At 38.2% G+C, this 72,089-nt stretch overlaps 2 protein-coding genes and 3 long non-coding RNA genes across 7 annotated transcripts; 1 reads left to right on the plus strand and 4 right to left on the minus strand.

Annotated features, from left to right (window-relative positions):
* Nucleotides 1–18,253: 18,253 nt before the first annotated feature.
* LOC138927745 (uncharacterized) lies at nucleotides 18,254–18,770 on the minus strand. The gene is made up of 3 exons (XR_011444209.1): nucleotides 18,666–18,770; nucleotides 18,452–18,605; nucleotides 18,254–18,390 (listed from the first exon to the last, which is right to left on the minus strand). It is a non-coding gene; the product is annotated as an uncharacterized lncRNA (long non-coding RNA).
* Nucleotides 18,771–20,694: 1,924 nt separating this feature from the next.
* Nucleotides 20,695–21,583, minus strand: LOC122322013 (uncharacterized). The gene is made up of 2 exons (XM_043213187.2): nucleotides 20,990–21,583; nucleotides 20,695–20,955 (listed from the first exon to the last, which is right to left on the minus strand). Exons 1-2 carry the CDS (start codon nucleotides 21,182–21,184, stop codon nucleotides 20,806–20,808), a joined length of 345 nt encoding a protein of 114 aa, XP_043069122.1. The 5' UTR covers nucleotides 21,185–21,583; the 3' UTR covers nucleotides 20,695–20,805.
* Nucleotides 21,584–26,241: 4,658 nt separating this feature from the next.
* LOC122321932 (uncharacterized) lies at nucleotides 26,242–29,180 on the minus strand. The gene is made up of 3 exons (XR_011441857.1): nucleotides 28,965–29,180; nucleotides 27,672–28,380; nucleotides 26,242–26,779 (listed from the first exon to the last, which is right to left on the minus strand). It is a non-coding gene; the product is annotated as an uncharacterized lncRNA (long non-coding RNA).
* Nucleotides 29,181–31,914: 2,734 nt separating this feature from the next.
* Nucleotides 31,915–37,137, plus strand: gd (gastrulation-defective). Of its 2 annotated transcripts, XM_043213087.2 has the most exons (6): nucleotides 31,915–32,072; nucleotides 32,189–32,308; nucleotides 32,378–32,528; nucleotides 34,727–34,913; nucleotides 34,988–35,545; nucleotides 36,291–37,137. In XM_043213087.2, exons 2-6 carry the CDS (start codon nucleotides 32,231–32,233, stop codon nucleotides 36,787–36,789), a joined length of 1,473 nt encoding a protein of 490 aa, XP_043069022.1. In that variant the 5' UTR covers nucleotides 31,915–32,072; nucleotides 32,189–32,230; the 3' UTR covers nucleotides 36,790–37,137. The 2 variants fall into 2 exon arrangements, with proteins under 2 accessions (XP_043069022.1, XP_043069021.1); XM_043213086.2 differs by having other exon boundaries at nucleotides 31,916–32,308.
* LOC138927815 (uncharacterized) lies at nucleotides 34,141–36,683 on the minus strand. Of its 2 annotated transcripts, XR_011444294.1 has the most exons (4): nucleotides 36,543–36,683; nucleotides 36,275–36,457; nucleotides 35,120–35,451; nucleotides 34,141–35,063 (listed from the first exon to the last, which is right to left on the minus strand). It is a non-coding gene; the product is annotated as an uncharacterized lncRNA (long non-coding RNA). The 2 variants fall into 2 exon arrangements; XR_011444293.1 differs by having other exon boundaries at nucleotides 34,141–35,451.
* Nucleotides 37,138–72,089: the final 34,952 nt, after the last annotated feature.

Consider the following 72,089-nt stretch of genomic DNA (forward strand, 5'->3'; position numbering starts at 1 on the left):
CTTCTCGGTCAGGAGACCATTTTTGGATGGGTGCTGACAGGCCCATTGTCTCCAGCTAACCCCCGCAGCGTGTCTGTTTTTTCCGTACGAGTTGCCCGCAGCCTTGGTGACTCACTGGTTCAGGGTTTCGATTCAGGATGCGAGCACAACTCTGTCTCGACTCCTTCTTCGATTTACACATCGCATCACGCTGCACGGTGGCAATCAGCTGATGATCAGACTGATCCGGGCCAAATTCTGGATTCCAAGGTCATATTCAGAACGATGTCGCCACGCCCACGTAACGCCCAGTCACTGGAGAGCAGATGTACTCGAGGTACACAATCCTACCGATGCCGAGTCTGCAATGGGATCCATCCATTGAAGAAGTGTCGGTGCTTCCTACGCCTTAGTGGCGAGGAGCGGCTCCGAGCGGTTCTCGTGAACCGCTATTGCTCGAGCTGCCTGGCCCACGAGCACTCCGACGGATCCTGTCGGCGTGGGGACGGCTGTAAGACGTGTGGTCAGGATCACCACACGCTGCTGCACCCCGTGACCAAGGAGCACCGGTCACCGCCCGCGGGAGACAGTACACGGGGTGTCTCGCTCTCTCGTCGGCCGTCATCCGCCAACTCCCGGCGCGGTTCGGGTGCTTCTCGCCCTGCGTCCGCCATTTTCTGGCATTCCCAAACCGATCCACGGCCGCCGACTTCCCGGCACTCTTCGATAACCCCTCGGCATTCTTCCGCCACTGGCCGGCAGCCGTCAAGTGCTCCACGGCATTCGTCCGCAACCCATCGGGTGCCGTCCACCGCTCGTCCGCCCGCGTCATCCGCGCCTAGGCAATTTTTCGCCTCTACTCGAGGGCCCTCGCCGGACGCGCCCACCCTATCGTCGCTGCTGAATCGGAACAGCGACAACACCGGGACCCGGATCTTCGACACGGGGGCCTTCATCGACCCGTGTACGCCCTCTAGCTGCAGTGACGCATAGCTAGCGACGAGGGATCTGTTGCAACCCGAGCGATTGCAATGGGGGGAGGATGTTTACGTGAGGGGCCGTTGTGCCGCAACTTTAAGAGCACACCCGCGCTGAAGAGCGCACCAGCACTGAAGAGCGCACCAGCGCTGAAGAGCGCACCAGCGCTGAAGAGCGCATCCGCGCTCGCCCCTCTTTGCGCTCTCGCTCCTTCGTCGGCCGTCGTCGATCGTATTTTTGCTATTACTTTTGCCTTGTTTCTTTTTCTAAGTTAAGTTTTAATTCGATGTACGCAGCCAATAAAGCTGAACGCGCTTCTTTTGGAAATTATTGAAGACGCCCCCGACTTTTCATTTCATCCCCATTTCTGGAGTCTTTTGTGGAAACAACGCCCCCCTACAAACAATTATATAAGTTTAATGGATGAGGAATTTGATAAAATTTTAATTGATTGGCTTAGAAATAATGAATAAATAAAAGACTATATTACCATATTTCATTATTATATAATTATTTTTAGTTCATGAAAAATAAATATTTAAAAAAAAAAAATTTACTTTTGGACTTTATTTTTATCAAGGTTTAGTTCAAATTTATTCGAAATTAAATGAAAAACAATATTTGAAATTTAAAAGAAATATTTTGAAGTTCGTGTTAAGTTAATTATTTCCATTAATATCGTTGGATGATCCATTAAGAAATGGTTGTATAATTCACTTCGGAGCCAATACGTTTTCACTTCAGGACAGAAGTAGCAATTATAGTATGAGGATCGTGCTTTTGTTTTGCTGAAGTTGTGTTTTTTTAGAATGTGACGTTTTAATCCATAGCGATATTTAAAGGAAGGACTTTCTATACAGAGATCACAAACGAACGTTTTCATTTCGAAGATTTGAAAATAAACTGATAAAAAGCAACACTAGAACTTGTTTTTATATTATATTTTTAAGATTGAATCTGTGCTATGGTATATAATTGACTTATATATTTTAAAATTAAATGACCATGCAGTCATCTCTTTCATTCCTAATAATAATTACCATATCCCTAGCTATAAATTCTTTATATACACAAATACATTTATAAAAGTGGTATGATGTCATCCCTTTCATTTAAATAAAAGTATATTATTCGTATTAATATACTTATATATATATATATAAATAAATATGTGTGTATATGTATATATGTAACCACAAAGAAGAGTGAATTTATTATTGAAAGGTATAAAAGAGCGGGATCATTAAATAAATTGATTAGTACCTAACAGTAACCTTTTTGAAGCGAATCCAGGAGTACGTGAGTTATAAATGATGGTATGTTTACAAATTCTCACAGCCAATCAAAAAATATCCTTATTATACCCTTGCAGAGGGTATTATAATTTTGTCCAAAAGTGTGCAACGCAGTGAAGGAGACATCTCCGACCCTATAAAGTATATATATTCTTGATCAGGATCACCTCCTGAGTTGATATGAGCATGTCCGTCTGTCCGTCTGTCCGTCTGTCCGTCTGTCTGTCTGTTTCTACGCGAACTAGTCTCTCAGTTTTAAAGCTATCGACTTGAAACTTTGCACACACCCTTCTTTCCTTTGCACGCAGTATATAAGTCGGAACGGCCCGGATCGGCCGACTATATCCTATAGCTGCCATAAAACTGATTGATCGGAAATGGTATAACTTCGGTGTTTTTAGAGTTAGAGAGTTCAAATTTGATATGAGAGCTATTTTTGGCAAAATAATATGACATGCCAAATTTCATAAGGATCGGCCGCCTATATCCTATAGCTGCCATATAACTGAACGATCGGAAATGACCCAACTTTCGTGTTTTTGAAGATAGAAAGCTGGAACTTAGTACAGATTTAATTCTTGGTCAGTTGATCCAACCTACCAAATTTCATTAGGATCGGCCGACTATATCCCATAGCTGCCATATAACTGAACGATCGGAAATGGTATTTGGTAGAAATATCAACTTTCGTATTTTTGAAGATAGAAGTTTGGGACTTTTTTTAGATTTTGTATTGTAATAAATTGGATTATATATTCCTATTCCCATAAGGATCGGCCAACTATATCCGATGTTTGCGATATATATCCGGTTTTAACTGCAAGGGTATAAAAACTTCGGCTCCGCCCGAAGTTAGCTTTCCTTTCTTGTGTTTATGTATATCATAGTCTTTCTTAGATACTTTGAATGATCAAAAGCCTGTTATTGGCTACACAAAGACTGAAGACCTATGTATTAATTTCGAATACAAGATCATTGGATGTAAGATAAAGAAAACCACATATGGGACGAAAATAGCCCTTTATTTGACTGATAAGGACGACGAACCACTCTGGATATTTTTACCAAAGAGCTACGTGAATAAATTTTCAACTAAAACACCATTTAAGAAATTGAAGGAAAATGGAATAACGCATCTTGTATATAAAGGAAAAGAGATGACTAGATATAGCTCAGCCTGTTTACAATTTATCTCAAAGGAGTAACTGTATAAAAGAGTCGATTCCTTATAATGTTTTATCAGTTTAATTTTTTCCCTTAAATCAAAAACAACTCCTCTCTCAAGCCTCTCGATGTACGCGCATCAAATAAAATTATTTTTACTTCAATTTGAAGATATGCTTTTCGAGGAGCACCTTAAAAAACTTCAATTTTTAAAAACAACTTTAGAGGATTTGGAAGAAAAGGAAATGCTGTACTCGAAATATGGATTCCACTACAAAATATGTCCCTGGAGTGATGATGAAGCAACCGAAGGTCCAGACACTTGTAACTGCAACAAACTTCCTCTATATATAAAGGAAGCTACGGATATTATGATAAGATACTATAAAATAACTAAAAGAATGTATCCAAATCCATGAAAATAAAAAAGTTTTTTTTATAGATATTATAAATAATATTGTTTATTTTTCATATTGGGTTAAAAAAAAAAAAAAAATTTTTGTAAATCATTTAAAACATTTACTAAACATTTTTGAAATTAACTTATCATTATAGGTGAAATCTTTTATCTTAAAATTCTGTGTAAAACTCTTTAAAGTTTTTCGATTGCTTTTGTAAAGACCAAAAAGCATGCAGTAATGTCCACAGGTATTTGAAAAGTATCCTTGCAATTGTTGCTTGTTATAAGTATATTTTGATGCATTTCTTTTTAAAAATGCAATAAATTCTTTTTTCTGAGGATATTGTCCATAAGAATCGAAAAATTCTGCTGACTTTTTGTTATAGAAGTAAAATGCAACACAATGCATTCCTGGTTGGTATGAATAATCAGTGTCAATAATCAAAATTATTTTTGTCAAACATATCCTTGGAAATTTGGAGACCACGATCATAATGCTTAATTCATAATTATATGCTCTTGAACTTTGGGCATTGGTAGGATTTGAGAAATCAAATTCAAGTGCCTGAGAAGGTACCTGTACTCCATTAACTAGCAGATTGAATCGTTGTATTTTAAAGTTTTCAAAATTAAAAGGATCTAATCCTCGATTTCCTGAGTATGCTCTGTTTTTTACCATACAAAAGGCCAAAAAATTTGGAATTTGACCAATAACTGCGTTATCGATGGATAATGTATTATTTCCTGGGTATATTGTGAATGATTTTACTTCAACTTTATTGTATGGGTATATTGCATTTTTTGATTGTAAAACGTGATGATGAGCTAATAAAATGCTGGGGTTGACTACTACATGATTCATGAACAGCTGGGCTTCCAAGATCTTTAGATTCGATTCAGTTTCGGTTTCCAATAAATAAAATGCTGTTTTTTCAATATTAAAAGTAATGCGCAAATCAACATTATTTACAAGCAGTTTTGGTTGGTTGAAAATATCTCCATGCACTTTTCCAAATAATTCTACTTTATTACTATTTTGAAACATGTTTTTAAGAATTTGACTGCCATCACTTTTAAATGGTGTTTGGGTACCATAATTTGGGAAATATCCTTGTGTTGCTAAATGACTTTCACTTGCATCACAACCATAGTTTAAAATTGTTTGCAAATATGATCTATAATGATAATTATTGTCGCTTTGGGAAACCAAAGTATTATTTAAATATACAGATGAGCTTCTAAATATAGAATGCAATATATTATTTGCTACACCAACAGCATTTCCTTCAATACTATTTCCTACTATTATCAATTTTTTTAAGTTGAACCACAAGTTTTAAGTAAACACTTGAAAGATCTCTGTAGGTTTCTCCATTTCCTAAACAAACGAATTCAATTGATGAAGCACTATCCAAAGAAGCAATAGGGTTGTATGAAACTTCTTCGGTTTTCAAAATACAGCTTTGCGTTGGATGAGGCTCAAAAAGATCCAATTCGCTTTTCATGCATTCAATGTGATTACTCATTTTGATTTGGAAAATATGTCACTAATTTTAAATTTTTTAGATTCTTTTTTTCTTGACTTTTTTGAACGCGTATGTTTACGACGTTGTTTAGTTGTTAAATGATTGCGATTTTTTCTTGGTCTCCTCTTTTTATGCCTTTTTCCTTTACCACTTTGTAATTTAGTAATTTTATGAATTGCTTTGTCAGATAGATTATGTAATGCGATTTTACTTTGTTCTTGAATGATATTTCGTAGAGGTTTTCGACCCAAATCATTTATAACAGCCTTTCCGGTTTCAGCAGCTTGATTTTTAAGTGCATTTATCCCTGACAGAAAAAGCGGCTTAATGTAATTAAAAAGTCCACTAAAGAAATTTCCAATACCACGACCATGCTGAACAATTCTTGGGGAAACATAGAGACTACCTATGTTACTTAAGCTTCCACCGCACTGATTTAAATAATATTGATGATAACATTTCGCCATGGTTGGTAAATCAATTCTAAATGTTAGTTTCCCTTAACATTATTATTTATAGATTATTTCTTCTTTTTCTAAAATGCAGAGTTAGAAAAATTGGAACTGATGAAGTTTCAAAGGGGATTTTATATCCACTTGAATCAGTAATTAATATTGAAATTTCGTTTGGTGAAAAATTTTCAATAGGATAATATTCAACATTTCTAAACTGCATAAATTTTTCTTTTCCATTTGTAAATAAAACTCTTAAGCAACGTGGTCTTTTGCTTCCTACACAACGAGGCTTTATAATGTCCGTGTAAATAAATATTGCACCGCATTCCATCTCATCCGCTTTCATTGATGTCGATTTGTATCGAAATGTTTCAGAATTTACTAAACTTATAAATTCTGTTGAATTAGAGCTTGATTCTTCTGATTCATTTTCTTTTGTTTCTCTCCTTTTTTTAGGATTTTTTCGAAAAGAATTATTTAAATATATATCAGTTATACCGACTTCCCATTCCTCAGACATTGTTTCAGGAAGGTTTCAAATATTTGTAAAAGCGCATTTTACATTATCAGGAAACACATTTAAGGAGTCATTGCTGAGCAATGTAATATAAAACTCGTTTTGAAAAAACATTTTGAGCTCTGCAGTTAAGAATATGAGATCCAATTTCATTTATTTTTACCAATTTGGATATTGTTTTCTTTGCGGTTTGCCCTTTGCAATTTTTCTAAATCACTTATATACTTAAGATTTCTAAGTGGATAGGGGGAATCTCTATTCTTTTTAACCTTATTTCTCAGTTTCAGTTTCTTTCCAGTAGAATTTCCTTTTATAATTCTTGTTTTCTCAACTAATGATTTTTTTAAAATCTTATCATCAGTGAAAGAAGTATCTGCGAGTGATCGTTTATTGTTAATTGGAATTGAAACAGATTTCTCAGATGATTGTTCTTCTTCATCGCTGGGTAAAATGGCTAAATCGGGTAAATCCTCTCTTTTAAATGATGACTCGTTCTTGTATTCTTTAGAAGTACTGGCAATAGAATCTTTCCAATCATCTATATATGTTTGGGTTTCTACATTTTGATTTAATGAAAACGGGGATTTCGATACCGATTAATGCAAAACAGCTTTGTTTCTCTTTTTATTTTGGTATGCACATAATTCTTGTTGAATTGTAATCCATTTATCATAATCACTAATTTTTTTATTGTTTAAAATTGGTAAAAATTTTAAATTTATAAGATTATTTCCTCGATCATTTACTAAAAGTTTATGGTATGCATTTGATGCATTAAGATTACTTTATTTAGCTGATGCTTACTTTTAATCATGATTCAAATCATGATTTCCAAAAATCCCAGAAAGCAATGAACTTATTAAAATTGGTAAAAATCCGCCTTTTTGAATAAGAACTCTTCTCTTAGAATTTAAAGATTGAGCTGGAAACATGTCGTAATACATTTTAATACTTTTTTAATGAATTCAAGATATTTTTTGATATATTATGGTTTCCTTTTAAAGTATTTATCACTATCTCCGACAATGTTTTTACTAACTCGCTATCACTATTGCAAATAATCGCTTTTCGAAGTTTATTATTTGCTTTTTTGAGCACATACAATAAATGTTTGTTCGCTTTCAATCGCCTTATGCTCTTTTTGCAAACCATTTTCATCTGAATAGCAAATTGAATATAATGGATTAAAAATCTCTGTTCTAAATCTTAAAAGATCATTTATTCCTTGCGTAAGATCAATAAGTAAATAACCATGAGGTTCATTCGTGACTTCTTTATATATTCTAAAAAGTTCTTTAGGGTTTTCAGGATATATCTGTCTAGCTAAACATTGAAATTGTAATTTATCTCTAGGATTTTTAAATGCCACAATTTATTTGGTATTTAGTGATATGTCTCGGGTGTGAGTAGATTTATGAAATATATTTTGTGTTACAACAATTACAGATAAATTTCGATGATGAGATCCTTTGGTAAAAAGTTCACATACATTTTTATTAAATGCTCCCATCATCAAATCATCTAATACCAAAAGTATAGGTTCATTATTTTCATTTTCAATGGAGTCAGGTACCCCATGGTAATATTCAATATTGGTAAAATTTGGTTTCGCTTGCTCTTCACCGTAACACCATATTATTCTATCTATTGAAGTACTTATTAAGTCCTTCCTTCCATTTATTAAATTTTTCAAAAATGTTGTTTTACCCGATCCTGAGGGACCACAAATAAGCATCGTAAAAGGATGAACAAATTGTGTAAACATTTTGATAAAAGTTTTTTGTTTATTCAATGCTAATTATCAAAAAAAAAAAAAATGTTTCTAATGATTTTTTCCTGGTCCGGTTTTTTAGCGCAGTCTTTTTCAAAATGAGTATCAGAACCACAATAGTTGCAGTATATAAGTTGACTGTATCCTTTTTTACGAGGATCTTTTCCAAAGATGCGATCCATTTTGCTAAAACAACTTCTCAATTAAAGTACTAAAATCATACTGTTTATTAAAGTAATTTATACATATGATTCTCCGTTATAGTATATATCGTAATTACAGTTTTCTAAAATTACAAAAAGCTTAAATAAATTATTTAGAGCACATCTAAGCTTAAGTTTTTTGTGAATTTTACAGTTGGTAAAAAAATTAGGATAACATGTCAGGCTCTTTCCTATATCTATATCGATAATATTATTCGATAGAAACTTTGATAAAAATTCCTTTTTTACTTCGCCACGTACAATTATATTGGAAAACTTATTTAGTGGAGAAAGTACATCGCTTAAGCAGTTATAGGGTATTTCTCCTTCCATCCAGTCCAATCCGTTTATGTTTTTTCGATGAATATTATGTTGTTGTAATGTATCATAATTCAACTCCTTAATGTTGTATGGAGGTTTGAAGTGAAAGAAGTTTGGTATTACAGTTCCTCCAGGCATGAAGGCCAATTCCTTAACAAAAATTTGATTGTTATTTCCAACAGCATATTGAAAATCTACTATAACGGAATTTAATCTATCAAATTTAGTCATTTTAGAATGAGTTTTAAATGTAAACTGACTTTGGTGTCTACATTTTAGGTCTTTATATACCATTCATTTTATTATATAATACATGCATTATGTAATATATAATATAAAAGTTGCTCTCACATCTTAGGAGTTTGTATATATGGATATATATTTCATTTCATTATGTAATACATAATGTATAATATATATATATGTATATACGTCATACTAAGCCCTTTATAAACCACACATTTTAGTAACTAATTTCAGTTTGTTAATAACATTCAGATTCAATGGATACACTCCAAGTTAAAAGAGAAAGAGCCATAAGAAAAAAACAGAACCATGAAGTTATATTTGGTTTTGAATATTTTGTGGCTCAAAATTTGAAAATAAAATGTGGATTTTCGACATCTAGAAAATTTACTCCAATGATTTGGATGCAGCAGCACAAAAACAATTATATTGGATTTGATAAAGAAGAATGGATGCAACTGCTTACATACAAGGAATTTATACAATTAAAGATTGATCAATATGACTTCCTAATGTCTGATACAGTTTTGGATCACCCTATTTTATCAACTATTAAATGTAATTTTAGATTTAGAAAATCAGATAAACAATATGTTCTGATACTAAATCAATTCGGTAATAAAATTGAAATAGATAGTGAAACTTGGAGATCATTAATTCGCCTAGCTATATTTTTAACAACATGTTTATGTTGGAACACTATATTAAAACAGCAAATATCCTATCTGTACTATAACCATATCATTCCGAAGTGTGTCTCTTTACAAAAATTCGATATTCAATTATCTGATTTAGATGGTAACTATGATAAAAATGTTCAAATAGATTTAACACGTTTATGTTTCGAAATATCTAAAAAAATGACAAAAGAAATAAAAGAAGATGTAATTCATTATAAGAAATCATTAATCTCTAAGACCTCAGACATTAACAATAAAAAATAAGTTTTTTTTTTAAATAAAAATGAGTAAGCAACAAGTTGTTGATGAAATACATAAAACTTGTAGAAAAAATTTTTTACGTCGAAAGTTCGTTCAAAAAGGGTTTCATGATACTTGGCAAATTGATTTGGTTGAAATGATCCCCTATTCCAATCAGAATAATGGATATAAATATTTACTAACGGTTATTGATACATTTTCAAAATATGCTTTTGCTAAGCCTGTAAAATCAAAATCGGCAATGGATGTTGCAACTGTTATGAAATCTATATTGAAAGATTCCAAATACAAGCCAAAAAATATACATTCCGATCAAGGCAAAGAATTTTTTAATCAACTCTTTAAAGAACTTATGAAGAAAAATAATATAAATCATTATCATACATTTACACACCTTAAGGCTTCGATTTGTGAACGATTTAACAGAACTTTAAAAAATAGGATGTGGAAAATGTTTAGTTTTAATGGAAATTATCGATGGATTACCCATTTGAATTCGCTTGTAGAAGACTACAACCATTCTTACCACAGAACTATAAAAATGAGGCCAATCGATGTTTGTAAACAGAATGAAGAGTTTATTTTGAAAACATGTTATAACATTGTTAAGGTATTTCCAAGGCATAAATATGTAGTAGGAGATCATGTTAGAATAAGCAAATACAAGGGTGTATTTGTTAAAGGATATGAACCTAACTGGACAACTGAAATATTTACAATTTCAAAAATTAAGACTACATTCCCAGTTACTTACGAGCTCATTGATTATAAGGGTGACCCTATAAAAGGTACATTTTATGAAGCTGAAATTCAAAAAGTTAAAGACAAAAGTGCATTCCTAGTTGAAAAAGTAATAAAAAGAAAAAAAGACCAAATTTTTGTAAAATGGCTAGGTTTTGATGAAACACATAACTCATGGATAAATAAAACAGATTTATTAAAATAAAATTTTACAATTTGGAATTTATTTATACAAATTATACATACATATATACATTTTTAATTTTTATTATTATTTATATACATTTTTAATTTTTATTATTATTATTTATTTTTATTTTATTTTTTTGTTTTTTTTTTTATTTTTATTTTTATTTATTTATTTTTTTTTGTCGCTTATTTAATATTTTTAAAAATACGTACAATATTATTGACATTATCCATTTGTATTTAATAAAGATCTTAATTTATAATGACCATATGCTAAAGTATTAATATTACAAGCTAATACCCATCTTTTATCATCTCTAGGGCTAAGACTTACTTTATTAACTACATCAGTATATAACTGATGGCCCCTACTTCTTATACATCTTTGTTCTCCATAGTACGTTTTCATATGTCTAATACATTCAATATAATCTAAATGACACAGTTTTTTGATTACTGATTGCTTAACACCCTTAACTTTCTTTGTATCTATATATTCGTCATTGTTTTCTACTAAAAATGAATATGCTTTAGCTTTTAGACCCGCGAAAGAGGTCATAATTTTTCCAGCATTTTCATCTTTGAATAAGCCCAATTCTTTGTTGTTAGCTTGAATAATGTTGAATCGGTTTCCTGTCTCATAATTTGATGTGTCAAAACGGCTAGAATTTTTTTTTATTATTTTGTATATATCCTCTTCACAGGAAACTATAAAAGAGTCTGTATCCATATATATTATTTTTGCTGAGGGACACTCTACTAATAAAAAGTTATAATAGTAATCATACATTAGCCATTTGGACAAATCGAGAACAGTAAATCCAATATAAAGAGCTTATCATACAAAATTGAAGTCTTTGTAGTCTCAATTGCAGCTAAATTTTCTCCAAAAATTTCTAAACTATGAAAATTATTCCTTGCAACTAGTTGTCTAAACCCTGGAGAGTTTTGCGCCGATTCATAACGAGTTACTAGTGTTATTTCTCGACGCTTTTCTACGTTTTCCATGGTTTTGCCGTATACGGCATTATTCATTAACTTATAAAAATTTTTTTCAAATTCATTTTTTGCTATTTTTCTATGTTGGGTATTTAAATCTATATAGGGCTTTAACCAGTATGACTGATTAAAAGATAAAATTCTATGAATTTTCTTTAATTTTAATCCCTGTTTAAGACACAATTGAAGCTGTTTTAAATGAATAATATAAAACTCTTTAGAATTTAAATCAGCTATTAATTTTGGCTGTTTTCCTCCTGGGGGAACCTTGTTTTCAGGACAAAATGGTAGACTGTTATGTTTGTCATGAATTTCATCAGGATATTCTAAATCTACATCTAAAATATATCCTGTGTCTCCTGAGGAATCAGAATTTTCTACATCAAATAAATTGGTTTCATTTTCGCTTAAAAATTGAAAATTTGAAAATGGGAGTTTTTGGCTCATAGCCCAACCATATAAATTATTTGCGTCAATATACGACAAATAATTTTTTGGTTTTGTTTTATCATAATTTCTCATGTACTCATTATTTGCTTTTGAAATTCTTTGAGTACATTGAGTCAGACCGCCCCGTATACCTCTTTTAACAAAATTGTAAATGTTGGGGTCACTTATTAAATCTAATTCTACTTTAGTATACTTCAGCATAGCATCCCATGAAATAGATGGGGCTGAAACATAATTAACAGGGTCTAATTTATAAATTTTTGAGCATATATTACGGAAGTTTTCAAAAACGTCTGCTAAAATTAGTACGTCACTCTCCAAATACAATTTCATATAGTCTTTTAGAGTTCTGCACTGAAACGAACTCCAAATTTCTTTAGCGAAATTGTATTCGCTAATACTACACTCTTCGTCTTTCAACGAATTATAAAAATATTCCCTAGGAGGAAGTTCGGTTTCATTGAATTTTTCAAAACTATCCAAATAATCATAGGGAAATACTCCCTTTCTTCTCATTTGCCTAAACTTCTCTCCACTAAATTTTGATTTTAATATTTTAAAATCTTTATCTTCCATGTTGTAAGCTAATTTTTCTAAACTAGAATTTAAAAACCTATTGGAATCTATGTACTTTATAGTATAATTAGTCTTTCCCTTTTCAAAAATTGTCTGATTTAGAGCAATATATAACTCTTTAGTAGAGGGTATTGGTTTCAATTTACCCCCTAGGGCATTAATAAAGAGGTGGATATCGTATCTTGATAAATTATGAAAAACTACAGGGAAATAAGCTTTTAACTTAAAACTATCTTTACAACTTCTACGGATAGGACCTTGGTATTTACCCGTGAACTGGTTAAAATATTGTACGCGTTCATCCGTACTGATGACCTCTTCACACGCATAGCAGTTCCCATGCTCCTGGTAGTCCTCATCGCAGATGTCAAAGTTATATATAGGTTTTTTTGAACCCTTCCAGTATTTGCTATATAAGGCCATTGTCGCCTCTTCCAAAGTTTTAACAAAAACCTTCATACAGTCATGTCCTGTAATTTGTAAAAAGGAAAAATTTATTAACTTTAAAACTTTTCATTTATTTTAAAATAATTTATTTACCTTCATAGGTCCATAATTTATTCAGCTGAGGGTTGTATTTATGGGCAACATAAAACGAAACAGCACATGCTGTATGTTTCTGCACAGGCTTGGTATAGGATTCGTTTGGATTATTTGAGGCTGTTTGGTAATGTTCCAAAACTGCCTCAATGTCCGCATAAATTACCACGGGTGGTGCCAGTTTTTTTTGAAAAATTTTCAAATTTGGTTTTAGTGTTTGGTTGTGGGTATAGTGCAGCCACTTGACCGCACTCCTTTATTTTGTGGGTCTTGTTAGTGCTGCAATAAAATTGTAGGCAATTTCTACAAAAATATCTCTCCGAATTTGAGTTGTTCACTTGTGATTTACACAATGTTTTTATGCTTGTAATGTACGCATAATGCAAACAATTTTTTTTAGGATTTTCTATTCCCAATATATCGATATGATGGATTTTTACTTCTTTAGTTCTAATTGTAGGACCTTCTATGCAACCATCATAAATTTCATATACATTTATGCTGTAATTTGAGTTATTTTTCTCGAACAGCTTTATTCCATTCTTTGTAATGGGAAACTCTATTCCCGAAAAGTTTAATATTTGTTGTTCATATGTTATAATTGGTTGGCTAATATCAAAAATTCCATAAAATGAAGTTCTGGGCAGTTTTTCGCGAGCTGATTTTTTTTGCGCTGATGTACCAAAATTTATTTGAATGTGTTTCATATATGCTATGTGAGCCAAAATACACCACTTAAAACAATAAATGTCATTATTTTTAACATTTATGAGAGCATTTCTTTTTCTTATGCTCTTAGGTGCTTCAACATATCCTGATCCAGGAAGGTGCTCTAGCTTTAATATTTGTATTTCATAAAATGTAAAATGCTTAATAGCCCATCCAGAATCCCTCTCCTGGAATTCATCGGCTTTTGCAATTAACATTTCGTTATCGTCATTTAAAATGTATTCAACGTCATTATATGAGCTGACGTAAATTGCTTTATAGTTCGAGAAATGTTTTGTTTCTTCTTGCATCTTATCAGTTTCTTCAGTCGGTTTTACATATTTTCCATGAACTGATAGACGCACTTTTATAGCTCTTAATTCGCTAAGTGCATATTTTATAATGTTTAAAAGATTATTTTTACATCCAATGTAAAATTCTTTTAAATCTAGATCGCGCACTCCGAATACTTTATACTTTTTTGTGTAAAAAGTATCACTTTGGGTTATAGGAAAAATGTTAGCATTTTGCCACACAAGTTTCCTTAATGCTGCTCTATGATTTGGAGAATGTAAATGAATTCTTTCCTCAACGAAAGCACAATTTTGCTTACAATCGGGACAAATATTCTTCTCAGCAATTATGCGGTCTAGTCTAGCCCTTTTTGATGTTGATGGCTGTTCTTCAATATCCATGGGTTGCCCCTCTTGAGGGCTAGTTTCCTTGGACACACCAGCCTTCCGTTTTACAGCTGATGATACGTTGAAAATACTATGTTTTGATGTAGTTCCTTGGTTCCTGATTCCTTGAATTTTTGGTTGTTGATTTTCCTCCTGCTTTTTGGTCACCGTTGTTCGCGAACGATACAAAGCTTTCGCCAAACCGTTGGCCTGAGATTTCTTCTTCATCTCCGAGAAGGCATTTCGAGGTCCTTCACATCGATCATAATGAGTTATAAACTCATTCACACTAATAACTTTAGAGCACAAGTCACACGCAACTTTCGACTCCATTTTTATGTTTTAGGTTTTTGTTTTTATTTTTTTGTAAAAAGAAAAAGCGTAAAAATTGCTTTAACCGGCAAGGCAAGATTTATACTAAAAATTTGATTCTTAGCATAAACCTCAAAACCTATTGATCCTCGAAAACGGAAAACAGGTACTTGTGTTTGAATGTATTGGTATCATCAATACATGTACATGAGTTAACGCATGAAAACCACCCCAATTTTCCCCACATTTTTCCGGTTAATGAATCGGGAAAACCAATCAGAAGACTCGAAAGAAAAGATAACGCTTAGAGCCTAGAGCCTACAGTAGGGAGTAAATAGGCAATCGGCTGATTTCTTGCGTCATATCCGTGTATGCATGTATATGTTGGTGGGAACGTAAATCCACAATCCAATATACACTCACATATATATATAATCCTAAATAAAAAATACATATTGACCTTTCATCCGACCCTGACATAAATATGTCTCCTGCAAGAAAGTGATAAAAAGGGATCGCAGCAGGTCAATTGGTTCCTTTTTTTTCTTGACCCTTCAGGGTGGATTTTCACTTTTCTACGAAAAGGTTTTCTTGTGATATACTTACTCCTTGTAAAATTCTGCATTATATTTTATATTATAAAATTAAATTTCTGTACCTAAGTCCGAGTTAATTTAAAATTAATTAAAAAAGAATTGGAGTAAAAAATCCTTTTAAATGATATGCAACACCATAATAAAATTTTGGATATTTTGTTTTTTTTAAATAATTATTTGTTCTTTATCATTAATTTTAAATTAATTACAAAATAATTATAATAAAATACATTTTTAAATGAACTGCAGCACCATGAATATAATTTTTGTAAATAAGCATTTTATTTTTTGTTAATCAATTTTATTTATTTTTTCACGATCCTGAATCTTATTTATTTTTTCACGATCCTGAATCTTAGACAGGTATCTTAAGTGGACAGTTAAATTTGTAGGGAATTAGGCAAACGGCGTATAAGCGCCAGAAAAATTTTAGTAGTATGTAATTAGGCAAACGATGATCCTAGCAAGTTTCATTTTTACATGATCTTTTCTTTACATGCATATTTCCCTTAATGGGACCCAATGCAAGATATCAGAAAATATAGAAAACATAGACGGCGATGATCCTGACAAGTTTCATTCTTACATGATCTTTTCTTTACATGCATATTTCTCTTAATGGAAACCAATGCAAGATATCAGAAAATGTAGAAAACATAGACGGCGATGATCCTGGCAAGTATAATTTTTGGCATGATCGTTTGCTTTTATGCCAATAGAGGGCGTATAAAATATTACGGTAGATGGCGCTGCCCAATTTTACACAAACTTGACCCATAGATGGCGCCACTAAATTTACGTCGTACGCCGTTTGCCTAATTACATACTTCTAAAATTTTTCTGGCGCTTATACGCCGTTTGCCTAATTCCCTACAAATTTAACTGTCCACTTAAGATACCTGTCTAAGATTCAGGATCGTGAAAAAATAAATAAGATTCAGGATCGTGGAAAAATAAATAAAATTGATTAACAAAAAATAAAATGCTTATTTACAAAAATTATATTCATGGTGCTGCAGTTCATTTAAAAATGTATTTTATTATAATTATTTTGTAATTAATTTAAAATTAATGATGAAGAACAAATAATTATTTAAAAAAAAAAATATCCAAAATTTTATTATGGTGTTGCATATCATTTAAAAGGATTTTTTACTCCAATTCTTTTTTAATTAATTTTAAATTAACTCGGACTTATGTACAGAAATTTAATTTTATAATATAAAATATAATACAGAATTTTACAAGGAGTAAGTATATCACAAGAAAACCTTTTCGTAGAAAAGTGAAAATCCACCCTGAAGGGTCAAGAAAAAAAAGGAACCAATTGACCTGCTGCGATCCCTTTTTATCACTTTCTTGCAGGAGACATATTTATGTCAGGGTCGGATGAAAGGTCAATATGTATTTTTTATTTAGGATTATATATATATGTGAGTGTATATTGGATTGTGGATTTACGTTCCCACCAACATATACATGCATACACGGATATGACGCAAGAAATCAGCCGATTGCCTATTTACTCCCTACTCGAGGGGCCATTCAATATATGTACATATATTTATTAAACGGCATTAGCCGCTCGGAAAAGTGCTAAATATTTATATATGTACATATGTACATATATTTATTAAACGGCATTAGCCGCCTGTACATATTATGTTATTATCTATTTATTGTTTATTTATTTAATTGAGGAAATGATCGTGCAATATAACATCGACGGAGTTAGTGGGAAGAAGAGATTGAAGGCGTTTACAAATTTTTATGGAGTTTTGATCGGTATGTATTTTAATTACAAATAATGTAAACAATATCTTATTTCTATTTATTTTATTTACAGATAGTATATCCAAAGTGGTTCCGGGGACCTCGGCTGAGAAAGTGTTGGGCCACGCTTTGACGGGCATCAAAAATAATAATAATAAAAAAAAAATTAAAATAAGTAAATAAATAAAATAAGTAGAATAAATCTTTTTTGTATATAAACTTTGTAAAATAAATTGTATTTATAGATTATAACAATTAATAATTTCTTAAATTAATAAAATTTCTAATAAAATAATAATTTTGGTTGGAAAGGGGGGGGGGTGAAAATCCTTACAGTTCCTCAGTGAATCCCACCTATTTCCTGTAAGATTCCTCAGAGAATACCCCAGGGATTCTTTGGGGTATTTCCTCAACGTTTCCTCAGAGTATACCCCAGGGATTCCTTGGGGTATTTCCTCAACGATTCCTCAGAGTATACCTCAGGGATTCCCTGGGGTATTTCCTCAACGATTCCTCAGAGTATACCTCAGGGATTCCCTGGGGTATTTAGTTCGAAATGCTCGAGAACAACTCGAGGAATACTGCACGATTCCTGCAGTTATTCGAAGAGCATTTCAAACTAAATACCCCAGGGAATCCCTGAGATATACTCTGAGGAATCGTTGAGGAAATACCCAAGGGAATCCCTGAGGTATACTCTGAGGAATCGTTGAGGAAATACCCCAAGGAATCCCTGAGGTATACCGTGAGGAATCTCACGGGATTCATAAGGATTCCATCCAACCTTTACAACCAAAATTATTTTTTTATTTGAAATTTTATTAATATAAGAAATTATGAATTGTTATAATCTATATTGTTATAATACATTGTTATAATTTATTATTATTTATTCTAAAGATTTATACTACTTTTTTTATTCATTTACTTATTTTAATTTTTTTTTTATTATTATTATTTTTGATGGCCGTCAAAGCGTGCCCCAACAATTTCTCCGGCGGTTTACCCGGATCCACCATAGATATACTATCTGTAAATAAAATAAATAGAAATTAGATATCTCTTACATTATTTGTAATTAAAATACATACCAATCAAAATTCCATAAAAATTTGGAAACGACTTTAATCTCCTCTTACCACTTGCTCCGTCAATATTGTAATTGACGATCAGGTCCTCCACGAAAATATATTTTAATGACTTTGTAAGGGCTCCGCGCTTTAATAAGTTCGTCACTGCGGTGGTCTGCAAAAATTAATAGGTATTAAAATTTTTTTATATTTAATTTATAAATATTATACTTACACATTTTTCCTTCATGCCGCGGCCTAAGGCGAATTCTAACGATGCCAATGCCTCGTCGGTGGCAATCGGGAATTCCATGTTGCCAGCATTGCTGGAGGCCTTTCCCTTAACAAAGACCTCCAGCAATGCTGTCAACTTTGCCAGCTGGTTGGTGCAAGCGGCGATTTCCCTAGCCTGCTCATCCAGTTTCCGCGCCTGCTCATTTATTTTTCGCTCTAGGCGATCAATTTTTGAGTCGCTCACCTCGCTCACTATCTCCACCTCCCTCATTTGCGTCTCCGCAATTAGGTCATCGTCTGAGACAATAAATTAATAAAAAAATTAGATTTTATTTAATTTACTTACCATCGACATTAAACGCCATCTTTAAAATTTTATTTTGAGGCTCCATCTTTGATCTAGAAAATAAAAAGAATACATAATTTTTTTGTACATTTTATAAGTTTATTTGTTTTATTTTAATGAAATACGCTTTCTTTTTTTTTTTGTCAACGGACAATGGAGGGTGAATCTTCTTATTATTTTTGATTTTTATTTTTTTTCGCTCAAAAATATCACTCAATTCATGATTTCGCGCTATGGATTAGAGCGGCTAATGCCGTTTAATAAATATATGTACATATGTACATACATATATTGAACGGCCGCTCGGTATTTAATAAATAAGTTAATTATATGCACTACTCACCAGAATTAGTTAGTATCACTAGGTCACTTATGTAAATGTTTTTTGAAAAATTTAACTTTAAACGCAACAAACGCGTGTAATTCCGATGCAAATTGAACAGCAAATGCAAAGAGAAGGGGAGAGGCAAGACGAAACCGAAAATTGACAACCGATAATTCTGGCGCGTGCCATGGTATAGTCGACCAACGCAATGCCTTGTAATTAGAATCGTACAAGGCTAATAATCAAACATGAACATATTGGCTTTGCCTAAAGCAAATTATTAATACATTTCAATATACCATATGATTAGAAAAGAAAAATTTATTAAATATAATCTTAAATATATAAAAATATTTCAACATATTTTAAAAAGGGTATTCTGACGTCGCTTCCATTCATTTGGTTTTCGGCACAGATTTTTTTTCTCTCCCTTCCCTCCATCTACATCTCTCTAATTGTTTCTCTGTCGCGTGCCGCTGCATCGAAAATATGACGTAGAAGCTTCGAGAATCATCGTCGAAAACCAAAAGCAGGTAGAAGTTTCGTTTCCCCTTTCGTTTCGGACTTGAGTAAACGAAGCCCATGCAATTTGTTTTTGTTTTTCGACAATGTCGCCAGGAAACGTCGGGGTAAGGAATTTTGGTACTGAAGGGGGGCCATACAAAGACACACATACATAGATAAATAAATACACATATTCTTTTAATAATTTCATTTTCTTTGATTTTAATAACATAAAACAACAAAAAAATAATAAAAAAAAGGATGTATTAATTAGAAATTTTTATTATAAAAATAACTTCATTATATTACGTTATTTTTCAAAAGGAGGTAGATGTAGTATGCATATATATTGAATACCCACTGTAACGAGAGTACTTAAAGGGTGCGCACTGTAACACTTTGTTGCAGTATTTACATAATCCAAAGTCCCGGTCATAAACCCTAAGTGGCCGAAATATGAACCGATCGTTATGGCTTAGCCCGCACACAGAAAGTGCTAGTGTCGGCATAATTGTAACAAACGGTCAGAATATGCATACCCCTCGCGCCTCCACTTGAGAGTGCATAACAACGTATATTATTATATTCCTTTATACATAAGTACATAGCCGTCTCTCTGCCGCCGCCTGCGAGCATCGCAGCTACGAGACTTAGCCTTACTTAGACTTAAAAAATATTGTAAAAGAAGAGAGACATTTTGATCGGTGGAGCGGCACCTCAGCTGCTCCTTCTAAATAAAAACCTGACAAAATTCAAACCCTGGAGTTATCCTATGACAATTGTCTCAAACGCCCGCCAACTCGTAGTAGGTCATCCGAACCAAAAAACGGTGAAAGCTTTGATAACTATGACCTGTTTCGCAGTGGTTGATTCGTCTGGAGAAGCATTCGGTCTTCTCCAGAGCACTCCTGTGCGATTCTCAGGCACTAGTCGTGCTGCTTTGATCTCCTCAAAAGACAGTGTGTTTTATTCCGCTCGGTTTTGTGTCTTCTTCAGTCGTCGGATAAAGCGTAGAACATAGCCCAGGCTATGTACCAGCTTCCACCAGGATGAGATGCGTTGAATAAGGTCGTCAAATGCTGATAATAAATTGTCCATCTTCTTGGGAGTGATGGTCTGAAAAATTGAAACAAGTTTTAGAGTTTTGTACCTTTGCCGTGCACTCGTCATCGTTGTGTAGCCATGGTGGCCCGTTCCACCACAGGTGAAATTCTAGTAGTTTGGAAGTCGTCATTCTCCTTGATGCGCAGTTGGCGGGGTTCTCCTTTGAGCTTACGTGATGCCAGGTATGTTGTGGCAATGTTTCCAGAATTTCGAAAGTGCGATTTGCGACGAAGATTTTCATCTTCGATAGTGGATATGATAGCCAGGATAAAACAATAGTTGAATTGCACCATGAATTTGTGCCTGAATTTCCTTGTGTCGTGGTCCTTTCTTGAGTGATCGTATCAGGCGACTTAACAGCAGCGCTCCACACAGCTCCAGTGGAGGTAAAGATTGTTGTTTCAGTGGTGCTACCCTGGTTTAGGCAGCCACCAACGAAACCGAATATGTTTCGTCCTTGTTTCGACACCGGCAGTAAACAGCAGCAGCATATGCCTTGGTCGATGCATCGGAGAAGGCGTGTAGTTCAATCGAGTCCTCCTTGCTAAGGACAAATAGTGGTATTTGCAACTTTCGTAGCGTTTCGAGATCTGCTCTGCACTTGAACCAAGGCTCGGCAATGTTTGGTGGAAGCTCCCAATCGAGATCCAATAGCCATAGCCTTTGGAACATGATTTTGAATTGTACCACAATTGGCGATAGTAGGCCAAGAGGATCAATGATACGTACAACATCTGAGAGGATTTGCCTTTTAGTGCAGTTCGGATTTGATGTCAAGCCGGTTTGGTACATCAGCGTGTCGTCGGTTGATTTCCAGTAAATTCCAAGAACCTTTATTGAACCTTGTACTCGTTCGTTTCCGGTGCTGATAGCGTCTCTGGATTTGGGTTTACATATTCGTGATGATTTGGATACCCACTTGTCGAGGTCCAATTTGGCGTGTGACATCAGTTGTAATAGCTCATACTTATTTGCTAGTAGCCCATCTTGGTGGTTCGCTCCAGTGAGTACATCGTCGACGTAACAGTACTCTAGAAGAATTCTCGATGCAGTTGGATATTCGTCTTACACAGGATAGCCTTACACCCAGATTAGGCGCACAAGCTGTTCCATAAGTTACAGTGCGTAGCTGGTAGTGCTTCAAAGGCGCGGTTGGATGCTCTCTCCATAGGATTCTTCGGTAGTTTTGGTGATCGGTGCTTACCCAAACTTGGCGACACATTTTGACAATGTCTGCGGAGAAGACGTATCTATACATTCTTAAGCGGAGGCAAACGTGTCCAACGTGTAGTGTGTCATTCAGAGCCACTCTATTTCCGTCCTTGAATGACCCGTCGAATACGACCCTAAGTTTTCATCCAACTATAGAGTGATGGGGCAGATAGAAGATGATACCTGAATCGTTGCTCAATGCCTTAACTTCGTTCACATGACTAAGACTTAGATATTCCTGCATGAATTTTACGTACTTCTCTCGTATATCCGGATTGCGCTGTAGCCGTTTTTCTACAGCCATGAAGCGAGATTGTGCTCCTTGGAGTGTGTCTGCAAACTTCGGATTTGCCGTCTTGAATGGTAACTCGACGATATACTTTCCATCGTTGTCCTTTTTGTGCGTCTCGAGGAAATGTTTCTCGACCGTATCTTCGTGTGAATCCTTGTGAGCGTAGCTGCCGACTTCTTCTTTCTCCCAAAATCGTTGCATTGTACTGTCAATGTTGCATGTGCAGAATAGCGTTGTAGTTGTTGGAGACTGATTAACTCCAACCGATGTGATGACCCATCCAAATATCGTGGATATGGTAATAAGATTGCCCATGTTGTCGTGCATCTTTTGGCCCGTTTGCGTGGTCCAAACGTAGTCGCTCGTCAATAGAATGTCTATCGCAGCCACCGATGAGAAGTCGGTATCCACCATCAGGAACCCATCGAACACTTTGAGTGATGATGGTTCGATGTTGTTTCTCTGCCAAGACGATGTGATCTTACTGAGAACGTGTGCACTAATCTTCAGTGAGCTGTCTGTGAGTCGTGATTTGAGATTCAGCTGTGTGATCCCTCTGGGTGCCTCAGCCTGGATGGAAGAAATTCCCGATACCAGTATCCGAGATGATAAACATGCAAGTCCAAGTGTGCTAATGCAACGTTCCGAAATGTATGACAACTCAGCGCCAGGAAGTCCGCAGAGCCTGCTCTATTTACGGCGTGTTTCGGCCTCTATTTTGTGCAAAATCAAAAAGATGATCCAGCATTACCGTGTCTTTTCTCCGATCGCGTCCAACGCTCAAACTATCTCGTTTGCTCCATCAGTTGGTGGTCTCCGGTAGCTTCGTAAATTTCTTCAATATGGAATAAATGTGGCGTGGTCTGTCGTACCTCTCATTTAAACGCAAAAATGCTGTTTCATGTGCGCTTTCTGTAATTGATAAATAAGCAATAAGGCCGCCTCATCGGTCAACAGCGACTTCAAATAGTGAAACTTCTGCGTATTGCGTTGTTGATGGTGTTTGTGGCTCCAATGAGTGCTTTGCTGAGACAAGGAACTCCCTTGTCTTCAGGTACCTTCCTTCGTATTCTGCGTTGTCGTCGGCTGGATCTACGTATCCATCGACCTGATCATGAACTGATAATGCATCTTCAAGCTTTTCGAATTCGCTCCATGCAAAATCTAATCGTTCCAGCAAAACTTCGATTCCATCCATTGATTTTGTTGCAGGTAAAAACTCAGCTAAGGACCCAATTCTCGTGATCTTACCCTTGAGTCTGCGGCGGCCCGCAACCAGTAGTTTGTATTCCTTCATTTAAGGCAATACCTGGTGAATTATTCTTCCAGCTCAAAAAAAGAAAAATGAAAAATTAATTCAATTGTTTACATTTCTAGTGTTTATTTTATTTATTTTAGTCGCTTTATAGTGAAATAATTGAAAAATAAAAAGTTCGTTGCTGTGTTAGTTCCACCGTTTCACTTCGACGCTAAAGGGGCCCACCGACAGGTGAGCATGTTGGGCGAACATGTTGTGCTCGACGAAATTTTTCCTGTGGATGGTAGTGTTTGTTGTCAAATGCTCGCCAATGGATGGCAATGTTGGCACGAACGTCAGTTGGAAAATCGTTTTGGTAGAGCAAAATGAACAAAACATTCCTGCAAGATTTTATTTATTGCCTAAAAAATGAGCCTGCGCTATGGCACGCCAAAAGCGATGCATATAAAAACAAGCATTTGCGTAATAATGCATGCCTCACGCATTTGTGTGTCCTGTCTTCGTATTTCAGGCTCTACTTAATTTAACAGTTCTTCATATGTAGAACTGTCCATTCGAAGAAAGTTTTTTAAATCCATAAGAGACGTTTTATGCAACTTCTTTAAAAGCTTCGCATGTGTGATTTCTAGCCGCTTTGCGTACCATTCCTTCATCCACATACTGTGCTTCCTTTTTTTTTTTATTCTTTTTTTCTAAGCAAATACTTATTGCCATAAGTACGACAGTGCCGCTGTCGTTGTCCGTTGACATGTTGATTGTTTGAAAATTTATCGAAAAATGATGTTCGCACATATATAGCCTCAGCAAATAGCCCTGCTCTGTTGGAGCTGGGCTTGGACGAAATTTTGCTTTGTTGAAATTCAAAACGAGCTCGCTTTGGAAGATCGGGTGGTGTTGAATGTGTATTTGAAGATATTGAGGACAATTTTTCTGAAACTTCTTGTTCTAAAGCAGGGGTGCCCAGCCCCATTGCTCTTGTTGCTCCTTTGTTGTTGGAATTGCTTTTTCATATGGGAAATGAAATTTCGTATACGTGTGTTGCTCCCAGCATAGGCAAAGCCCAAATACAAAATCAATTTTTCGTGTTTTCCCTTTTCACCTCAATCGTGCTAATCCGAATGCATTTTGTTGTTGGATTGCCGAAAACTTTTCACTGCTAGAAATTCATTTTTGTTTTTGTTGCGGCCAAAATGGTCGACTTGAAACAAGGAATTTCTTCAGCGCAGAACAATTTTTAAGTAAAAAGTTATGTATTTATTGGCATAGTATAATGAAAATCTGTTGTAAAAAATATTGGGCCTATTTATAATTGCTATAATAAAATTAATTTTTTATTTTAATGATATTTATTTGGAACCCCTACCATAATTTTATTTTTCAGTGCATCGACATGAAAAAAAATGGTGTAATGGTGTATGGTGATTTTTTGCACTGGTATTGGAGTTTGCTCTGCCTTATACTCAGCTTGGCCACCCCTGTTCCAAAGCCTTTGCAGCTTCGTCGGTATTAAAAGAGTGTAAAAAACCATCTTTTTTAAATCGAGGGTCTATCACAGTTGCTATTCTGGGTATGGTCATTGTTTCGTAAGCTGCGAACCGTTCAGGCAATCGTTTTGAGAGTTGTTTTATGACTTCTTTGGCACACTCAGACTAAACATTGCTACCAAGATGATACAATTCTTGATGAAGTTCGGCTATTACAGAAATAATCAAAGAAACAGTTACCGTTTTATTTCCTGATACTTGCAGAGTTGCATCATTATATGGTTTTAAAACATCTATAAGTTCGGAAATTATTTCAATTTCATCTGATGACAACGGAAGTGGAGCTTGAGGTGAATGAAGAAGTACTTCGCCAACATGCTCGCCAACTTGAATTTCATTTTCCTCACTAACTAGAGCCAACATGCGTGCGAACATCATTTTTCGAAAAAATTTTGAAACTATCAACATGTCACTATGTCAACGGACAACGAGAGCGGCACTGTTATTACTGTAAAGAAAAAAAATGAAGCGAAAAAAGGAAGCACAGTATGTGGATGAAGGAATGGTACGCAAAGCGCCTAAAATTCACACATACGAAGCTTTTTAAGGAGTTTCATGAAACGTCTCCTATCGATTTAAAAAACTTTCTGTTAAATTTAAACTGTTAAATTTTTTTAGACTGTAAAATTTAGTAGAGCCTGAAATACGAAGACAGGACACACAAATGCGTGAGGCAATAAGCGCAAACGAACGCCTTTGAGCGACTTAGCGTTATTTGGCTAGCGGCCAAAGTTTTGAAGAGCCTAGGGCGCATAATAATTGAAACATGTCGAGCGATAATTAAAATGCTAAAGTCTTATAACAAGGTAACACATTTTTTATTATTTATGAAATATACAGGGTGGGCCATTTAAAGTTGACCCACTTGATTCTTAAAACAAAAACAAAAAAAGTGGACAATTTTTTTTTTATTCCAAAAATCATTTATTGTGGTCCAAAAAATCTCCTTGGACCAAAATAAATAATTTTTGGAATAAAAAAAAATTGCCCACTTTATTTGTTTTTGTTTTAGGAATCATGTGGGTCAACTTCAAATGGCCCACCCTGTATTTTGTACTACATTGGTTTATTCATCGCTGTAGAATAAGACTTCAAAGGATGTAACAGAAACGGTTCCTTTTTTGGTTGTTATTATATCATTTTTGTTGTCTTCCAATTGATTAGACGAAAAAGAAGATCTATTTGAGTCGCTCATATGTGGAGTGCTCTCACGATACATTTGTTTTCGTGGATACATGAATACTGGCATCTGGCATTGACCATTAGAATTTGTATTATTAGAAATATTTGCAATACTTGACACCCCTTGGTACGTCAGCATATTCATGCGCCCTTGCATGAGGATCTCGTTTATGCGTTTTTCGCAAAAAGCTGCTACTTCTTTGATAACTGCTTGAACATGGCAGCCCACCCTTCCGCATATATGTCCGCTTCACACCTTTGTTGCTTTGCGCTTATGTTGTCCAAGTGCGCTACTGCTTTCTGTAGGAACGGCGTAGATTCATCCGGTTTTCGTTTCGGCGCCTTCGGCTAAGAAATGAAATTAGTAATTATTAACGAATTTCATATTTTTTTTTAGATTCCAGGAAATGAAGAAGAATAGAAAGAAACTGCTGATGATTTCGAAAAACAATGGAATTTCATAAATTGTATAGGAGCTATTGACAGAAACCATGGGCATATTAAGAAACCAAAATAATCAGGATCATTCTGTTTTAATTATAAAAAAAAAACTTCAGCATTGTCTTGATGGCTATAGTAAATTCTCAATATGAATTCATTTGTGTGAAAGTTGGAGAAAATGGCAGGGCATCAGATGCTGGTGTATTTGCACAATCGGAATATAAAAGGCGCTACGATGACCAATCACTATTCATTCCGAAGCCTCGCCAAATAGCAAATACATCATATGAACTGCCATATGTGATAGTAGGGGACGACGCCTTTCCATTATCACAAAATTTGATGAAGCTATACAGTCGTCAAAAACTTGCTAAAGGAAGAGCTGATTTTCAATTACCGCCTCTCAAGAGCTAGGCGTATAGTGGAAAAAGCATTTGGCATAATATTGACCAGATTTAGAATACTTCTTAATACTATTTCTATAGAGTCGGAAAAGGCTTCGGTGATAATTCTATGTTGTTGCTATTTGCACAACCATTTGTCGAAAAGAAATGACGCTGTATATTTGCGAGGTTCAGCAGATCCAGTCAATTCATTTGGAGGCACTCATCAAATAGGCGATTTGCAACCGTTGACAGGTGGCAATCGCCCAGAAAATGCCAAAAGAATTCGTGATTACTTTCGCGAATATTTTAACACAATTGGAGCAGTACCTTGGCAGAATGATCGAATTTAAAATAAAATTATATTCTTAATATGCACAATAAACCATTGTTTTAAATTTTATTAAAAAACTTACTATGTAACTTGCTGGGCCGTCATCAAAAGTGCTGATTCCATCGACCGAGGATTCTGTTTCATTAAGAAAAGACAGATCACTGAAGTACCACAAGCTCGGCTGGTACACATCGTCCGCTCCAGCGCCTGATTTTTCACTTCGATGCACCTTTTGTAGTTCTCGTCTATATGACGCGAATTGACTTTTTTCTTAACGGCTTCTAGTTTTGCGTGCTCATCGAACTCTTTATATATGTATTTTGAGTAGAACTTCCCATGCATTATTACGCACATGCTTGATTTTATATGCATCGCTTTTGGCGTGCCATAGAGCAGGTTCATTTTTTAGGCAATAAATAAAATCTTGTAGGAATGTTTTGTTCATTTTGCTCTACCAAAACGATTTTCCAAATGACGTTCGTGCCAACATTGCCATCCATTCTCGAGCATGTTGTTGCCAACGTTGTCAAAATAGAACGATTTACATTTTATTTGAACATTTTGTCGAATACAAAATTTGACAACGAACACTACCATCTACAGGAAAAATTTCGTCGAGCACAACATGCTCGCCTGTGGATGGGCCCCTTAAGCGAAGCGTGTTTGTTTCTGTGTTTCAGTTCCACCGTTCCACTTTGACGCTGTTTGAGCGATGCTAACTTGACAGACATCTGAGAACGGGGCGACATGCAGACCCAGCAGTGTTGCCAGAATTTTATGTACTGAAGTGGCTAAATTAAAAGAAAATATTTTCTAGAAATAGTTAAAGAAATATATAAATCTGCTAAAATATTTCTACTTTTGTTAAGTTATTTTAAATGTTTTTTTTTTTAACAATACAGAAATATTGTTAATATCGATGGTGTGCTCGACCGAACCTTTATATATATTTGATTTAGACATTATTTCCAAATATTTTGTTTTCAATGAAGAGTTAAAACAACATATCCCACTTCTTTTGAGTCCATATCTGTAAATCAGTGGTCGGCACTAGGCAGATCGAAAGGAAAATGTCATTTACCCAACTTCCCATATCACCATATTTTCCCAATCATAACAAGAAAGAAAAGCTAACTTCGGGCGGAGTTAAAACCGCAGCTAAAACCGGATATGTATCGCAAACATCGGATATTGTTGGCCAATCCTGATGAGAATATAATAATATAACCCAATTTATTATAATAAAAAATCTAAAAAGGTCCCAAACTTCTATCTATCTTCAAAAATACCAAAAACCATTTCCGATCGTTCAGTTATATGGCAGCTATAAGATATAGTCGACCGATCGTTTTGAAATTTGGTAGGATTAACTTACCAAAACTAAAATATGTACCAAGTTCCAGCTTTCTATCTTCAAAAACACAAGTTATACACACTTTTTAACACAAATTTATACCACTTCCGATTAATAAGTTATATGGCAGCTATAGGATATAGTCGGCCGATCCTCAAGACATTTGGCACGTAATATTATTCTGCCAAAAAGTAAATCTTGAACTCTCTAACTTTAAAAACATCAAAGTTATACCACTTCCGATCAATCAGTTACAAGGCCGCTATAGGATATAGTCGGCCCTTCCGACTTATATACTGCGTGCAAAGGAAAGAAGGGTGTGTGCAAAGTTTCAAGTCGATGATAGCTTTAAAACTGAGAGACTAGTTCGCGTAGAAACAGACAGACAGACGGACCGACGGACAGACAGACGGACAGACAGACGGACAGACAGACGGACAGACGGACATGCTCATATCAACTCAGGAGGTGATCCTGATCAAGAATAGATATACTTTATAGGGTCGGAGATGTCTCCTTCACTGCGTTGCACACTTTTTGGACAAAAATTAAAATAACCTCTGCAAGGGTATAAAAACCACTTTATTTTAAGTTAGAGTTACAGATAATTCGTTGCAATTTTTCCACTGTTTTATAATTTATAATTTATAAGCCTAACAGTGTCCGTGTATGACCATCGCTTCAGCAAAATAGGGCTGCATAAGGCTGTGCTATAGAAAATGAGAGTTTGACTACCACTGATTTAAAAGCTTAAGCCTAGTACTCTGACGACGAAAATACGCTGTAACACGTGTGATAGCGAAATCGCTCTTTATTCGGCTACCGAGCTAGTGTGACCAAATTTTGTGAGTGTGAACAAAATTAAGGAAAAGCCTGAAACGCCATGAAAAGGGTATTACTGAACAGCTGTTGTTTGTAAAAAAAAAAAAAATAAGCAAAAATGATTTCAAACCGAGATTTTGGTGTTTTCTTTATGTATTTCGCCGCTAAAGCCTAGTACTAAGTTGACGAAAATCCGCTGTTGAAAATCCGATAACGATATCGCACTTTATTCAGCTACCGAGCTAGTGTGACCAAAAAAATTAAGAAATAGGGTAATACTGAACAGCTGTTTTTTGTAAACAAAAACCAATAAGCAAAAATGAATTCAAATCAATTGGATGTTGGTGTTTTGTTTATGTATTTCGCCGCTAAGGAGCTGATTAAGAAATAGAAAACTGGGTCAAAATCAAAATCAAAATCAATCAAAAATCATTTCAAAGCCATTTTATGGAATTAAAATGCCCCTTGTGGGTCAAATCCCATATTATGGGCTTCGCCTAGACCGCAGAAATTAATTTTAATTTCTCCTGGCGCGTCGAAAATTTTTCGGGCCGACTATTTTTTTGTTTGATCAATTGACCCTCCATGTCACACCTATAGAAATAAATGAAATTATTTCTTTCAACTCCCTGAGATCAGCTGTTTATTTTTTTTGATCCGACAACGCCATTCAATTCGATAACAAAAATTTTCGTCAACTCAGTACCCGCAAAATCTAGGAGGAGAAAATTTCTTCTTCTTCCTTTTTTACACCGTTTTTTTTATAAGGAGTTTGACAGCTGTCACTCGTTTGAAAGCGGATTTTTGTCAACTCAGTACTATGCTTTAAATTTTAAAAAAATCGGGCGTGGGTACTGTTTGGAAAATAATTCAAAATACCTAATAGCTCAATGGTTTTTATTTTTTTTTGAAAGGAAAATGTCATTTGCCCATCTTCCCATATCACCATATTTTTCCAATCATAACAAGTTTTATTTTGAGTTAGAGTTACAGATCGCATTCGAATTGTTTCTATTGCATTCTAGAATACAACTTTGCATATTTTCTTGTGTTTTTAGACGCTGATAGTAAAATGATTCAAAAATCGAAGCAAGTAATTTTTTTTTCATAAATATTTATTCTTATTTTGTATATAATTTTTTACATATTTTACTTATAAGATTGTAAAAAATGTTCAATATTTATTAACTTTTCCAGCACAATTTTACCGCTAAAAAATGTTTTAAAATAATTTAATTTTAAAACCCAAAAAACTCCGAAGGCAACTAAACAAAAAACACTAAGAAAATATGAAGGGTTAAAAACCATAAGTATAAAGGAATTATTTTAATTTATAATGAAAGTGAAAATAACACTTATATTATAATTTACCTTTCGGTCAACTCCCTCATTATTAAAGAAGTATTAAAAAAAAGTGTTTTGCTCAACAGAAAAAATAAATTCATTCAGTGTGTTGTTAAAAACCATTTGAGAAATTCGTCTGCATTTCTAATTCCAATAGCACTCTTCTTACTTCCTACCCCAACTCACTCGGTTTCAAAGCAATGCCCATGGTTAGATGCCCTCTGACTCTCTCACTCAATTTGTTCTGTCTCTTGCACTCATTCATTCTATTTCGAGAGCAGCTGTTTATTTTTTTTGATCCGGCAACACGATTAAAATCGATAACAAAAATTTTCCTCAACTCTGTACCCGCAAAATCTAGAAGGCAAAAATTTCTTCTTCTTTCCTTTTTTACACCGTTTTTTTTATATGGAGTTTGACAGCTGTCACTCGTTGGACAGCGGATATTCGTCAACTCAGTACTATGCTTTAATTCAGTGAAATTGAAAAATTGCAATATGATCAAATTTCTGTTCTTGGAAGTTTATCCACAATGCTTCTTTCAGTGTTTTTCTCGCTACAGCAGTAGTTGCTCTGTATTTAATCAATAATTTTAATTATATTTATTAATTTAAAAACTTTATTCTGACAATTACATAATTCGAAAGAGACTTAAAATTAAAATATATTTTTTTATTTTCGTACAAGGTATCAAGGCTAGAAAAACTTGTATGACATATAAAAAAAATAAAAATCTCTAAGGTTGGAAACATTTTATAGTTGAATACTTACGGTAAGCAAATCCCTCCCTAAATTGTCGAGCTTTTGTTTTCTGGCAACCTTGCTATGATGGCATGTCGTTTGTGAGTCGCAGATTTTTTAAATATTTGTGAATAATTTTATCGACGCTCCCACCCCCAATCCAAAAGCAATCCATTTTAATCCTGTTGCCGTATCTAGTAAGGTACATTTGCGCTTTTAAAGGTGTGTAAATGAAAAAACGTAAAATGCAACTTAAACTGGCGGCGCTTCTGATCATTTGCCTTGGGAGATCTTTCCATGTTTTTGCTCAAGGCATGCCTATTTCTCCTTGCCCCAAGATCTTCCAGTACCGCTTTGACGGAAGTGAGTGGTTCGGTCTGATGGCCATCCACAGCCAAGAATCTCATCATCCGCTTCACCTTCGTGTCACTCTTTCAATGCGAGGCAAGCTCACCACGGTGAGTTGTTTTGGCTTGAATGTCCATATCACATTTTCTTAGGGATCTTAACCACTTTTATTCTCACAGAACTACCTTGGCGAGATCGTACTGCTCACACGAGGGCAATTAACCAGCAACGCGCCAGTGCTCTACAAGATCCGTTTTCCGAAGCACCACTTTCCTCCCAAGGTGCTTCTTATTTCGGCCAACAACCAGGTCATTTGTTTTGGGACAGGAGGTGTGTATGGAAATTAGCTAGGTGCTGTTAAAGGCATTTGATATATCTTTAATATAAAATCTTAACCGTATCATTGCATTAAAATATACATTATATGGGCAATTCTCTGATGTCGAACGCGATATTTGTACGCAAACTGAAAAAAATGAGCATGGTTTGTTTTTTTTTTTCTAAATGCGAATCTTAAGGCTCTTGGTTAGCACTATAATCTGTGCTAAGATAAATTTTGGGCAATTGTTTATCAAGATAATCATATAAATGTGAGGCATTCGCACGCGACAAAAACAGAAGTCACTTTTTCGAAAACCAGTTCAAGCACTGATTTCAGCGAAACGTGATGGATAATTTTAGTGCAATTAATTTTAAAATGTTAAGTATTGATTGTTCTTAATAATGCATTTTGTTTGACATAAAAATATGAAGCAGTTTTTTATACCCTTGCAGAGGGTATTATAATTTTGTCCAAAAGTGTGCAACGCAGTGAAGGAGACATCTCCGACCCTATAAAGTATATATATTCTTGATCAGGATCACCTCCTGAGTTGATATGAGCATGTCCGTCTGTCCGTCTGTCCGTCTGTCTGTCCGTCTGTCTGTTTCTACGCGAACTAGTCTCTCAGTTTTAAAGCTATCGTCTTGAAACTTTGCACACACCCTTCTTTCCTTTGCACGCAGTATATAAGTCGGAACGGCCCGGATCGGCCGACTATATCCTATAGCTGCCATATAACTGATTGATCGGAAATGGTATAACTTTTGTGTTTTTAGAGTTAGAGAGTTCAAATTTGACATGAGAGCTATTTTTGGCAAAACATTACGTCATGCCAAATTTCATAAGGATCGGCCGCCTATATCTTATAGCTGCCATATAACTGAACGATCGGAAATAACCCATCTTTCGTGTTTTTGAAGATAGAAAGCTGGAATTTAATACAGATTCTATTTTTGGTCAGTTAATCCAACCTACCAAATTTCATTAGGATCGGCCGACTATATCTCATAGCTGCCATATAACTGAACGATCGGAAATGTTTTTTGGTAGAAATACCAACTTTGGTATTTTCGAAGATAGAAGTTTGGGACTTTTTTTAGAATTTGTATTGTAACAAATTGGATTATATATTCCTATTCAGATAAGGATCGGCCAACTATATCCGATGTTTGCGATATATATCCGGTTTTAACTGCAAGGGTATATAAACTTCGGCTCCGCCCGAAGTTAGCTTTCCTTTCTTGTTTTAAATTGAATTTGAATCACGGTCGCACGCTACATGTCGCACGCGACATTTTCTTCCACCATACTTTTTGTGTTGTTTTTGTTTCTTTTTAGGTAATGAGAAGTGCAAAGGATGTATTTAAATTATTTTTGATGCATCAATATTTTTTTTTTATTATTTCTTACATCAATTTCAAACTTAACAAAATATCTTCAATAAATTCAATCATTTTTGTTCATCTTTTTTTATATTTTCTCGCCAATATTTGAAGTTGGATTCGATTTTTTCGTTTCCTGCATTTGTTCACACTAAAACTAATACATAAAAATTAGTTAAATTAAATTTTTTACATACAATGTCGCACGCGACAAACTTTAAAAGAGTTCCAAACTCGAATTGCTGCTTATATTGAACTAAAATTTTTTTAAATTTGTTTAGCCCAAAAATCTACGTTTGGGCACGATATTTGGTGCTCCTGGGACAAAAACCTTGGATGCACTGATAACAAATATTCTTTTTCACTGTCGAACGCGACATTGGTAAAGACAAATAAGATTATAAGAAATTCGCCCTTATTAGTAATCGCATCGTTTTTTTTACATATTTTTCATATTCTTTGAATATAAATGGAGATTTAGAAAAGCGAATATCAATTCTTAATGACTCTCTTTAAGAAAATTATTTAAAACAAAACGAGCATTAGAAACGCCAAAAGTAGAACTTTCGCACTTGGTCTACTTTGCATTGAAATATTTCAAAATTTGTTATGAGTAAACATAAAATTGGCTTACATGAGTTACATTTAATAAATACATTGCACGAACATGCAAAAAAAACATACTTTTATGAACTTTGAATTTTTTGGCTGCGGTTGACCTTTCTGGAGAATTGCCCATTTAATAATTATACTTAATTTTAATAGTAAGTCTCAAATTCTCATGTACATACTATTTCAATTTGTTCTTTTTTTTTTTTTTGAAGAGCAAAGTATTTTTATGACCCAAATACAACTAGAGCACATTAGAAAACTAACTTTTATTTCCGATAAAAAGAGTTCTTTGTTAAACACTGAAGAGCTTCAAAAGATGGTTGCCGAGGAGACGTTTGCAAACCAAGATCACGGTTTGAAGCGTCCACATCCACAATCGTCGCAGACCCAGTTGAAGAAGTATGCATCCGGATTGTGGTCGGTTGAGGCAAGTTTGCATCGCATTAATTCAATACTCAATGTTATATTTTTAGAAAGCTCTTTGCTCACCTACCAAAAGACATGTGCGGACGATTGAACCGAGGCCATGATACTCGGCTGCAGAAGTACCTAGATGGGCCGCTTGATTTAAAGAATGTTCAGGAAAGAACCAAAAGCTCTGATACCATCACATCACCAGTATTCGTAGACGGTGATGATAGCTTCGCGCACATATGGGATGACAGTATGGAATTGAGTGAAGTAGAAGGCGATATGGGGGCTGGGAGCCTCCCATCTATTGTACGCGGTTCCTGGCCCTGGTTAGCCGCCATATATGTTAACAACCTGACTTCTCTTGACTTCCAATGCGGTGGGACACTCGTATCCGGTCGTGCTGTCGTCAGCTCCGCGCACTGCTTTGAGATGTTCAACAGTCGTTTCACAGCCAATGAAGTGCTCGTTTTTCTCGGCAGACATAATCTTAAAAATTGGAACGAGGAAGGCTCTCTCGCGGCACCTGTTAATGAAATATACATCCATCCTGATTATAATAACCAGCTTAGTAGCTACGACGCAGACATCGCCGTGATTATGCTTAAGGATGCTGTACGGTAAGCTCTTCTCACCTTCTACTCCTTACCACCTTCCAGAAAGGAGAGCTTGCTTCGGGCGGGGCCGAAGCTTATGTGCCCTTTCAGTAAAGTGACAGTATATTATTCGTATAGGTTTTAGGTATCAGATAAAGTTGACCGATTTAGTGAATTATTTAAATAATAAATATTTTGACAAAAGTCGCTTCTATCTTCAAAAATACCAAAATTGTGAGGTTTCCAATCTTTTGCCAGTTTTTATGAAATTTGGTAGATTGGATCCGTTTGTCAAAAATCTAAGAATGTCCCAACTCTCTAACATAAATTACGACATTTCCGATCAATCAGTTAAGGATGTGTGCAAAGTTTGAAGTCGATAGCCTAAAAACTGAGTTTGACCATCAGAATAGTTTGTGTTAAAACTGATAGACGGACTGACAGACATCTTGTAGATGGATTTTTATTTAGAGGAGTCATCTATTATTATAGATCGCCCTTGAGAACTAAATTCTTTAAAGGATTGAGTTTTAATATTTAAAAATTTTAGAATTTGGGAAGATAATTTTTAAAATAATAATTTTAAATTATTTAAGAATATAAGCTTAAAATTGGCTTAAAATAAGCTTATCTTTAAATGGGTTCTGTTGTTTATACTTTCATCTGCATTTTCGGCAAAACTATTTAATATTCAGTTACATTGATTGGAATCATATAGAAAGAATTACAATTATTTAAAGGCTCATACTAAACTGTATATTTTTTGCAGATTCAACACGTTTATTCGCCCTGCCTGTCTTTGGTCTGGGTCTAGCAAATCGGAATACGTCGTGGGCGAGCATGGCATAGTTATTGGCTGGAGCTTTGATAAATTAAATACAACAGCCTTTCAAACAGTGACGGCTCCTGGTAAAAAGGTGATCGATACCAGCATTCCTAAAATGGTAAAAGCACCTATTGTTAGTAATGCGGAATGCTTCCGTGCCAACGCGCCTTTTCGCAGTCTGTCTTCGAACCGTACCTTCTGCGCCACCGTTAATTTTGAGCCCCACCATGGGGACGTCGATTTTTACACTGGTATATCGGGTGCTGGACTTTTGATCTATAAAAACAACCGCTGGATGTTGCGAGGAACGGTGTCGGCGGCACTTCCTGCAAAAAAATCGCGAGGCTCTGAAATTACTCACAGGCACTGTTGCGGGAAGCAGCTTATGATTTATGCCGACGTGGCCAAGTTTATTGACTGGATTACAGCTTTTATCATTTAGCAGCCCTGCTACAAAGACATTGAAAACGCTGTGATATTTATCGCATGGGCGTAGAGATGGAAGGTAAAGAGCCTCCGGTAAAGGTAAAAAAACCTAAACAGAATAATTTTAATAATGGAAATAGAAAAATATACTATAGTTTAATCTATGTAAATAAATACATAGAGTGTTTTTTTTTGTACATATTTTTTGTATGAATTATTAAAAATGTGGGATAAGCTCATTAAACCTTTCATGTTAAAATTAGGGTGTAAGGTAATGTAATGTGGTGCTGGAATGTAAGTAGCTGCCAAATAACCAGGGACTGAAAATATAATAATGAATTTAATAAAATAGACATAAAATCTATTCATTTTTATACCCTTGCGGATGATATTATAATTTTGGTCTTTCTTTCCTTTGCAGTATATAAGTCAGAACGGCCGGGATCGGCCGACTATATCCTATAGCTGCCATATAATTTATTAATCGGAAATGCTATAACTTCGGTGTTTTTAGAGTTAAAGAGTTCGGATAGCTATTTTTCGCTTTCGTAATAAAGCTTTTGTTGACAAAATAATACGACCCACCAAATTTCATAAGGATCTATAGCTGCCATATAACTGAACAATCGGAAATGACACAACTTTCGTGTTTTTGAGAAAAGAAAGTTGGAACTTCGAACAGATTATATTTTTAGTCCGTTGACCAAAAAAAGCTTACGATAGATAGAAGATAAGAAGCTTGGGACTTTTTTTTTTAAATTTTTTATTATAATAAATTGGGTTATATTCTAATATTCTCATAAGGATCGGCCAACTATATCCGATGTGTGCGATATATATCCGATTTTAACTGCAAGATTATATCAACTTCGGTTCCGCCCGAAGTTTGCTTTCCATTCTTGATTTTTCATTATTCTGTTATAATAAAACAACTTTAATTAATTGGATGTTGGATGTTGTTACTTTTATACATTACTTATATAAGGTTTTGTAATAGGATTCTTCCACCAGCAGGAATCCCGTCCAGTTTATAATCAAGTCAATCGTATTCAATCAAGTCAGATTTATTTGTATTTTATTTGGATCTTTATTTGGAGCAGCCGTTGTTGCCGCTCCAAAAGTCTAAAGTATCGCACAGTGGTCCGGCTTGTATGAAAAGAGCGGCCAAAAATACTTCTAGTTGAGGTAGGGACTTGAAACTTGGCACAAAATATTTTTATATTCTAAGATAATATATTAAAATCAGCCAGATCGGCAACTAATCAGGAGGCTCACCTGGAAGTCCCATCTGATTAAGAAGAGGAAACAGGCTAATCAAAGACTTCGATCCTTCTACTGGCTTATGGGTGGGAGATCGAAGCTGAGAACTTCCACTAAACTCCTAATTTACAAGGCCATAATACGCCCAATCTGGACGTACGGCATACAGCTCTGGGGCACTGCTAGCAAGACGAATGTCCGAACTATACAAGCTTTCGAAAATAGAGCCCTTCGAATCGCCACTGGGGCCCACGTCTATCATGACAATCGCACCATCCACGAGGTTCTCAATTTTCCTTGGGTCAAGGACGAGATACAAATAATATAAAATATAAATACAGCGAGCAGCCCAGAAGGCTAAAAAGGACACACCCGCTGGACCTCCCCTTACTACTCTAATTTATTTCGACCATATTAATATTTAAAATTATCTATGAGTGAAGTTTATGTGATAACATTTAATGGTTGTCCCTAATGGACAGTTTTAAATAAACGTTACCCTGCTATTACAACAATAAAAAAGATCGGCAACTATATCATATAGCTGCCATATAACTGATTGATCGGAAATGCTATAATTTCGGTGGTATTAGAGTTAGAGAGTTCCAATTTTGTATGAATGCTATTATTGGCAAAATAATACGACATACCCAATTTCGATCGGCCGACTATATCCTATAGCTGCCATATAACTAAAAAAACGGAAATGCCCAATACTTTGTGTTTTTGAAGATAGAAAGTTGGAACTTCGTACAGATTCTATTGATCCAACCCACCAAATTTTATAATGATCGGCCGACTATATCTTATAGCTGCCATATAACTGAATGATCGGAAATGGTTTTGGTAGAAATACCAACATTGGTATTTTTGAAGATAGAAGCTTGGGACTTTGTTTTAGATTTTTCATTGTATTTAGTTGGTTTTATTATGATATTCTCATAAGGATCGGCCAACAATATCCGATGTTTGCGATATATCCGGTTTGTCCAGAACAAAACACAAAATATGCACGAAAACAACCAAACTCAAAATTTGATCGAACACAAAAAAGGAAATAAGCCGGAAATTCGCCAAAAGTTACAGCTCAAATTTAAAACAAAGTCTAAGAAAACATTCACTAGTAATAATAAATCAGTTTCATCAAAGGAAAAAAAAAGGTATCACAACTTTTTCTTTATCTTAATTCTATGTATACACAAAAATTCGCCACTGGACACTAATTGAAACACAATCTTTAAAACAATAACACAACACATAATGACATAAAAATTATAAAAAAAAAATAAATTAAAAAAAATAAAAACTATTAGTAAATGAACCAATAGTTTTGGAAAGGTAAACACAAGAATGAAACATAAAGACTGAGCAAAGGCATTAAAGTTTAAACAGTGTTAGTATTTTTACGAAATTAGGCACATAGGCAAATTTTGGCAGAAAATTTGTACACATTTGTTACTTTTGGAGACCGACAAACACATTGGTATATCAACGATAGAATTTCACTACTAAAACACACTACTAGATCACTACTAAAACTTCAGCTAAACATGAAAAATATGCTCAAAATAAAGGCAAAAAAAATGTATTAGTTCACAATAATATAATAATAACAATAATTATTATAAATATATCAGTCTCTGACTTACACTCCGAGTGTACGGTTGTCTTGCATACGTTGATCTCGTTTGTTATCTTTCATTATTACGATCAGCACATCGTGCTATCTAAATAAAGAGCTAAAAGTTTTGTCGATTGAAAGTGCATATTATCATAAACATAAAACGTCAAAAGACAATTACTGGCGATGCTGTAGCATCAGCCGCTATTAACAAAATGCCACGTCAAAGGAAAAATATTACTGTGAACAAAGCTCTTCGTGACGAGTTCACAAATTACTATCGTCCGCTTCAAACTATTGAGGACAACAACAACATTGATGACGTCGTAGAGGAACCTGAAGTCGTCCCAAAAGAGGCTACTAAAATGCCACCTATTACTGTCCTTAAACAGACTGCCAAGTTCCTACATGATGTTCTCATCCGCATTAAAATAAGTGACTACTATATCAAAACCATATCTATTGGTATCAAAATTTTCACCACAGGTGAAGAAAACTACAATAAAATTTGCACTCAACTGCGTGATCTCAAATGCGAATTCTATTCGTACGACTGCAAAAAGACCAAACCTTACAAGGCGGTACTTTCTGGTCTTGACAAACTACCCAATGCTGACGTCAAAACTTTGCTTAATAACATGGGCCTGAAATGCATTGAGGTTAAAACAATTGAAAAAACAACCAAAAATGACAATAAGCTATTGCTCTATGTAGTCTATTTCGCTAATAAAAGCATCACTCTGCACCAGCTACGCAAAGACTACATATATATAAACCATACCAAAGTACGATGGGAGTACAAATCAAAACCAATCAGCAAACTGACACAATGCTACAATTGCCAGCTTTATGGACATGGATCCATGCATTGCGCTGTAAAGACCTCTTGCGCCCACTGTGCCGGCCCACACAAGACCATTGAGTGTCCTGACAGCACCAAACTAAAATGCGCCATCTGCAAAGGGAATCACCCCTCCTCCGACCCTCAGTGCCCTTGCCGACTTTCTTATCAATCGCTTCTCCAACGACGATCGTCCAGCGGTAATCGTTTCATCAAACCGAGGTACGAGAACCAAAAAGTTCGTGGAGCAAACCGAAATATGCTCGTATCAGCCGTACCAAGACAGCACTCAACTCCGATTCGGCCGCCCAATCTTCCTCAAGTTTCATACCAGAGCTACAGAAATGCAGTCGTAAACAACGACTCAAATCCACCGAGTTCTCCCGACCTTTTTACCATCGACGAAATCACAGCTCTTACGACTGAGCTCATAAATAAACTGAGTGCCTGTACCTCAAAAAGCGAGCAGTTCAATATAATAACTCAACTTGCTATCAAATATGTGTACTCCAATAAGTAAATCACTCACTCATATTAATATCATGGCATGGAACGCTCGTGCCGTCAGTATTAAACGTCTTGAGTTAGTTAACTTCCTCACTAAAAACCAAATCCATGTTTGTCTTGTTAGCGAAACATGGCTAACGGATAAAATTAAACTGTCTATACCAAATTATAAAGTTTACCGAAATGATCGTGGTACCACAAAAGGTGGAGGTGTTGCGATTATAGTAGAGAACAGTATTCAGCATGAACAAATCAATAGTATAAAGACCCATCTTATAGAAAACATTGCTATAAAGATAAACATTGACTCCAACAATTCTCTCAAAATATATTCAGCCTATTTTCCTGGTGCTTCAGCTAAATGCCTAAACAATCTATGCCACTTTCCTATAACAAATAAACACATAAAAACTATGTTCAGGGCCGACCTAGTAAAATTTTCACAAATTGATGGCCATTACATATTGGGTGGTGACTTGAACTGCAGAAATCGTTTATGGAATTGTGCCAGAGCTAACTCGTTTGGAAATTGCCTTCATGAGCTTTTGTCAACAGGAAAATTCTCGCTTTTATACTCCAAAGATCCAACCTATATACCAGCTAACTTTAGTAGCAAGCCTTCAACTCTTGACATTTTCCTTACAAATTCACCGATAAATTTCTCCGAGCCAATTGTACATACTGATCTCTCATCGGACCATTTACCAGTACTTTGTAAGTTTACTAAAGGAGTTCATTGCAAAAATGTTACACACTTGCAATACTCCAAAGCAAACTGGAAAAAATTTAAGCATATCCTCAATGTTGCTACCTTAGCCAATCTCGAAGCTCTTTCGGACTTTGAAGCGGAGCAAGAAGTAATAGATTTAATGGTCAATATTCTTTAAGCTGACATACATAATGCAATAAAGCAGTGTGTACCGGAAGCGCCTATTAGGCCCATAGTTCTGAAAGTTACACGATGGATAAAAAATATAATCAGTGATAGAAACACAAATCAAAGAAAATGGATTAGAACCAGACAACCCATCTTTAAGGCTAGGGTAAACTATTTGAACCACATGATTAGCCAGAAACTATTTGAGCTTAACAATGAAAAATGGAATCTTAAACTGTCTAAATTGGACAAGAATTCCAGACCATTTTGGAAGCTTACTAAAATTATTAAGAACAAAAAACAGTTTATCCCAAGTTTCCTTCACAATAATATAGTGTTTACTACAAGAGCAGAAAAAGCAGATATCTTAGCAGAAGTTTTTGAATCAAAACATCACATTACTGACAGTTTCTCTGACTATAATACCTCAACTGAAGTCCAAAACACTTTAAGCGAATTCAACAATTTGAATGACCTAACATTCACACCTGAAATCACTTCTAAGGATATTGACGTCATAATAAAGTCATAAAAAATAACAAATCACCTGGCATTGATGAAATTCCAAACATTTGTCTAAAAAACTTACCAAAAAACGCGATAGACTTTCTTGGTCTAATCATGAATAAATGTCTTCAAATTGGTTATTTCCCCAAAAATTGGAAAATTGCTAGAATTATTCCAATTCCTAAGCCAGGGAAGCCCCCGGATTGTCCAAACAATTACCGTCCGATAAGTTTGCTATGTGGTTTTTCAAAAATTTTTGAAAGATTAATTAAATCTAGGCTCAATCTGCATGTGGAAGAAAATAACATTTTACCCCCAGTCCAATATGGCTTTCGTGCTTTTCTGAACTGTATTCACCCACTTGATAAAATCACTAACTATATAAAGGAAAGTTTTGCACGAAAAGAGTCAGTTGGCATGGTAACGCTTGACATAGAAGCTGCTTTTGATACTGTTTGGCACAATGGTCTAATCCATAAGCTTATCACTTGTAACAGCCCAATATATTTAACAAAGATCATCCAAAGTTTTCTCTCAGATAGGTACTTTTACGTCAGTCTTGATGGTACTAATTCGAATAAAAAACTAATCAAAGCAGGTGTCCCACAGGGCTCTGTGCTCGGACCAGTTCTTTATAACATTTACACCTATGACATCCCGCTATTTCAAAGATGTCATACACTTATATTTGCCGACGACACAGCCCTGTTTAGCTCTGACACTACTTATAATTCGATAGAAAATGAGCTCCAAATGTCCTTAGATGCAATATCTTCTTATTTTTATAAATGGAAAATTAAAATAAATGCCTCAAAAACAAAATCCATTTTCTTCACCAAAAAACGGAAACTGTGTTTTCTGCCAAATAGTGAACTTAAACTAAATAACACTGACATTAAATGGGAAAACTCCATAAAGTATTTTGGCATTAATTTTGACAAAAAACTTATTTTCAATGGCCACATAAGTCATACCATTGACAAAATAATTAGGACCATCCGAATATTGTACCCTTTTATAAATCGCAGATCAAATCTGTCAATTCACAATAAGCTGACAATATACAAACAAATATTTTTACCCATAATGCTTTATGGATCTGAAATCTGGGGCTGTAGTGCCAAGACCCATATAAATAAATTACAACTTGCTCAAAATAAAATCTTAAAAATGATCTATAATTTACCTTTTTTCTATGCGACCAACCGTCTACACTTAAAAGCAGATATTAAAATGATCGATGCATTCATCTCTCATTCAACAAACAAATTCAACATTCGCAAATCCTATATCGCACATCCGCGTGCTGACAGGTCCTTCCCTTCCTAGTATTACGCTAGTAACCACGAAGCACCAGTCTTAGTTTTATCTTTATTCTTTAAGCCCATTGAGCCAAGTTTTACCATTTTCTTGGGTTATTAAATGTAAATAAAAATGAACAAATAAATATTAAATAAACAAAATATAGAATATTATAGTTGTAAAGATAGTTAATAGGTCTAAACTCTAAGTAAAAATTTGTTAGCTTTAAACAAAATTGAAAATGATATTGGAAAATAAAGCAAAATTATTGAATTGAATTGAATTATAAATATATCAAATTATATCTCATTTTATAGAAAATACCTTTAACTTCAAAAACTATTACAAATTATTTTAATTTGAACACGTAAATATGGATATGAGCACTTCAAAGTTTGGTTTAGTTGTGAAATATTCGCGATGCGCTCAGCTGCGCTTTACAAATGAGCAATTGTTTACATCTTCAAATACATTTTTAGAAAATCCCTTTAGATTTCTAGAAAAATCGGGTTTGCCATGAAGAAGCTTGTACATTTTAGAGGCGATTTGTTTACTTTTCGTACATTTTTGCCGTTATCAATTTTTTTATTTTTGGCCTATGGGAGCAGCCACAGCGGCAGCGGAGAGACGGCTTTGTATTCTTAAGTATATAGCTATGCTCGCTTAGGCGGACGTATATGCACATACATATAATAGGTCCGCTCGTATTACGTTTCTGCCGACATATGCAGTTTCGGCGTGCGGCTAAGGCACAGTCAGCGTTTCGCATTCCGGCCACTTAGGTTTATGACCGAGACCTTGAATTACGTAAACACTGCGACAAAAAGTTAAAGTATGTGCCCCGTTTAGTACTCTTGGTACAGTGGGTTCTTGATATATCTTATATATAAAATTTTCGTGAGACAGTATTTGTTACCATACTCCTCTGAAACGGCTATACCGATTCTTATTCAATTTTGTGAGCGTACTGAGTAGGTCTGAGAATCCGCCAACATCTATTTTTCATCCTCTTAAATCCTGTTCGACATACCAAAAACAGCATATAAAGTGAGTTACTACCACATCACACTGACAAACTAACGCTACCATAGCATTTTAACTCAATTTAAACTGGGGCAAAACTCCTTCATCATTAAGTAAATACATTAATTCCATTTATGAGGATTTTTTACAGTAAGCAATGCCAAGAAAACGCAAGGGGGGTGATTTGAGCCGTGATACAATTAGATCTCGAAACATGCGATTTTACCCGAAATGTCCCACTAATGAATGAGGAATAAAGAACCATTTATGATCGCATTAAGCTCGCAGTTTCAGCTGGACAAGGTGGGTTCTTCTTCTTAGACGATGCGGGTGGAACTGGAAAAACATTCGTTATTTCGCTAATTTTTGCTGAAATACGATTAAATAATGGCATCGCATTCGCCGTTGCATCATCGGGCATTGCATCAACTTTAATGGATGGAGGTAGAACAGCTCATTCAGCAATATGCAACATTAAAAAACAATCGTCCATGGCTACCGTGCTGAAACGATGTAAAATTATTATCTGGGAAGAATGTATTATGGCACACAAACATCGCTTGAGGCGTCGAACAGGACATTAAAAGATATTAAAAACAACGACAAACTATTTGGCGAAACTCTGTTGGTCCTTTCAGGTGATTTCACACAAACACTTCCAGTCATTCCACGTTCAACATACGCTGATGAGAGATCAACGCTTGCCTAAAATCATCTCCATTGTGGCGTAATGTTGAAAAATTAAAGCTAAAAGTAAATATGCGTGTTCAATTGCTTCAATTGCCATCCGCTAAAATATTATAAAAACAAGAAAGGAAAGCTAACTTCGGGCGGAGCCGAAGTTGATATACCCTTGCAGTTAAACCCGGATATATATGGCAAACATCGGATATAGTTGGCCGATCCTTATGAGAATATCATAATATAACCCAATTTATTATAATACAAAATCTAAAAAAAGTTCCATAGTTCTATCTTCAAAAATGCCAAAGTTGGTATTTCTACCCAAAACCATTTCCGATCGTTCAGTTAGTTATATGGCAGCTATTAGATATGGTCGGCCGATCGTTATGAAATTTGGTGGGTCGGATTAACTGACCAAAAATACCTGTACCAAGTTCCAGCTTTCTATCTTCAAAAACACGAAAGTTTGGTCATTTCCGATCTTTCAGTTATATGGCAGCTATAGGATATAGTCGGCCGATCCTTACGAAATTTGTATAATATAATTTAATTTGCCAAAAATAGCTCTCATGTAAAATTTTAAATCTCTAACTCTAAAAACACCGAATTATACCATTTCCGATCAATCAGTTATATGATATTAAAAGATATTATAGGATATAGTCGGCCGATCCCGTTCCGACTCATGTACTGCGTGCAAAGCAAAGGAGGGTGTGCGAAAAGCTTCAAGTCGATAGCTTTAAAACTGAGAGACTAGTTTGCGTAAAAACAGACAGACAGACAGACGGACATGCTCATATCAACCACTTACCATACAGCATATAGAAGTTAACTGAAGTAAACCGAGCAGCGGCAATGTGCGATTATTTAAGAGCTCGCTTTGGCCAAACTGCTGACACAGCGTCTGGCCGGATGCCCATACATAGCGGCAAGCACTGCACATTTGCGCGGCCGCTATGAAATACTTTTTGTTAGCTTTAAGTTTCAGTTTGTGTCAGAGTCTCAAAGAACAAAGAGCACTTTAAAAACCAAATCTCCGGCATAGCCGTTAAACAGTAAATTCATTTTGCTGAATTGGTCACCGGTTAAGGGCCGTGACAACAGAGCAAGTGCTCCCATCGTAATTCCCGTCATAGAAGGGAATTCCCTCGGCAACCGCCAGGGATCCAAACATCGCTCATCACCTACAAGGAGGAGCAACCCCCCTCGGCAACCGCCAGGGATAACTAGCCCATCATCTCCCCAGCGTCTGCGACACCACTGACTGCAGCGAGAGATAACCAATTTGAATTTAACACACCACCCCATACATGTATTTATATTTACTGGCGCCCAACGTAAAAAGCCATGTAAGTGAGCACTTTTATCTACTCAAACACCCTCTATGTTTGCATGAATTTTTTTTATATAAAAAAAAACACAAAAATAGTGAAATTTTTGTTCCTTACGCTAACAGCTAAAAAACTGCAGCCCCATCAACTTTTTTAATTTAATTAATTTTAATTTATTGGCTGACGGTTTTATAAACTATTTTTATAAACTAATTGTTTTCCCAATATTGTTTGCATTTCTTTGTTTGTGAATAAATAAATAAATATTTCTATATAACACAAAAAGTGCGGAATAAAAATTCTTAACCAAGACAAAAAATCGCGGGCAAAAAAAAAAAATTTTTAATTTCAATCGGAAATAATTTATATAATCGCGTATAATAAAAATTTTATTTTTTTCCCCTTTCTTTGTTTATCATAAGCGGAGGCTCAGTCCCCACGCACCCTTCACCTTACCGCTACTTGACACAGCAATAGCGCAATTTGACGAGCCCGCACAAATAACTAAAGCGGCAGTTCAGCCCCCGCGGTCCCTTTACCAGCCCAATTTTCTCTGTCGGCGTATAATTCATGCATAAATTTATTTTTTTCGGGCGACTTTATAGCCACAGCTCCACATGAGCAATCCCTTTCAACAATATAAAAACACAAGACAACTCTCTAGTGATTCTGAGTCCGAGACCGAAGGGCCGGCCAGATTTTTCACCCCAAAAAGCGCTAACGCTAACGCTCTCAAACTCGCGAACATGGCCTTCAGCATGGAAAAAATGACAGTCATCGTACAGGCGGCCGTTCAGCATGTTGTTCAAGAAGCCAATATTGAAAACCAGCGTAGGGAAAACGAACTACGCCTGGCAATAAACCGGCTGACCGAACGGGTCGACGCAACAGAAATCGCTTCCGCCCAAGCGGAGGCTCCCCAAATCAAAGCATATGAACCTATAGAAATTAGGGACGACGTCACATGTGACGAGCCCCTAGATGCCGTCAAGTGTCTGCCCGAATTTATAGGAGCACAGGACGCGTACGTTTCTTGGCGACAAGCGGCAGTAGCCGCATATTATATTTTCAGAAATTACGAAAATAGCTCGCGCCATTATCAGGCAGTTATTATTATTAGGAGTAAAATAAGAGGCCCTGCCGATTCCGTGCTATCCTCGTTTGGCACTGTGCTAAATGTCGACGCGATTATAAATCGACTCGATTATAAATCGACTCGATTTTACGTACCGGCATACCGAAAGATATGCCTTCAGCTCTCGCTTTGGCACAAGAAGTGGAATCTAACCACGAAAGGTACTCCTTCGCGGCTTTGTTTGCCAAAAGCCAAGAGGACAAAGACAAAAAACACCATCCAAACGCGCAAGAATACCGACAGGCTTCTGCGCAGGAAAATGCACAGACAAACGCTGGCAAAAATCCGAACTACGCCAAACAATACAAGGCGCAGGTACACTCTGCCCCACACATTGGAGGCACCCCTGAACCCGTGGACATCGACCCATCGCTGTCCAAGATGCTTAAGCCATCCCAAGCCCCGGCATACCAAAACAGGAAGCCGGCTGAGTCCGATCGATCTGCCCCACACAAAAGGCAGAGGGTTAATCACGTCGCGCAGGGCGCGAGCGAAACTAGGATCAAATATACCGCCGCAGTTTCAAGCTCGGCTCAAGAAATTGACGACGATGTTGTTAAAGATTACGACTCGGACGTCATTAATTTTTTAGGGGAAAGTCCCTGCTACCCGTCATCAGACGAAGAGTAGCAGGTGCAGAAATAAAGCTTTTAATAGACACGGGCGCGTCAAAAAATTTCATCCGTCCATACGAAGCCTTGAAAGGCGTCCGCCCAGTAGATTCGCCATTTTCGGTACATTCCATCCATGGCGTTACCACGATAAAAAAAATGCTTCGTATTCCTGTTCAACTTGAAGGCTACGTTATTCATCTCACCAGACTTGTCCTCCTTTGATGCCATCATCGGCCTTGACCTACTAAAACAAGCAGGAGCATCACTTGACCTAGCTTCCGGTCACCTTAAGGATGTAGTCTCATGTTCCGGCCTACTTTTTAGAGGTTATTTCAAGAAATTTTTTTTGTAATAAAAAATAATGCGATCGTTCACGTATGTTTTTATAGGCATTATAAACTATTTGAAAATATTTTGTTTAATTTATTCTTGTGTAGTTTAATACACTTTATAGCATGCCAAAGTATGCATATAAAAAAAAAAGGTAGGTCCCTGGCGCAGGTGATTTCGACTGCTAGAGTCATCCGAAACAAAAAATTAGAATAGATTATTGTTTTGTAAGCTTATGGCTCTGTCCCGTACTAGAATGAAATATTTTCATCAATAAACAAAAAAATGGCGAACACACAAAAAAAAAATTTGTTTTAATTTAAAAAATTTGTCTTTAATTAATGATAAAAAAAAAACTAATCATTAAAAATAAATGATTCTAGTACGGGACAGAGGTGTTACTTTTTAGAACACCATATCCAAATTTCAGCTAGATCGGTACCATAGAATTATGTGAATCACCTGCGCCGCACACAAAAATATCGTTCCGAGAAAAACGCGTTTAAAGTTTAGACGCTACCGAGAAACTCATACTTTTCGGTGTAGGCGCGCTCTCGATTATGGGCTGTATCTCTGTCATTATTTGATATTTATACCCTTGCAGAGGGTATTATAATTTTGTCCAAAAGTGTGCAACGCAGTGAAGGAGACATCTCCGACCCTATAAAGTATATATATTCTTGATCAGGATCACCTCCTGAGTTGATATGAGCATGTCCGTCTGTCCGTCTGTCCGTCTGTCTGTCTGTCTGTTTCTACGCGAACTAGTCTCTCAGTTTTAAAGCTATCGTCTTGAAACTTTGCACACACCCTTCTTTCCTTTGCACGCAGTATATAAGTCGGAACGACCGGGATCGGCCGACTATATCCTATAGCTGCCATATAACTGATTGATCGGAAATGGTATAACTTTGGTGTTTTTAGGGTTAGAGAGTTCAAATTTGACATAAGTGCTATTTTTGGCAAAACATTACGACATGCCAAATTTCATAAGGATCGGCCGACTATATCTTATAGCTGCCATATAACTGAACGATCGGAAATGACCCAACTTTCGTTTTTTTGAAGATAGAAAGCTGAAATTTAATACAGATTCTATTTTTGGTCAGTTGATCCAACGTACCAAATTTCATAAGGATCGGCCGACTATATACTATAGCTGCCATATAACTGAACGATCGGAAATGACCCAACTTTCGTGTTTTTGAAGATAGAAAGCTGGAACTTGGTACAGATTAAATTTTGATCCATCCTACCAAATTTCATAAGGATCGGCCAACTATATCCGATGTTTGCGATATATATCCGGTTTTAGCTGCAAGGGTATATAAACTTCGGCTCCGCCCGAAGTTAGCTTTCCTTTCTTGTTTTATTTGAAACTTCAACAGTACATTCTTAATAAACAATACTATCGAAATAAGTGAAAAAAAAAATCGATTTTTTCAACCTTACACATGAGACTACATCCTTAAATGGGGCCTCGAGACGGAAAAGCTAGAATTCCAATCATGTCTCAATGTAAATTTAACTGAGGTGGACTGCTCCAGCGCACCACCTTTAGTCAGAAAAGCATTTTCAAAAATGCTAAGCGACAGGAAAAACGCCTTCGCAAGCCCAAATGAGGCGTTACCTTACAACACGTCTGTGGTAGCCACCATCAGGACAGTTGATGAGGAGCCCATTTACGCCAGACCCTATCCGTATCCGATGGGAGCGGCAGATTTTGTCAATGACGAAATCCAAGACCTTCTAAAAAACGGCATAATCCAGAAGTCGAGATCCCCCTACAATAACCCAATATGGGTAGTAGACAAAAACGACGAAGCTGGAAACCGTAAAATGCGGCTAGTATTAGACTTTCGAAAATTAAACGGGAGGACAATACCGGATCGCTACCCTATGCCAATTATCCCTATGATACTAGGGAATTTAGGCAAAGCCAAATACTTTACAACGCTCGATTTAAAGTCCGGCTACCACCAAATTATTCTGGCAGAACGTGACCGTGATAAAACTTCCTTTTCCCTAAACGGGGGAAAATACGAGTTCCGTCGACTGCCATTCGGGTTAAGAAATGCTGCCAGCATCTTCCAAAGAACCATCGACGACGTACTGCGAGAACAGATTGGCAAATTTTGCTACGTCTATGTCGATGATGTTATCGTCTTCTCAGAGGACGAAAACGCCCACATACGACACGTGGATTGGGTTCTAAAGAGCCTACACGACGCTAACATGAGAGTGTCAGCGCAGAAATCGGTCTTTTTCAAAAAAAGCGTTAACTTTTTGGGGTTTGTAGTCACTAGCGAGGGGACCACGACAGACCCGGAAAACGTAAGGGCCATTAAAGAATTCCCTGAGCCCAAAAACGTTTTCGAAGTAAGATCATTCATGGGCTTGGCTGGCTATTATAGATGCTTCATTAAAGATTTTGCATCAATAGCTAAGCCCATTTCGAGCATTATAAAAGGGGAGCTCGGAAATGTCAGCAGACACAGATCCAGAAGCATCCAGGTACAGTTTACCGAGCCGCAACGGCAAGCTTTTGAAAAGCTACGTAGCATCCTGGCCTCTGAGGATGTCATCCTCAGGTACCCCGACTATAAAAAGGCGTTTGATCTAACGACAGATGCCTCAGCATATGGCATTGGCGCAGTGCTTTCAAAGAGGGGCGCCCCATCACTATGATCTCTAGGACCTTAAAGGACAGAGAAGTTAACTACGCTACCAACGAAAGGGAGCTGTTAGCTATAGTTTTGGGCGCTAGAGAACCGCCAATGGACAAGTGGAGCGTTTCCATAGCACTTTGGTAGAGCTTGCTAGATGTCTTAAAATCGATAAAGGCATCAGCGATACCGTAGAGCTGATACTTCTGGCCACTGCCAGATATAACAAGTCCATCCACTCGGTCATCGACAAGAGACCGGCTGACGTGGTGCAGGCACAATCAGGTGAGCCACAATATGAAATACAGTATAGAATAAAACTCGCCCAAGACAAGCTCCGGGACAGCTAAAACACTTCCCGCCGGAATAGAGTATTCGAGGTTGGTGAAAAAGTCCTAGTGAAGTCCAACAGACGCCTGGGCAACAAACTCTCACCATTATGTGAAGAGAAAACCGATGAACCGGGAGAGTGGTCCACAAAGACAACTTTAGGTAGGCCAAGCGCGACCATGTTATCGCCCGCCTGATAATCTCACCTTTCATTATCTTTTTTCTAACCACTAGGCATAAGTTTTGCGCCCTTTATTATTTTAATCATGCTTTGGTGGTGGGCTACCCAACTTCAACAAAATTCATAACACATAAAAATTACAGGTTTTCAACCGTATCCCTGATTCTCATTTTGGCCACAACTTCGGCACGCGTCACGGACTATTCCAAAGCCAAATACATTCCCATCGTTGATGGGCGAATCCTGATATGGGAGGAATTTGCCTTTGTAAAGCACTCAGCAAATCTCTCGGAATATAGGCGCGTCATCGAAGAAACTAATGGGATGACCGTCATGTTCCCGCAATCCCACATGCAGAAACTCCTGGTTGTTGACGTCGCCCACCTACGCGACATGCTCGACTCTTTGAGCGTCGATCATAGGGTAGCAAGAAGTTTAGACTTCTTAGGGACTGCGCTAAAGGTGGTGGCAGGAACGCCGGATGCAGAAGATTTTGAAAAAATTAAATTTAATGAATTCCAATTAGCAAATGCAAACAATAGGCAGATTAATATTAACAACAAAGTACAAATTCAAATCAATAAAATTTCCGCTACCGTCAACCAACTTCTGAGGTCAGCAAAAAAGTCCCAAATTGATACTGGGCACCTATTCGAGATGCTTTTAACTCGAAATAGGATGATAGCAATGGAGCTACAGGGTTTGATGCTAGCAGTGGCACTTGCCAAATTTAATATTGTTAGCCCCAGCATCCTAGATCATGCAGACCTGGAAGGTGTGTGGATGGAAGAGCCCACCGAGACCGCGATTAGGGATGTTTTGTCCGTATCGTCCGTTAAGATCTTACAGTCCGATAACATATTACATTTTATTATTAAGTTTCCAAAGATAAAGTCGGCCTGCAGCAAGATTACCGTTTTCCCAGTGTCACATCACGACACCATGCTCAGGCTGGAAGATAACGTCATTGCCGAATGCAACAGTGAGATCCACACCGTGGAAAAGTGCTCCCCGGCATCAGGAGCTACATTTTGCCGATTGGCTCGCAGAAGATCATGCGCCCAAGAGCTTCACGCTGGAGGCACGGCGCATTGCGAGATCCAGCAAAGCGATTTACACCCCATCACTTATGTTGATGAAGGAATAGTAATTGTGAATGATCGCTCGGCTCACGTGTGTGTGGACAATGGCACCTGTGCCCATATAAAAGGCACATATCTCATCACGTTTGAAAAGAGTGCCATGGTCAACGAAACCCGATTGGTCAATCATGACACAGCCCAGAAGAGGGCTCCAGGAGTGGCCAGCTCACCTTCCCTGAACATCACCATGGAACGTGACGTTCATAGCCTTCCATACCTTCACCGACTGAGTGAACGTAATCTGGAGCACATCAAAGAGTTCGGGAAGGAGATTAACCTCCAGCGACTACATCAGATGGTGTTCATAGCGGGAGCAATATGCTGCGCTTTAATTTGCATCGGCTTGACCTATCGGCGAGTCACTCAGGCCCGAAAAACCGCGGCCCAGCTGAAGGAGATGATTGCCCAAATAGGGTCGGCCGAGGGCGGCCTCATTCTTGAGGGGGGAGTAGTTAACTGAAGTTAACCAAGCAGCGGCAATGTCCGATTATTTAAGAGCTCGCTCTGGCCAAACTGCTGACATAGCGTCTGGCCGGAAGCCCATGCATAGCGGCAAGCACTGCACATTTGCGTGGCCGCTATGAAATACTTTTTGTTAGCTTTAAGTTTCAGTTTGTGTCAGAGTCTCATACAATAAAGAGCACCATAAAACCAATCTCCGGCACTGCCGTTAATTTGTAAATTCATTTGTTGAATTGGTCACCGCGCCTCAAGGGCCGTGACAACGGGGCAAGTGCTCCCATCATAACTCCTGTCACAGGAAGGAAATCCCCCCGGCAACCGCCAGGGATCTCAACCACTGCCTATAAGGAGTGGCAACACCCCCCCTGCAACCGCAAGGGGTAATTATCTGAACACGTACCTCCTACATCTGCGGCATCACCGACTGCAGCGAGGGATAACCAACTACTACATTATTATACAAATCAATTTATATTTACTGGCGCCCATCGTAAAATAACCATGTATGTGAGCACTTTTATTTACACAGTTTTTTTAAGTCTGCATGAATTTTTCTTTGTGTATTAAAAAATAAAAAAAAAAAAAGAAAGAAAGAAAGACAAGAATAGTAAAATATTGTGCCTTACGCTAATAAAAAACTGCAGCCCCATAAATTTAAAAAAAAAAAATTTTTAAATAATCTTTATTAGTTGGCTGACGGTTTAGCATTAATATTTTTTTACCTATTATAAAATATTTAAACCATTTCATTTTGTGAACTAATTATTGTCCCAATATTGTTTGAATTTCTGTTTTTGTGAATAAATAAATGAATATTCTATATAACACAAAAAGTGCGGAATACAAATTCCTAACCAAAACCAAAAAATCGCTGGCAGAAAATTTTAAATTTCAATCGGAAATAATTTATATAATCGCATGTATTTAATTCAGCTTTTATATGTCTTTTTTGTTACACAAGAATTCTTGGTATTAGCCGCGGCCCCTTTACCAGTCCAATCGCCTCCATCGGCACATAATTCATACATAAATATTTTTTGTTTCGGGCGACTTTATAGCCGCAGCTCCACATGAGCAATCCGTTTCAACAATATAGAAACATAAGACAACTCTCTAGCGATTCTGAGTCGGAGACCGAAGGGCCGGCCAAATCTTCCACCCCTAAAAGCGTTAACGCTAGCGCTCCCATACTCGCGAACATGGCTTTCAGCATGGAACAGATGACAGCCACCATACAGGCGGCCGTTCAACATGCTGTTCAAGAAGCCAATATCGAACACAAGCGTAGAGAAAACGAAATGCGCCTGGCTATACACCGTCTGACCGAACTGGTCAACGAAAGACAAATCGCTCCCGCCCAAGCGGAGGCTCCCCAAATAAAAAAATATGAGCCTATAGAAATTAGGAACGACATTAAGTGTGGCGAGCCCCTAGACGCCGTCAAGTCCCTCCCTGAATTTTCGGGAGCACAGGAAGCATACGTCTCCTGGAGACAAGCGGCAGTAGCCGCATATTACATTTTTAGAAATTACGAACATAGCTCGCGCCATTATCAGGCGGTTATTATTATTAGGAATAAAATAAGGGGCCCTGCCGATGCCGTACTGTCTTCGTTTGGCACTGTACTAAATTTCGACGCGATTATAAATCGACTCGATTTTACGTACAATGGTAAGCGGCAGATGCACGTTATCGAGCAGGAAATGGGTACTCTTAGGCAGGGAAATATGACCCTTCTCCAATACTATGACGAGGTCGAGAAAAAACTCACATTGCTCACCAACAAAGCTACCATGTCGTACGAGGCCTCGGCGGCAAAAGTTTTGTGTGACAAATTCCGGGATGACGTACTCCGAGTATTTATCTCGGGGCTTAAGCGCAGCCTCACGGATGTCCTTTTCTCGGCAAAACCGAAAGATATGCCTTCAGCTCTCGCTTTGGCACAAGAAGTGGAATCCAACCACGAAAGATACTCCTTCGCGACTTCTTTTGCCAAAAGCCAAGAGGATAAAGATAGGAAACAGCACCCAAAAGCGCAAGAGTACCGACAGGCCTCTGCGCAGACAAATGCACAAACAAATGCTGGAAAAAATCCGTACTACGTCAAACAACACAAGGCGCAAGTACACTCCGCCCCACACAGTGGAGGCGCTCCTGAACCCATGGACATCGACCCATCGCTGTCCAAAATGCTTAGGCCATCCCAGGCCCCGGCGTACCAAAACAGGAAGCCGGCTGAATCCGATCGATCTGCCCCACACAAAAGGCAGAGGGTTAATCACGTCGCGCAGGGCGCGGGCGAAACCGGGGACAAATATACCGCCCCAGCTTCAAGCTCGGCTCAAGAAATTGACAACGACGCTATTAATGAGTACGATTCGGACGTCATAAATTTGTTAGGGGAAAGTCCCTGCTACCCGTCATCAGACGAAGAGTAGCAGGTGTAGAAATGAAGCTTTTAATAGACACGGGCGCGTCAAAAAATTTCATCCGTCCATACGAAGGGTTGAAAGCGTCCGCCCAGTAGATTCGCCATTCTCGGTACATTCCATCCATGGCGTCACCACAATAACAAAAAAATGCTTTGTTTCCATGTTTAACTTGAAGGCTACGTTCTTCATCCTACCAGATTTGTCCTCCTTTGATGCCATCATCGGACTTGACCTGCTAAAACAGGCAGGGGCATCACTTAACCTAGCTTCCGGGCACCTCAGATGGGGCACCGAGACGGAAAAGCTAGAGTTCCAATCATGTCCCAATGTAAATTTCACTGAGGTGGACTGCTCTAGCGCACCACCTTTGGTCAGAAGAGCATTTTCAAAAATGCTAAGCGACAGGAAAAACGCCTTCGCAGGCCCAAATGAGGCGTTACCTTACAACACGTCTGTGGTAGCCACCATCAGGACAGTTGATGAGGAGCCCATTTATGCCAGACCCTATCCGTATCCGATGGGAGCGGCAGATTTTGTCAATGACGAAATCCAAGACCTTCTAAAAAACGGCATAATCCAGAAGTCGAGATCCCCCTACAATAACCCAATATGGGTAGTAGACAAAAAGGGCACCGACGAATCTGGCAACCGCCAAATGCGGCTAGTATTAGACTTTCGAAAATTAAACGGGAGGACAATACCGGATCGCTACCCTATGCCAATTATCCCTATGATACTAGGGAATTTAGGCAAAGCCAAATACTTTACAACGCTCGATTTGAAGTCTGGCTACCACCAAATTTTTCTGGCAGAACGTGACCGTGATAAAACTTCCTTTTCCCTAAACGGGGGAAAATACGAGTTTCGCCGACTGCTATCGGGCTAAGGAATGCTGCCAGCATCTTCCAAAGAACCATCGACGACGTACTGCGAGAGCAGATTGGAAAATTTTGCTACGTCTATGCCGATGATGTTATCGTCTTCTCAGAGGACGAAAACGCCCACATACGACACGTGGATTGGGTTCTAAAGAGCCTACACGACGCTAACATGAGAGTGTCAGCGCAGAAATCGGTCTTTTTCAAAAAAAGCGTTAACTTTTTGGGGTTTGTAGTCACCAGCGAGGGGACCACGACAGACCCGGAAAACGTAAGGGCCATTAAAGAATTCCCAGAGCCCAAAAACGTTTTCGAAGTAAGGTTATCATGGTTATCATTATAAGGTTAAAGGTTATTATGGGCTTGGCTGGCTATTATAGGTGATTTATTAAAGATTTTGCATCAATAGCTAAGCCCATTTCGAACATTATAAAAGGGGAGCTTGGAAATGTCAGCAGACACAGATCCAGAGGCATCCAGGTACAGTTTACCGAGCCGCAACGGCAAGCTTTTGAAAAGCTACGTAGCATCCTGGCCTCTGAGGATGTCATCCTCAGGTACCCCGATTATAAAAATGCGTTTGATCTAACGACAGATGCTCAGCGTATGGCGTTGGCGCAGTGCTTTCCCAAGAGGGGCGTCCCATCACTATGATTTCTAGGACCTTAAATGACAGAGAAGTTAACTACGCTACCAACGAAAGGGAGCTGTTAGCCATAGTTTGGGCGCTAGAGAAGCTGCACCACTACATTTATGGGGTCAAGGATTTAAACATCTACACTGTCCACCAACAGCTGACCTACGCGGTATCGGATTCTAATCCGAACAAAAAAATTAAAAGGTGGAAAGAACGCATCGACGAGTGTGGTGCCAAAGTCCATTGCATGCCTAACAAGGCCAACCTCGTTGCGGATGCCCTCTCGAGGCAACAACTCAACGTTGTAGAAGAAGAAGAGGCATTTTCAAGCGCGGCCACAATTCACCTTGAGCTGTCGCTAACCCACATAATCCAATCCACGGACAAGCCCCTCAATTGCTTTCAAAACCAGATAATTATGGAGGAAGCACGCTCTCCGTCAAAGCGCAGCTTCGTTCTTTTTGGAAACAAGACATTTCATTGACTATTATTGACTATTATTGACTTCACTTGCGAGGAGTCATTGCTGGAGGAGCTCGCAAACATAATAGTTCCTAAAGGCGTAAACGCCACTCATTGCGATTTGCACACGCTAGCAGTGATACAGGACAAACTGATTCGGCAATCCCCTGCCACCAGATTCTGGCACTGCAAAAACCGAGTAACGGACATTTTTGCAGTTGATGAAAGGCGGGAAATTCTCACTGTCGAGCACAACAGAGCTCACAGATCTGCCCAAGAGAACGTGAAGCAGGTACTCTCCGAGTACTACTTCCCGAAAATGGCCAAGCTAGCGAACGAAATAGTCACTTCGTGCAAGACTTGCGCCAAGGCCAAATACGACAGACATCCGAAGAAACAAGACCTTGGCGAAACACAAATCCCATCTCAAGTGAGGGAAATGCTACACATAGACATTGTGAGGAGATTTGGTTGCGACGAAGAGTGCAACGGGCCCTGGAAGCCCACCGGTGCACAACATACCAGCAGCAGAGATCCGTGGCCGGGGGAAACGAGTGGCCACGGACAGCGACCCGCCAACGGGAAAGTGGCGTGATTCTGGAAGCAGGATTAACGGCAGGAGCAGAATCCAGGAGGATTAACGGGCGCTCCAGTCAGTATAAAAGGAGGCCCATTGGATCGGCTCGGGACGAGTCTTTTTAGGAAGCTTGTAGCGTTAAGTTGGAGGACCGCCTGTGAAGAGTCCGCCATTAAAGTGTTAGAGTTGAAGGACCGCCTTTGGAGAGTCCGACAGCCAAGCGCAAGAAGAGCGAATAAGACAATAAGGAAAGGATCCATTGCAGGACCTTCCTCTGGAAACCCAGGGTCGTGTAGTCGAGTTGGTTCATTCCCCAACACGGCCGGTAGCCTTGCAAGGAAGTGAGGAAAGGATACGTCTGGCGTACGCCTTACCGACTCCTGAAATCGCAACCAACAGGCGTGGTTCTGCGAGACAAGGATAGACCGACTCGGGATCGCACGCCCGGTGTATACGAAACGTGAAGGAAGAGACACAAGACAGAACCAGGGTGGGGAGACCGAGTTGAGCCACTCCCGAACACGGCAGGTAGCCTTGCAAGGAAGTGAGGGAAGGATAAGTCTGGCGTATGCCTTACCGACTCCTGAAATCATAACCAACAGGCGTGGTCCTGCGAAACAAGAAGGCCTACTTGGGACCACACGCCCGGTAATCACGAGACGTATAGAACAAGGGAGACAAAGATCCGTTGCTGGACGGTTTCCTCTACAAGCCCGGGGCGTCAGAGTCGAGTTGAGCCATTCCCGAACACGGCCGGTAGCCTTGCAAGGAAGTGAGGATATGATACGTCTGGCGTACGCCTTACCGACTCCTGGAATCGCAACCAACAGGCGTGGTCCTGCGAAACACGGATCGGCCGACTCGAGTACTCGCGTCCAAGTCACAGACCAAGTGAGAACACCCTGGTCACCAGCCCCGCCACTACAAACTCGGGTTCGCCGGCGCGTATGCACGGTGTCCCGGTGTAGCGGAGGCGACCGACCGCAGCCAACCGTCAGATCAGTCGTAGTCGACCCAAGGAGGTGTTTCTCAAGGCCAAAGGGCGGAGGGTAGCGGAATCGCTAGCAGCGCGGCGACTGGAGTACCATCGGCGACGGAGTAACGGCGGCGACGAAGTAGCGGCGGCGTATCCTGGACAGCCCGCATAGGACGCCGACGACGGAGCCAGCAGAAACGGAAGGAGCAACGAGTAAAAGAGAAAGAAAGCCTTTTGTAGTGTAAAGAGGTCTCAAAATAAAGAGTGTTGTAACTTCAAGCTATTTGTATTACTTTCTGGGCTTGGGCAATCACGTCGAATCTATAAATTCGGTGGAGCGGATCCGCGAAACTCTGTGAGCTAGCCGCGGCAAATTGTGGCGAGCGGAAGCAGAAAAGACAGTTCGTTACAACATCTTCTCCACGGATAAAAAGTATTTCCTTACGTGCATCGACAAATTCTCGAAATTTGCCGTAGTCCAACCAGTTCCCTCTATAACTATAGAGAATCTCAAACCAGCGCTACTACAGCTGATGAATATTTTACCCAGGGCCAAGGTCGTATATTGCGACAACGAACTATCGTTGAACTCGCACACCATCGTGACCATGCTGGAAAACCATTTCGGCGTTAGCATCTCAAATGCTCCGCCCCTACACAGTGTCTCCAACGGACAAGTAGAGCGCTTCCACAGCACTTTGGTAGAGCTTGCTAGATGCCTTAAGATCGATAAAGGCATCAGCGATACCGTAGAACTGATTCTTCTGGCCACTGCCAGATATAACAAGTCTACCCATTCGGTCATCGACAAGAGGCCGGCTGACGTGGTGCAGGCACAATCAGGTGAGCCATAATATGAAATACAGTATAGAATAAAACTCGCCCAAGACAAGCTCCGGGACAGCTAAAACACTTCCCGCCGGAATAGAGTATTCGAGGTTGGTGAAAAAGTCCTAGTGAAGTCCAACAGACGCCTAGGCAACAAACTCTCACCGTTATGTGAAGAGAAAACCGTTGAGGCGGACATGGGGACCACAGTCCTCATTAAGGGGAGGGTGGTCCACAAAGACAACCTTAGGTAGGCCGAGCGTGACCATGTTATCGCTCGCCTGATCATTTTTCTTTTTACTTTTTTTTCCTAGCCACTTGGCATAAGTTTTGCGCCCTTTATTAGTTTAATCATGCTTTGGTGGTGGGCTACCCAATTTCAACAAAATTCATAACACATCCAAATTACAGGTTTTCAACCATATCCCTGATTTCTCTTTTGGCCGCAACATCGGCACGCGTCACGGACTATTCCAAAGCCAAATACATTCCCATCGTTGATGGCCAAATTGGGAGGATATGGGAGGAATTTGCATTTATAAATTGCATAGCGAATCTCTCTGAATATAGGCGCGTCATCGAAGAAACTAATGGGATGACCGTCATGTTCCCGCAATCTCACATGCAGAAACTCTAGTTGTTGATGTCGCCCACCTAAGCGACCTGCTCGACTCTTGAGCATCCATCATAGGGTAGCAAGAAGTTTAGACTTCTTAGGGACTGCGCTAAAGGTGGTGGCAGGAACGCCGGACGCAGAAGATTTTGACAGAATTAAACTTAAAGAATTCCAATTAACAAATAATAGGCAGGTTAATATTAACAACAAAGTACAAATTCAAATCAATAAAATTTCCGCTACCGTCAACCAACTTCTGAGGTCAACAAAAAAGTCCCAAATTGATACTGGGCACCTATTCGAGATGCTTTTAACTCGAAATAGGATGATAGCAATGGAGCTACAGGGTTTGATGCTAGCAGTGGCACTTGCCAAAGTAAATGTTGTTAGCCGCTAGATCATGCAGACCTGGAAGGTGTGTGGATGGAAGAGCCCACCGAGACCGCGATTAGAGATGCTTTGTCCGTATCGTCCTTTAAAATTGTACAGTCCGATAACATTACATTTTATCATTAAGATTCCGAAGATAAAGTCGGCCTGCAGCAAGATCACCTTTTTCCCAGTGTCACATCACGACACCATGCTCAGGCTGGAAGACAACGTCATTGCCGAATGCGACGGTGAGATCCACAGTGTGGAAAAGTGCTCCCCGGCATCAGGAGCTACATTTTGCCGATTGGCTCGCAGAAGATCATGCGCCCAAGAGCTTCACGCTGGAGGCACGGCGCATTGCGAGATCCAGCAAAGCGATTTACATCCCATCACTTATGTTGATGAAGGAATAGTAATTGTGAATGATCGCTCGGCTCACGTGTGTGTGGACAATGGCACCTGTGCCCATATAAAAGGCACATATCTCATCACGTTTGAAAAGAGTGCCATGGTCAACGAAACCCGATTGGTCAATCATGACACAGCCCAGAAGAGGGCTCCAGGAGTGGCCAGCTCACCTTCCCTGAACATCACCATGGAACGTGACGTTCATAGCCTTCCATACCTTCACCGACTGAGTGAACGTAATCTGGAGCACATCAAAGAGTTCGGGAAGGAGATTAACCTCCAGCGACTACATCAGATGGTGTTCATAGCGGGAGCAATATGCTGCGCTTTAATTTGCATCGGCTTGACCTATCGGCGAGTCACTCAGGCCCGAAAAACCGCGGCCCAGCTGAAGGAGATGATTGCCCAAATAGGGTCGGCCGAGGGCGGCCTCATTCTTGAGGGGGGAGTAGTTAACTGAAGTTAACCAAGCAGCGGCAATGTCCGATTATTTAAGAGCTCGCTCTGGCCAAACTGCTGACATAGCGTCTGGCCGGAAGCCCATGCATAGCGGCAAGCACTGCACATTTGCGTGGCCGCTATGAAATACTTTTTGTTAGCTTTAAGTTTCAGTTTGTGTCAGAGTCTCATACAATAAAGAGCACCATAAAACCAATCTCCGGCACTGCCGTTAATTTGTAAATTCATTTGTTGAATTGGTCACCGCGCCTCAAGGGCCGTGACAACGGGGCAAGTGCTCCCATCATAACTCCTGTCACAGGAAGGATCTCCCCCCGGCAACCGCCAGGGATCTCAACCACTGCCTATAAGGAGTGGCAACACCCCCCCTGCAACCGCAAGGGGTAATTATCTGAACACGTACCTCCTACATCTGCGGCATCACCGACTGCAGCGAGGGATAACCAACTACTACATTATTATACAAATCAATTTATATTTACTGGCGCCCATCGTAAAATAACCATGTATGTGAGCACTTTTATTTACACAGTTTTTTTAAGTCTGCATGAATTTTTCTTTGTGTATTAAAAAATAAAAAAAAAAAAAAAGAAAGAAAGAAAGACAAGAATAGTAAAATATTGTGCCTTACGCTAATAAAAAACTGCAGCCCCATAAATTTAAAAAAAAAAAATTTTTAAATAATCTTTATTAGTTGGCTGACGGTTTAGCATTAATATTTTTTTACCTATTATAAAATATTTAAACCATTTCATTTTGTGAACCAATTATTGTCCCAATATTGTTTGAATTTCTGTTTTTGTGAATAAATAAATGAATATTCTATATAACACAAAAAGTGCGGAATACAAATTCCTAACCAAAACCAAAAAATCGCTGGCAGAAAATTTTAAATTTCAATCGGAAATAATTTATATAATCGCATGTATTTAATTCAGCTTTTATATGTCTTTTTTGTTACACAAGAATTCTTGGTATTAGCCGCGGCCCCTTTACCAGTCCAATCGCCTCCATCGGCACATAATTCATACATAAATATTTTTTGTTTCGGGCGACTTTATAGCCGCAGCTCCACATGAGCAATCCGTTTCAACAATATAGAAACATAAGACAACTCTCTAGCGATTCTGAGTCGGAGACCGAAGGGCCGGCCAAATCTTCCACCCCTAAAAGCGTTAACGCTAGCGCTCCCATACTTGCGAACATGGCTTTCAGCATGGAACAGATGACAGCCACCATACAGGCGGCCGTTCAACATGCTGTTCAAGAAGCCAATATCGAACACAAGCGTAGAGAAAACGAAATGCGCCTGGCTATACACCGTCTGACCGAACTGGTCAACGAAAGACAAATCGCTCCCGCCCAAGCGGAGGCTCCCCAAATAAAAAAATATGAGCCTATAGAAATTAGGAACGACATTAAGTGTGGCGAGCCCCTAGACGCCGTCAAGTCCCTCCCTGAATTTTCGGGAGCACAGGAAGCATACGTCTCCTGGAGACAAGCGGCAGTAGCCGCATATTACATTTTTAGAAATTAAGAACATAGCTCGCGCCATTATCAGGCGGTTATTATTATTAGGAATAAAATAAGGGGCCCTGCCGATGCCGTACTGTCTTCGTTTGGCACTGTACTAAATTTCGACGCGATTATAAATCGACTCGATTTTACGTACAATGATACGTAAATACGTGAGCCCCTAGACGCCGTCAAGTCCCTCCCTGAATTTTCGGGAGCACAGGAAGCATACGTCTCCTGGAGACAAGCGGCAGTAGCCGCATATTACATTTTTAGAAATTACGAACATAGCTCGCGCCATTATCAGGCGGTTATTATTATTAGGAATAAAATAAGGGGCCCTGCCGATGCCGTACTGTCTTCGTTTGGCACTGTACTAAATTTCGACGCGATTATAAATCGACTCGATTTTACGTACAATGATAAGCGGCAGATGCACGTTATCGAGCAGGGAATGGGTACTCTTAGGCAGGGAAATATGACCCTTCTCCAATACTATGACGAGGTCGAGAAAAAACTCACATTGCTCACCAACAAAGCTACCATGTCGTACGAGGCCTCGGCGGCAAAAGTTTTGTGTGACAAATTCCGGGATGACGTACTCCGAGTATTTATCTCGGGGCTTAAGCGCAGCCTCACGGATGTCCTTTTCTCGGCAAAACCGAAAGATATGCCTTCAGCTCTCGCTTTGGCACAAGAAGTGGAATCCAACCACGAAAGATACTCCTTCGCGACTTCTTTTGCCAAAAGCCAAGAGGATAAAGATAGGAAACAGCACCCAAAAGCGCAAGAGTACCGACAGGCCTCTGCGCAGACAAATGCACAAACAAATGCTGGAAAAAATCCGTACTACGTCAAACAACACAAGGCGCAAGTACACTCCGCCCCACACAGTGGAGGCGCTCCTGAACCCATGGACATCGACCCATCGCTGTCCAAAATGCTTAGGCCATCCCAGGCCCCGGCGTACCAAAACAGGAAGCCGGCTGAATCCGATCGATCTGCCCCACACAAAAGGCAGAGGGTTAATCACGTCGCGCAGGGCGCGGGCGAAACCGGGGACAAATATACCGCCCCAGCTTCAAGCTCGGCTCAAGAAATTGACAACGACGCTATTAATGAGTACGATTCGGACGTCATAAATTTGTTAGGGGAAAGTCCCTGCTACCCGTCATCAGACGAAGAGTAGCAGGTGTAGAAATGAAGCTTTTAATAGACACGGGCGCGTCAAAAAATTTCATCCGTCCATACGAAGGGTTGAAAGCGTCCGCCCAGTAGATTCGCCATTCTCGGTACATTCCATCCATGGCGTCACCACAATAACAAAAAAATGCTTTGTTTCCATGTTTAACTTGAAGGCTACGTTCTTCATCCTACCAGATTTGTCCTCCTTTGATGCCATCATCGGACTTGACCTGCTAAAACAGGCAGGGGCATCACTTAACCTAGCTTCCGGGCACCTCAGATGGGGCACCGAGACGGAAAAGCTAGAGTTCCAATCATGTCCCAATGTAAATTTCACTGAGGTGGACTGCTCTAGCGCACCACCTTTGGTCAGAAGAGCATTTTCAAAAATGCTAAGCGACAGGAAAAACGCCTTCGCAGGCCCAAATGAGGCGTTACCTTACAACACGTCTGTGGTAGCCACCATCAGGACAGTTGATGAGGAGCCCATTTATGCCAGACCCTATCCGTATCCGATGGGAGCGGCAGATTTTGTCAATGACGAAATCCAAGACCTTCTAAAAAACGGCATAATCCAGAAGTCGAGATCCCCCTACAATAACCCAATATGGGTAGTAGACAAAAAGGGCACCGACGAATCTGGCAACCGCCAAATGCGGCTAGTATTAGACTTTCGAAAATTAAACGGGAGGACAATACCGGATCGCTACCCTATGCCAATTATCCCTATGATACTAGGGAATTTAGGCAAAGCCAAATACTTTACAACGCTCGATTTGAAGTCTGGCTACCACCAAATTTTTCTGGCAGAACGTGACCGTGATAAAACTTCCTTTTCCCTAAACGGGGGAAAATACGAGTTTCGCCGACTGCTATCGGGCTAAGGAATGCTGCCAGCATCTTCCAAAGAACCATCGACGACGTACTGCGAGAGCAGATTGGAAAATTTTGCTACGTCTATGCCGATGATGTTATCGTCTTCTCAGAGGACGAAAACGCCCACATACGACACGTGGATTGGGTTCTAAAGAGCCTACACGACGCTAACATGAGAGTGTCAGCGCAGAAATCGGTCTTTTTCAAAAAAAGCGTTAACTTTTTGGGGTTTGTAGTCACCAGCGAGGGGACCACGACAGACCCGGAAAACGTAAGGGCCATTAAAGAATTCCCAGAGCCCAAAAACGTTTTCGAAGTAAGGTTATCATGGTTATCATTATAAGGTTAAAGGTTATTATGGGCTTGGCTGGCTATTATAGGTGATTTATTAAAGATTTTGCATCAATAGCTAAGCCCATTTCGAACATTATAAAAGGGGAGCTTGGAAATGTCAGCAGACACAGATCCAGAGGCATCCAGGTACAGTTTACCGAGCCGCAACGGCAAGCTTTTGAAAAGCTACGTAGCATCCTGGCCTCTGAGGATGTCATCCTCAGGTACCCCGATTATAAAAATGCGTTTGATCTAACGACAGATGCTCAGCGTATGGCGTTGGCGCAGTGCTTTCCCAAGAGGGGCGTCCCATCACTATGATTTCTAGGACCTTAAATGACAGAGAAGTTAACTACGCTACCAACGAAAGGGAGCTGTTAGCCATAGTTTGGGCGCTAGAGAAGCTGCACCACTACATTTATGGGGTCAAGGATTTAAACATCTACACTGTCCACCAACAGCTGACCTACGCGGTATCGGATTCTAATCCGAACAAAAAAATTAAAAGGTGGAAAGAACGCATCGACGAGTGTGGTGCCAAAGTCCATTGCATGCCTAACAAGGCCAACCTCGTTGCGGTTGTGGATTCCACACCGTGGAAAAGTGCTCGCCGACATGATCATGCGCCCAAGAGCTTCACGCTGGAGGCACGGCGCATTGCGAGATCCAACAAAGCGATTTGCACCCCATCCCTTACGTTGATGAGGGGATAGTAATTGTAAATGATCGCTCGGCTCGCGTGTGTGTGGATAATGGCACCTGTGTCCATATAAGGGGCACATATCCAGTCACTTTTGAAAAGAGTGCCATGTCAATGAAACCCGATTGGTCAATCATGACAGCCCAGAAGAGCCCAGTTCACCTTCCCTGAACGTCACCATGGAACGTAACGTTCTTAGCCTTCCTTACCTTCACCGGTTGAGTGAACGTAATCTGGAGCATATTAAAGAGTTTGGGAAGAAGATTAAACACCATCAGTAACATCAGTTGGTGTTCATAGCGGGAGCAATACGCTGAGCTTTAATTTGCATCGGCTTGACCTATCGGCGAGTCACTCAGGATCGAAAAACCGCGGCCGAACTGAAGGAGATGATTGCCCAAATAGGGTCGGCCTCATTCTTGAAGGGGGAGTAGTTAACTGAAGTTAACCGAGCAAAGGCAATGTCCGATTATTTCAGAGCTCGCTCTGGCCAAACTGCTGACACAGCGTCTGGCCGGAAGCCCATACATAGCGGCAAGCACTGCACATTTGCGTGGCCGCTATGAAATACTTTTTGTTAGCTTTAAGTTTCAGTTTGTGTCAGAGTCTCAAAGAATAAAGGGCACTTTAAAAACCAAATCTCCGGCATAGCCGTTAAACAGTAAATTATTATTATAATTATTATTATTATTATAACGAAATTGCCAGCAAATATAAAGTGCGGGTAATTTTTGTTTGTATTAAGCAATAGCTACAAAGGCCTTCTGCTTAAACTCTATGTGACATTTGACTTAAATATAGATGTATATGTATATGTGTACTTAATCTAGGTTTGTATGTACATTCGAATTAAATTTAGATGCTATTATAGAGGTTAATGGATTTCAGAATATTTCAGGATATATTCATGGGGTCTACTATTTCTTCTAAAGATTGTTGGAGGAATTTATGTCTTTGCTCAATATATTTAGGGCATTCAAGGAATATGTGTGATAGGGTAATTTTTGACTGCATTGTTCGCATGTGGGGGGAGGTGTTTTGTCAAATAGGTGGCAGTGAGTCAGTTTAGTGTGTCCAATTCTGAGTCTCATAAATTTAATGGTGTCTAGTCGGGAAGTAGTTGGCTTTAAAAGATCTATATTGTTCTGTTTTTTTGTGTTGATTAGTTTGTAGTGAACAGATGTGTTGTTCCAGATTATGTCGTTTTGGGCTTTCATGTGGTTACTAATGTATTTAAGAGTATCGTGTACGTTGTAATTTTGTTCTGATATTAGTGGCAGTGAGAGTGCTTGCTTAGCAGCTTTGTCTGCAAGCTCGTTGCCTATTATGCCGCAGTGTCCTGGGACCCATATTAGTGTGTATTTGTATTTGTATTTTGACATTATTTTTCTAATTTCTAATATGTAGTACATTGAGTTACTTGAGTTTTCCAGTGCTGTAAGGGCTGAGAGTGAGTCAGTGCAAATAGCGAATTTTCCTTTTTGTCTTTCCGCATATCTGCATGCGTGGAGAATGGCTGCTACTTCAGCGCTGAAGATGGATGAGTAGGGAGGAAGTATTTTCTGAGTTATGACCTGTAGTGAGAATGTTACGCTGTAGGTAACTCCCTTGTTCGATTTGGAACCGTCTGTGTATAAGAATGTGTGCTTTTTGAGAGTATATTTTATCTCTAGGAAGTTTTTATTGTAGACTATTGGAGGTGTGTTTGGCTTTAATAAGGTGTGTAAGGATTTGTTTATGTTCGAAAAGATGAAGGACCAATTTGGCGTGGTTTCTTTTTTATTAGTTATGGGGACAGGGTGAAGTTGTAGTGCTTTGCAGTGGTCAATAGTGTCTTTTATTGCTGATGTCAGTTTTGGGATTCGTTTTGTTTTCGAAATTTTTTTTATAATTTGGTCTAGGGGTGTTTTTTTGGCGGTGGATATCATTTTAAAGTTTTTTAATGTAGCATGTTTAATTCTTTGTTCAATTGGTCTTATGTTAGATTCGTATAGTAGGTTGTTTATTGGTGAGAAGCGAAAGGCCCCGAAGGCTATTCTAATAGCTGAATGGTATATTGTTTTAATTTTGTCAAGTTTTGATTTGGGTGCTTTTCCGTATAGAAATAACCCATAATCAATTTTTGACATGATAATTGAGTGGATTATATAGATAATAGTTTTAATGTGGCAGTTGAAACTAGTGCTAGATAGACATTTTATTATATTTAGTCTTTTAGAAATTTGTGTTGTTAGTCGATCTATGTGCGCATCCCATTTATAATTATTGGTTATGGTAACACCCAGTATTTTTAGAGACTTTACGTTTTTTAAGTTAAAGGTACTAAGCAATTTAAAGTTGCATTTTTTTTTGCGACAAATGTGTAAAAATTTAGATTTGGGTATAGAAAGACTGGCTCCAGAGTAATTACACCATTCTTGAATGTCAGTAAGCAGTGCGTTTACGTTTATTGTTGTGTCTGTTCTTTTGTGCCTATTTTTAATTGTATAGTCATCAGCGTATGCTGTAAATTCAAATGATTTGTGAAGACCTATGATTCTATTCACTTTATTGTAGGCTAAGGCAAATAGGATAACTGATAATGGTGATCCTTGGGGGATTCCATTTTCAAGTGGCAAGGGTTGAGATTGTGTGTCTTGAATTTGAACGCAAATTTTTCGATTGGTTAGAAAGTTTATTATGTATTTCATAATTTTTGGTCCTAATTTCCAATATACGAGTTCGTCTATGATTGTGTGAATTCCTATTTCGTCAAATGCTTTAGAGAAGTCTAGTGAAATTATCGAAATGTGGCTTTTTCTAGAGAGGGAGGTGGTAGTCAGATAGTCTAGCGTTGCTAGAGAGTCAGATACCGATTTACCCTTTCTAAAACCCATTTGACGACTATCGAGTAGCTGGCTGTTGTTGACTAGCCACCATAGTCGTTTAGATATTATTTTATCCATGACTTTAGATAGGCAGCTATTTAGGGATATGGGTCTATAGGAAGATATTTCGGTTTTGTTTGAGTCTGGTTTCAATATTGGTATTATGTTGCTTACTTTAAATTGCTGCGGAATATGTGCGTCGAAGATATTATTATATAGTTTAAGTAGCCTTTCCATTACAGAATCTGGTAGATTTTTGATCATCGGGTAACTAATACGGTCTCTACCTGGTGTCTTGCCTTTTAATTGGTTTAAAGCGCTTTTTAATTCGATAATTGAAATATCGCATTCTAAGGATTGGGTTAGTGGAGATGTACTGTGGGAGAAATTGTAGCTAATGTTTTCTTTGTGTGATATAAAAGTAGGATGGAAGTTATTGTTAAGTGATGCATTTGACCAGAACTCTCAAAGGGCTTTGGAGATGTCATATTTGCTTGTATGGATGTCAGATGGGTTGTTAGGGTTAATGAGACAGTGTATCTGTGTGCTAGTTTTAAGGCCACAGAATCTGTTGCTTTTTTTCCATATTGTTGGAATTGGGGTTTGTGGGTTTACGTCTGAGGTAAATTCGTACAGGGCTTTGCGTTTTTTCTGTTTTATTTCTCGTTTAAGAATGGCGTTGGCTTTTTTGTAAGCTATTATGTTGGCTGTGTTCATATTGCGACACATGTTTTTCCAGGCTATTTTTTTTGTTGGTTTTTAGAATTTGTAGATCGGAGTCCCACCAGGGGACCTGTTTAGATGAGTTAGGGTGATATTGTGGTATGGATAAATGGGCGCTATGTTTTATGATGGTACAAAGGCGTGCTGGTTTATTTGTTGGCTGAGTGGTCTGTCATCGGAGAACTGTTTGCTAAGTTTTTGATAGAGAGGCCAGTTGGCTTTATCAATATTGAACTTTGGTTTGCTAATGGAGGAGTCGGTTGTTTCATTTCCAAAATGTTGGATTGAGATCGGGAAGTGGTCACTACCTGAGAGTTGATTGTCAATCGTCCATTTAGCGTGTAGGAATAGTTCAGGGGAAGCTAAGGAGAGGTCAATATGTGTAAATGTGTGGTGTGTGGTGAAGTGGGTTGGGGAGCCATTATTGAGTGTGGTTAACAAGGATTGGTTTATAAATTTAAACAACAGGTTGCCTCGTGCGTTATTATTTTGTGATCCCCAACTTTTGTGCCAGCTGTTGAAATCGCCTGTTATTAGGCAAGGAGTGTTAATATTGTTATAAGTGTCTTGTAATTCTTGTAGGGTGAAAGGTTTGTTGGGAGGTATATAACTTGAAATTATTGTAAATTTTACTTTAGATTGTACTGTTACGGCGACTGAGTCAAAGCTTATATTGTGGATTTGGGTTTGTTCTTGTTGCAAAGAGTTGTGGATTAGCAGAGCTACCCCACCGTATGGGTTGTTTGAGGTATTTATGTGGTGTAGTTTATTGGGATGGGAATATGATTGGTAGAGTGAAGGTGAGTATCTTGAATGGAAATTATTTTAGGGTTGTTTATTTTTATGAGCATTTGTAGGTGATTATAATTATTGAGGTATCCATTTATATTTAATTGTAATACTTTAAGCATGTTAAGGGATAGTTTAAGGATAACTAGAAGTAAAATAATTTTCTATTGATATGTTACGTATCATTTCATAGGTCTAAATCTTCATCTGTGCTCATTATATTCATGTTTTCAGATACCTTACATTTCTTACTAGTTTTCTTATCGGATTTAGTTTTTTGGTTGTTTTTGTCTTTTGATTTCAAGGTAGTTCCTAACTTATTTGATTTGGCTGTGAATATTTTTAATTTAAGTTCTTCCGAAATTTCGGAGCGTGTGGAGTATAATGATGTTGATGCAGTAGTGTCCATGTGTTCTTCAGGGGAGTCTTCATAGGTGATAATTTGTCTAGTTATAGGATTTGGAGTTGGTGGGCTTGTTTTTGATGTAGTGGTTGCGCGCGTTGTTGTTTCGGTAGCTGGTTCTTTGTGTGTAGTGATAGCGGCTTTTTGATAGCGGATAGGGCTGTCTTGTGGTCTACTTTTTGCGTTATTTTGATGGCCGTTAATTCTTTTTGTTTGAAAAAGGCGGGGCATGATTTGTCCATAGCGTTGTGGTGTTTGATTTGGTCATCTTCGTATTTGCAGTTGATGCAGGTTGGGGTATTGGTGCATGGTTCGTCGTTTGTTGTGTGATTTTCTTTGCAGCAGTTGGCGCATGTTTTAGGGCTTTTACAGTAGGAAGAGGGGTGTCCAAATCTGAGACAGTTGAAGCATCTTATTGGAGGTGGAATGTATGGTCGTATGTTAACCACTTCGTATCCTATCCAGAG

This window comes from Drosophila bipectinata, chromosome XR (genome assembly GCF_030179905.1).
Source record: "Drosophila bipectinata strain 14024-0381.07 chromosome XR, DbipHiC1v2, whole genome shotgun sequence".
NCBI classification, from domain to species: Eukaryota; Metazoa; Arthropoda; class Insecta; order Diptera; family Drosophilidae; genus Drosophila; species Drosophila bipectinata.

Excerpts from the sequence above, each read along its gene's own strand:
- LOC122322013 (XM_043213187.2), bottom strand. The coding sequence starts at position 21,184 with ATGAAAATCTTCGTCGCAAATCGCACTTTCGAAATTCTGGAAACATTG. Across the intron at positions 20,956-20,989 it reads ATGACGAGTGCACGGCAAAG|ACCATCACTCCCAAGAAGAT; the intron begins GTACAAAACTCT and ends TCAATTTTTCAG.
- gd (XM_043213086.2), top strand. The coding sequence starts at position 32,081 with ATGAAAAAACGTAAAATGCAACTTAAACTGGCGGCGCTTCTGATCATT. Across the intron at positions 32,529-34,726 it reads CATTTGTTTTGGGACAGGAG|AGCAAAGTATTTTTATGACC; the intron begins GTGTGTATGGAA and ends TTTTTTTTGAAG. Across the intron at positions 34,914-34,987 it reads TCGCAGACCCAGTTGAAGAA|AAAGCTCTTTGCTCACCTAC; the intron begins GTATGCATCCGG and ends TTATATTTTTAG.